We start from the raw sequence: 63,942 nt of genomic DNA on the forward strand, positions 1-63,942 counted from the left end.
TTCATTTATTTTTATTGAATAACTTAACCCATTTACAATCAAGGTAATTATTGACAGGTAAGGACTTGCTACTGCCATTTTGTTAATTATTTTCTGATTGTTTTGTAGAGACTGTTTCTTTCTTCATCTTTTGCTGTCTTTTTTGTGGTTTGATAGTTTTCTTTAGTGATGTCTTATGAATCTTTTTCATTTTGTATTGTGTTTCTTATAAATGTTTGCTTTTTGGTTACCATGAGGCTTACATAGAATATCTTATACTTAACATTGTATTTCAAGCTGATAACAACTTAACTTTGATTGTATACAATAATGCTACATTTTACTATCCCCTCCAACATTTTATGTTTTTGATGTCTGAATTTACATTATGTTATAATATGTATCCCTTGACCATTTATCTTAGGTAACATTGTTATTAATAATTTTGTCCTTATACTAGAGATAAAATTACACTAGAGATAAACACTTATACTAGAGATAAAATTACTTTACACACTACTATGATAATCCTAGAGTATTCTGACTATTTCTCTATACTACTTATACCATTAAGTTTTGTACTTTCATAAGTTTTATGTTATTAATTAGCAGATTTTTGTTTCCATTAATAAAAATTTTAGCAATACCTATAAAGAAGGCCTAGTGGTGATGAACTCTCTTAGCTTCTGTTTGTGTGGGAAAGTTTTTATTTCTCATTTCTGAAAGACAGTTTTGCTGGGGAAAGTACTCTTGGTTGGCAGTTTTTTTCTTTCAACATTTTGAATGCATCATCCCACTCTCTCCTGGCCTGTAGGGTTTCTGCTGAAAAGTATACTGATAATTATATTGGGACTCCTTTGTATGTGGTACATTTATTGTCTCTAACTTCTCTCAGAATTTTTTCCTTGTTTTTGATGCTTGATAGGTTGATTATTATGTGTCTTGGTGAACTCTTCTTTGGGATGAATTTGATGGGAGACTTCTGCACTCTCTGTACTTGGATTTTGGCTTCTTTCCTCAGATTAAGAAAATTTGCATCAATTATTCCTTTAAATGTGCTTTCTGATCCCATTTGTTTTTCTTTTCCTTCTTGAATTCCTATTATGCATAGGTTACATCTCTTGATGGTGTCCCATGATTTTCATAGGCTTCTTTTATTATTTCCTTTGCTCCTTTGATTGAATAATTACAGATACTTTGTCTTCAAGCTCATTAATTCATTCTCCATTTGATTTATCCAGTCATTGAAGCTTTGTATTGCATTTTTTATTTCAGTTGTTGTATTCTTAATGTCTGGAATTTCTACTTTTTTATCATCTCTATTTCTTTGTTTAATTTCTCATTGTGTTCACATATTGTTTTCCAAATTTTATTTAATTTTTAATTTGTATGTTGAGGTTCACCAAACTTTTTAAAGAGGATTATTCTGAATTATTTTTCTGTCATTTCCATAGATCTGCCTTTCTTTAGGGTCTGTTGTTGGAGCTTTGTTAGTTTCTTTTTGAGATGTCATGATTTTCCTAGTCTTTGTCATCCCTGTGTACTTGCATTGGTGTTTGCACGTTTGCAGAGACAGCCACCTTTTCTAACTTTTATAGGTGTTTCTTGGCAAGGTTAGAACTTCATTATTTAGTCTAGCTTATAATTCTGGATGGGCCAGATGGTAATAACCCTGGCTTACTTTCAGGTTATCTAGATGACTGGGTTGCTGCCTTTGCCCTGAATTCAGGTGGGGCACCTGGCTGGGCTCTCCTACCTGGCAAGATCACTGGTTGAGCTCTGCAATTAGGCTGAGCTTCTGGATGGGCACTGCAATCATCTCTAATCTGACAGGGCCACAGGATGAATTCCCTAGCCAGAGGTGCTGTTATTTGAATTCAGCAATTGAGGATCCCCATGTTTCAGTGGATCAGGATAAATACATCAGCTGCTCTGTTCAGTAAAAATGCATGGTTGAGATTTGCCTCCGTCCCTGGGCAAGGTATGAGGAGGGCTTTGAGGACACAGGGAACACTGACTAAGCTCCCAGGTGTGGCAGAACTAGTGCCTGACTTTTTGTCAAAATTTGCTGAGGTAGGGGGATCTTCTCCCTTCCTGGGCAAAGCCCTAGCATAGGGTCTGAAGCTGGTCATCTGGGGATTAAACCAAGTAGCACTTCCTAATTCTTCTAGGAGCTACTAAATATGCTTGGTAGATGTGCTATGCTGTTAGCTGATGCCACTGATCAAGCACCTCTGCTGGCAGGTACATTGAGCTATCACAAAAATCTGCGCTCTCATCTCTGTGGGCTCTGCCTTCTTGTTTTGTTTCTACCTGATCTCAGGTGTCACTGAGAGGTGTGCAGTTTACCCCTACATTTCCCATTCTCTGTGAGGTGGCAATAAATGTGTTTCCTGGGAAGTGTTTTGCAATGCTAGGGAAGCTGGATGTCTGCTTCCCCAGATGGGGGGGTGTCTTTTCCCACTGTAGAAATCATGGGCCCTAGGGAATCCTCTCTGTTGGTGCTGTGCCTACTTGGGGGAAGACGAGGGGCAATGCAGTCAAAGCAATAATGTTTCTGCTACCCTTTCAATATGGATTTTTATTCAGCTTTGTGGTACACATAGCTGACTCTGGCTTATTTCCATGTTTGGGTGGTTTTACCTAGATGTTTTTGTCTGTGGATAGTTGCCACTTGATCTTTCCATTGAGGGAGTAAAGCATAGGACCGCCTATTTTACCATCTTGCTGATTTCACTTCCTTTCTAGATTTTTTCAAAAGTTCTGAATATAATCAAAAGACTTGCCCATATGGCTTCCTAATGTCCTACTAGATGTTAAAGTAGGTAAAAAAGAAACAAATAAGCTTTTGGTTCAAGCCTAGAACTTAAATTTATTTAATAAGTAACCACAAAGAAACTTTTCCATAGTATTAACAATCATTAAATTTTACACAAATGCAATTATGGGTAAATCAAGAGAAAATTTAGTATGTTTTGTCTGGAAATTTAGGTAAAGTTGTTCACCATTTTGAAAAATCACATCTCTAATGGTAGTGCTGCTTTTGGTGTTTGAGTTGCCAAATAGCACACCTGTATCAATCTGTCTCTCAAGCATTCACAGTGATCCTACATGCAGGGAGAAGTATTGACTATTTTATTATGTCATCCATTTTATGCCTACTTATTTACTTTATTAAAGATGCATGCTAAAACACACATTATTTATTGAAAGTTGTTTTATTTTTGTTTCTCTTTTACTTTACAGTTGGGACATTGTGTTGGGTTTTTAAAAGTAATATATGTAGGTATAAAAGCAATAAATTTCATTTCAGGATAATAGATACAGTGGTATGATGCCATTATTACAAAAAAGAATTGTTTACCCCTACTAGAAATCTAAAATTAAAAATACTGACTATACCAAATGTTGGTGAGCATGGGGAGCAACTGGAATGCTCATACACTGCTAGCAGGAATGCAAAATGGTACCATCTCCTTAGAAAACTGTATGACAATTTCTTTGAAAGTTACACGTACACCTACTATATGAGTGAGACATTCTTTTCCTAGAGACTTATTCAAGGGAACTAAAAGCATTTGTTTGTTTGATGACATCTACATGAATATTCATAGCAGTTTTATTTGTAATAGCCCAAACTGGAAGCAACCCAAATGTCCATCAACAGGTAAATAGATAAATAAAATTGTAGTATATCCACACAAAGGAATTCTACTAAGCAATAAAAAGGAATCAACTATTGGTACACACAAAGCATAAGTAAATTTTAAATAATGTTGCTGAGTGAAAGCAGTCAAACAAAAAAAGTACATACACACAATTATTCCATTTATATAAATTCTGGAAAACACAAACTAACCTAAAGGGACTGAAAGTTAATTAGTGGTTACCTTGGAATGAAGCAGTGGGGTGGGATGGGTGGGCAGGGGCATGAGGGAAAAATTATGAAAGGACAGGAGAAAACTTTTGAGGGTGATGGCTGTGTTTATTATAATATCTTGATTGTGATGACAGTTTCACAAATATATATATATATAATGTCAAAACTTATCAGATTGTATACTTTAAATGTATGATATTTTTAATATGTCGATTATATCTGAATAAAACTATTAAAGTAAAAAAGGGGACTTTTGTAAATACCCACCCTATTAAATAGAGCTCATACAACATCCTCCACAATCTAGATCCTTACTGCCTTTGTTTAAATAACCATTCTTCTGGGTGGTGGATCTCAACAGTCTAAGTTAATTAGGGTGGTTTTATTCCTTGTTTCCCCAGGGAATGGATTGGGTGTGGCCATAAATAACCATTCTGGACAATGAGATATGAGGGAAAGTCATGAGGAGGCTTCTGAGAAATGTTTACTTCCTTAGAAGAAAGAAACAGAATGGGAAGTACCCTTTTCTTTCTCTTGACATAGGTGTGTCCAGATGTGATGTGTGAAGTTTTTGCAGCCATCTTATGACCATGAGGGATAGCAATTTGGGAACATAGCTAATACATGGAGGAAGGCAAAACAGAGATGAAAGAAACCGAGTCCTTTATATCGGGAGTCCCCAACCCTGGGCTATGGACTGGGCCACACAGCAGGAAGTGAGCAGTGGGGGAGCAAGCATTACCACCTAAGCTCTACCTCCTTTCAGGTCAGTGGCAGTATTAGATTCTCATAGGAGCACGAACCCTATTGTGAACTGTGCATGTGAGGGATCTAGTTTGCATGCTCCTTATGAGAATCTAACTAATGCCTGATGATCTGAGGTGGAACAGTTTCATCCCGAAACCATCCTGCAACCTAGCCTGTGGAAAAATTGTCTTCCACAAAACCTGTCCCTGGTGCCAAAAAGATTGGGAGCTGCTGCTTTATAACATTGTCCAACTGTTGAATTAATGAGCCTGCAATAACTCTAGACTCTATATTATGTTATGTAATAAGTACCTTTATCATGTAAGGCTATTGAGTTTAGGTTTTTACTACATGCAGCCAAAAGCATTCTAACTGATATACGCCTGATCTTTTTAAGACTCAGCTCAAGCACTGCCTCTCCCAAGAAGGCTTCCCTGATAGCTGCTGTCTTCTGTACCTAGACTGGGTTACGTACCCCTGCTCTGTGTTCTCAGGACATCCTCTTATGGCCATTTTTTTTGTGGTGTATGTAATTATCTATCTACAGTTCTCCCCCTGCATTGGACTGGCAACATCTCAGGACAGGACCATGTTTTCTTTATCTCTACTTTACCAAAACCTAAACAGTAATTAACACATAGTAGGCATGTAATCTATACAGATGAACTGAATTGAAACTCTCCTGCTCACCTTATCCTACACCAACCAATAGGTCTCGCTGCCTCCCAGTCATTCCCAGCCTACATAATTCTCATACCCAAGAATTTCCTTCTTCTCTACTTCAATCTTTTGTAGTTTCTTTTCCCTGACATATTTAGAAAATGTAGTTATATTTGAGGTCTCCCTGAACCTACAAAAGGCCATATTCCAGGTGTGCCCCTGCAGGCTAGGAGGGAAGAAGGAAAAGGGGCTTGTCTCTTTACCCACGTTTTGGGCATTGCCTCTCCAATTTCTACCCACAGTGACCTTGGCTCTTTGGGGGAGCAGCAGCTGCTCTGTCCACAGTGTGACAGCAGACTGAAAGAACTTTGAGTTTTCACCTGTTCTCCCCTGTCCCCTCCTTCAAGGCCCCTTGGCATTATGTTACTGCACATTTTGGCCCAAGTTTGCCAAGATTTCTAAGTTCTCAGTATTTGATTCTTTCCTATATCTTGCTATTTTGCAACAGCACCAACTCCAATGACACTGACAGGTAATGTTTTCCTGCCTCCCAGATCATTACCAGTGAAAAAGATGTAAGCCCAGAACAGGCCAACCCCCCAACCCCCCCTACTCCCAGGGGCTTCGGCTGGATATTTTTCTCCCCCTCCCTGGAACCTCAGGCTGGAGGCAACACCATTCATCATTTTTTTGGCTGCAAATTCTGCAATATTATGGTTTCCATTTTTGGAAAAAAAGACTTCTCTTTAAAATTTATAGTATAAAATGTCATAGTCTCTTTCCCCTTCCCTTTTTTTATACCCCTCTCTCTCTGTCTTCTGTATCTTTCCAGATTAGTGCCTAAAAACACAGACTCTGAAATGAAAAGATCTGATTTGGGATCTTTGTTTTATCACTGAATAGCTAAGTAGTCTTTGGAAATAAACCTTCTGTACCTCAGTTCCTTCAACTCAAAAGTGGTGATAATTGTTCTATACCTATCTCATAGAGTGGTTTTAAGTGTTAAAACATAACATAAAAAGGGCTTGTAAGGATGTGTAGTACAAGGTAAGTACAATATAGGTGTTAAATGTTATGTTACTACTACCACTACCACTGATACCGTAGCTAGCATTATTGAGGGCATACTATTTATTATGTGCCTGATATTTACTATGCTAAACTCTTTAAAAACACTGGTCTCTTAAATTTGTATTAAGTCTTAAGAGGTGATTGAAAAAAAGTTTCTGAATGCTCTGTGGAAGGCACTTTTATATGCTCTTTACTCTGATTTTATTATGTAATTTTCACAACAACCCTATAAGGTAGTTATCATTAAGGTGCAGCCATCACAGATGATGAAACTGAGGCACAGATTAAATGGTTTGCCAAAAACCAAGTCTTAAATTTATATCTCTCTAAACCGGTGGTTCTCAAATATTAATACACATCAGAATCACCTGGTGGGCTTGTTAAAACACTGATTGCTGGACCCCAGCCCCAGAGTCTCTGATTCAGTAAGTCTGGGTGGGGTCTGAGAATCTGCATTTCTGGTAAGTTCCTGGGTGACGTTGACACTGCTAGTCTGGGAGACGGGGTTTCCTATTCTGAGATCCACTGTATTTTTTTTTTTTTTTTTTTTTTTTTGAGACAGAGTCTCGCTCTGTCACCCAGGCTGGAGTGCAGTGGTGTGGTCTTAGCTCATTGAGCCTCCCAAGCTCAAGCGATTCTCATGCCTCAGACTCCTAAGTAGCTGAATCTACAGGTGTGTGCCTCCATGCCTGGTTAATTTTTGTATTTTTAGTAGAGACAGGATTTCACCATGTTGGCCAGTCTGGCCTCTAACTCCTGACCTCAGGTGATCCTCCCACCTCAGCCTCCCAAAGCGCTGGGATTTCAGGTGTGAGCCATTGTGCCTGGCCGACATCTGCTGTATTAATGGCAAGTGCTGCTTTACCGTTAAAACAGGCACAATCCATAGTTGATATCTTGAATTTTGCCAAGTACCTTAACTAGGAGTCATATTTCTCATCACAGGAACTGAAGAAAATAATTTATGTTCATCACTCCACTCACAGTGTCCTGGGGACATTATAAGTTTAGTTCAGTCTTCCTTACATGCTGGCTTCCAGCTAGCACTCAAGGAAACGGACTCTCACTTAGCATCCCATTCTCTGGTTATGGTGATCTCTTTGTTTTGATTTATATTATTTCATTATTTTCTGTCTTTTTCCACAAAGATGTTATTTATTTCACCAGCTGTCCTTGCAAAAGGACCATGAGTCTGAGCACTGAAGCTGCTGACATTGTAGATTTTAAAGGCCCATACGTGGAGAGGCACAGGAAACCCGAGAAAATGAAGCACCACGTTGGTTAAAGGGTTTGGGTGTTTCCCTTATTAACAGTGGATGATCATCAAATATAAGAGATCTCCAGACCATCAGAATAGAGATCCGGAAACTGGCAAACGTAATCCATACTGGCACAAATGGGTTGTGCCAGTTATCAACCCATTTCCTCTCAGCTCCAAATGCACCCATCTTTGCTCTATTAGTGGTAGCGGGACTGGACCCTGTAAACATTTCTCCTTGTTGTTAGCCTAATTGTCAATAGAGGGTACTGGGGTGTTGCTGTAAGGTCATAGCAGAGGAAGAGGCTTACCTTCAGTTATGGTGCTCTTACTCTCTTATGGTACAGCTGTCAGCAAACAGGCAGACAGGAGGCCCAAGTCGTTCACTCTCTAGTGAGTTTCTCCTGCACCCAGCAGACCACTTCCTGTAGACCAGCTGTGACCCCTCAGCTGCCTGCAGGTTGTTTCTTATAAGTCAGCTCCAGTCCCCTGGTACCCCAGCTGGCCATGTCCTGCTCTCCAGCTCAGCCCACCAGCTCGCTCCAGTGAACTTAGCCACCCAGTTTCAGTTCCTGCAGACCAGCTGCAGCTTGCCTGCACCTTCTAGAGTGTCTCAACCACCTAGCAAGCTGTTCCTACGGACCAGCTCTGGCCAAACTCTCTGACAAGTTTCTTTACCACTGAGAGGCTACATGTTTCTGTGTCAGCCACAAGATACCCACTGAGGGCTGAATTCAGCCTTGGAGGAGGGACCTTCTTTCATGTTCTTAATTCTTTATGTTATATTCTCTCCATTCTAGAGGTAGGAGCTTCTTCTCTATATTCTCTAGTTCTCTTTTAGTAGTTTATTGCATTTTACTAGCTCATAATTCTGTATATTACATTTTTTCTGTTCAAATTACTGGTGTGTAGCTATCTCCTGACTAGACCTTACAGAATTGATATCAGCAGTGGTCCTAAAAGACAGACCCTCACACATGAGATTTGGTACTAGTTTGATCATGATTTTAGGCTTCAGTGCAGAGACAATTTCTTTGCCAGTGGGAAATTGATACTAATAATCCATGGCAGCTAATAGCTTTGCAATTAATCAAACTATGGTAATTGTGATGAAGTGCAAACTAAAGCAAGTACTATGATGTTGGATGGATCCTCTGGAGTGTACTGTAGCATTTACAGAAAGCAAATGACAGGCTAAAATTCCTTTAATTTTCAGTTCAAGTCATGAGTGGTAAACTAGACATTTCTAGGGCAGCCCAAAAATAACCTTTTATTTCTTATAACCACAGGCTGATATTGATAAAAATCAAACATAAAATTTAATTGGGAGGCTTGCAGAATTACAATTTCAGTTGGATTCACAGCCTTGCCAAATTTCTGATGTAAAAGATAGGAAATCAAATGGGAAAGCATGAGACACTGAAACTTGGAGTGAGGCATCAGGTTAGAACTGATTCTAAACACACCCACGTCACTCTGAGCCTCCCTTGCTTGTTCTTCTGTGTTTGGGGAGACCACACTTTCTTTGGTTGAAAGCCCTGCAGTAACCTCAGCTGGGATAGCAATGTTCCGAGGGGATGCTCATTTTCCACAAGAGCTACAACAACTGCCCCCGTTGCCACTAGACCAACAACTAGGTTCAAATCACAGTGTGCCCCAGATCAGGAACATATGATGACCCAGGAGGAAATGACTTATATACACTGCATGATTTTGCTCATATATATGAGCAGAAACCTGAAAAATACATGTGGAGTAGATTTTGTAAAATATAATGCTAGATCATTATCACTATGTCTTTTCTTTGAGGCATAACCAGGGTCCTTTTTAAAAATGAATAAACAAACAAACAAACTTTATTTTATGGAAGCTATGTGAGGATAGCCCTAATAGAAACTAGTAATGTATTTTGATCCTGCAGTATTTGAGACAAAATTATATTAGTACATGAAGAGACAGAATGATTACTGGAACAAAATAGAGCCCAGAGAAATACTTAAGTATGAATGGGAATGTGATTTGTAAAAATGGTGACATTTCAGGTAAGGGTCAAATAATAAATAAATCAATAAATAGTGTGACAATAGACTAGTGATCTGAGGGGATAAAAGAAAGAGAGAGGAGAGAGAGAGAAAAAAAAAGGAAGCTGAATCCTTACATCATTTCTTACCTAAAATAAATTTCATCTTGGTCTATTTTTGCAACATAAAAAACATTATGAAAGCATTAGAATAAAGGCAGTATTTTATTTTCTTGGAATAATAAAGATCTCTTAAAGTGTGACATAAAACCCAGAAGCTATGAAGAATAGATTTATAAATTTGATCACATAAAAATGTAACAGAGCAAAACAAAGCCCAAAGACAAAACAATAAACTGAGAAATGTTACTGTCACCCATATTGTAGACAAAGATTGATTTATTTAATTTTACTACTATAAGCTATGAAAGGAAAATAAATCTTGGGACCCCAAACTCACTAAGCCAAAGGGAAAAATCAAGCTGGGAACTGGGTCACGCAAACCTGCCTCCCACTTTCGTTCCTAAATAAGATGGCTACACGATGAAAAGCTACACATCTCCCTCATAGTTTGCCCACAAGGAAATTCCTTGTGGGCCCCAAGATCTTTACCTTAAAGCATTTCTGTTAAAATTCACCATGGCAATATAAATTGATAGCTTATCTTCACAGGTTTGGGGACATAGGACAGAACTCAAAGTCATCCCTCTGCCCACCTGACGCAAACGCATACCTTATTGTTTCCTCTGCCTTATTGTCTATGCTATCATATGTAAAAATTCACATTCACTGAGCCAGACAAAGGCATAAGTGACTATTTTTCCCCTACTGCCCCTCTTGCATGCAAATTGTGTATATCTCAATATCCCCCTCTTTTCCCCTTTAAATTTGAAGCCCTCAAAATCATATTCGAAGAAAGGCATAGACCTGTCTCCCAGGCACACATCCTTAGCTTCGGCAAATAAGCCCCCTAAAATGATTGAGACTTGTTTCGGTCATTTTTCTTGATTGACAAAGCCAAAAAGAAAAACAGGTGAAAACCAAGGAGAAAAGCAGACCAAAGATAAAAGCAAGCAGGTCATAATAAAAGACAGCTCATTATAAAGGAAGTACAAGTGGCAATTCACAATGCAAATGGATGCCCAACTCTACTTGGAATTCAGGAACATCCATGAAAACAACATAAGGAAAACTGTATGAAGATGGCTGGCACCGAGTGTTGATGAGGGTCGGGAAAGGATAACTTTGGGTGAAAGCACAAATTGATTCAGTCTTTGAAAGTATAGTGAGTCAAATCTATTAAAATTTAAAATGTGTATGCCTTTTGACCCAACTCTAAAACATTTAGGAAAGATATGCTCACACACTTGCACAAGGGTATTTGAACAAGATGCTTACTGCTGTTTGTACTAGTGAGAAAAATGCTGGAAACAAGCTGAATGCCCATCTCTAGAGAACCAGTTAAATAAATCATGTTACACCCACATGATGAAACACAGTAGATCCATTTTAACAACGAGTATAAACACCAAAAGGTAGCTGTAGCATATTAACTAAAAAAGCAACCTTCTGAAGAGTATGTATTGTGTAATCTCATCTGTGTTTTTAAAAAAGTATATAAATATAAATCTCTAGGAAAAGCCTGGAAGACATACTAAAAATTGTTAACAGTTTTTACCTCTGGTGAATGGGATGGGGGAGGCTGTGTTTGATGAAGAGCATGAGATTCATACTTCTTATTTTTTATAGTACTGAACTGTTTAACTTTTCTTTAGTAAGTATGATTCAATTCTATATTTAAAAAATAACTTGTCCCCCCATTTTTTAAAAAAGAGTTTTCCTTTCTCTTCCTTCCTTGGCAGTTTTCTTCTCCTTGCTCTGGATAATTGCTCAGAATAAATACTCTCAAGCTCTGACCAGGTGGGATGACCCCAGGAGGTACAGGAGAAGTAACTGACTGAGCTAGAGGCAGGAGAACTGAGTTCCTTTTCTTAGTTTTGCCTCCATCTCACACTAGATCTCCAGCAACTCACTGAATCTCTGCTAACCTCGGTTTCTTCCTGTGCAAATGAGGCTGTAGGGCAAGGTTCCTCTCAAGGTCTCATCAGCTTGGTGGCCGAGCAGTGACCCTCTGTTCAGCAGCTTTCCAGCCCCACTCCCTGGCTCCTGAGCTCCATCTCCTGCCTTATATGGGAGGCTCCAGCAGCGCCACCTTTCACACAGAGGTGCTGCTGACACTGATGGACAACAGAGGGCTTTTATTCCACCCCACACCTGCTCTATTTGGGGGCTGCTATCAGCCATTTCACATCTCAGATTTGCCTTTGTTATCTAAATGGCCTCTTTGGGGCTAGAAAGCAGATGCTCTGAGCCATTAAGGAGAGCTGTCTTTGTCTAGGTTTGAAGTGGGTTTCTCTGAATAATCCTGTCACTCAAACACCTGGGTGGCTCTTACATTGAGCCTACAGATGGTTAGGACACCTGTCTGTGGAAGGACTGAAGTCACAGGCCCAATGTTCAACTATATAAAGATGACATGCAAAACTCCATAATCAGGACATTGTGTGTGTTTGTGTGAACACGTGTGTGTGTGTGTGTGTGTGTGTGCCTGCACTACCTTTTACTAAGCACTCCCTATGTGCCTGCCAGAATACTTAATGCTTTATGTGGGATACATCATCTAGTCCTCTAACAATCTTAAGAACTATGTATTATTAACCCCATTTTACAGATAGGGAAAACTGAGACTCAGAGAGAGAAAGCAACTTGCAAACTCACTTACAATAGACCAGTTTGGTTTTGAGATGTTGAGTCAAAGGGTATACACAAACTTTCCCCATCTATATCAAGCCTGTGCCCTTGTTTTGCTTTTGGCAAGGACATAACAGGTCACCCAAGACACCGCAGTGTTTACTGGACTAGGATGAAGTTCATTGCTGACTTCTCTTGATTCTTCCCCATCCTGCTCCCCACCACCTGCCCAACCACAAACAAAATTTGACTATTCCACTTTCTTTCTTCACCAGATATTTGTTTAAATAAATAAAAACCTTCTGGTCGTCAGTATTTGCCAAGTTGTGGCAGCTGGGTGGGGGAGACAAGGGCCAAGGCGGAAGAGACGAGGTATAAAGTCAATGTTTATGTGTCGTTTAAAATATGGTCTGTGCATGTGTCAGAAGTTTGCACAAATCTCTGAATCAATTTTGTTGATTTGGCCACCTTCTGGAGGATAACCAACATATCTTGAAATATGGGGCTCCAAAAAAATTTCACTGGGGTTCATTTTTCAGCGACAGGTTCCACCTTATCTCTAGTGCCTCCATTCCGAAAATCATAAGCATATGTCCTGCTGCTATTGAGAATAAATTTGTCGAGACAACAAGCTGGCATAGACAAGGGCAGTGTGCAAAACAGGAAACCATTGCAAATGCTTCCATACTCCTCCAGGAGACAAATTACTTTGCATCTTTCACTAGGAACAACTATAGAAGTTAGTATTTTATTTCCTAGACCTATAAAAGCCTAATTGGTGCCCATATGTCATACTGTAAGATTTCTTCCAGCCCTTTCAAGTGTGCTGCAAGATTAGGATGGGGGGAAAAAAGAATAATTGAGCTCTCCTGTGGGTGAGATGACTCCATATGAGAATATACAGACTCCATTTCTAAACTGTTTGGGTATCACGTTGACTTTTTCTTGATTCTTTGTTAGTCTTCTCTCATCCTCACAACCAAAACTCCACCAAGCCTTTGCACCTTCCCCCACAATATAAAAGCCCCAAATCACTTCTTTGTAAGCCTTAAGTTTATTCTAGAGCCCTTGGTTAGTTTTGTAATATCCCAGAAGAAGGTACACATAAGCTTTTAAGAGGACAAAAGAAATAAGAAGAAATTCATTATTAGTGAATACAAAGAACTTTTCTGGGAAGGTGCAATGAACGGAATGTGTGTGTGTCTTCCCCTCAAATTCTTATGTTGAAATCTGCACCTCCGCGGTGGTGGTATTAGGGGATGGGGCTTTTGTTAGATGAAGGTGGAAAACCTTCTCCATGAAGTGGAACTCTGATGAATGGAATTAGTTCCCTTATAAAAGAGGCCTTAGAGAGCTAGCCAGCCCCTTCTGCCATGTTAAGGACACAGCTAGAAGGCGCCATCTATGAACCAGGAAGTGGGTCCTCACCAGACACTGAAATTGCTGGCAACTTGATCTTGGACATCCAGTCTCCAGAGCCGTGAAAAATAAATTTCTATTGTTTAGTAGCCACCAGTCTATGGTATTTTGTTATAGCAGCTCAAATGGACTAAGATAGAGGGCAGGGATTTTTGTGAATTTTCTTCACTCTACATCTCCAACATCTAAGAAAAAGCCAGACACATTCTTGGTGTTCAATAAATATTTGTTGAATTAATAAATAAATTATAGTGGACATTTGTAGTTGTTGCCTGTCTGCATTCATTCCTATCTTTCTGCTAAGAGCACCCTAAACCTTCTTTGGGGAATCTCTCTTTTCTCACCCTTAGTGCACATGGTTTAGGTACAACTGATTCATCCCCAGCTGTAAGGCAGAGGCATGTCCCAGGTCTGAACCACGGGCCACCGTGATTGGTTCAGAGATGGTACATGATTCAGTGAAAGTCCAGTGAGGGCCAATCTCCAGTTCTGATGGGAACACTGGGGATATGGAGTTTTTTCCCACTGGAACTGCTATCTCTAAGGACACTATAAGCCAAGAGATTTAGGGTTCACCTCACAGAAAGATCCTTTCTAGGAGTCAACACAATACAGAAAAAGACAAAGCCACAGATGGAGATAAAGTGTGAGCTCTATGTATGTTGTTTAACCCTTGCATTTAACTATATCTGGGACCCAAAATCCTTTGGAGTTTTTAAGTTATATGACCCAATAAACCCCCTTAAGCCAAATGAGTTTCTGAAAAATCTAATGTTTAAAAATAATAATAAAATTAAGAAATGAATTAGGGAAATGTCAATTATTTTACCGTCCTGGTAACTATGGTTTCTCTTACAGTGTGTCAGTACTTGACACACACTAGTCAAGAATAAGGCTCCTGTTTCAAAGAGACCCCAAAATACCACAACTTAAAGAAGATGGACATCTTTCCCCCATGCAGAAATCTGGGAGGCAATACAGGGCTTTAATTGTGGCTTAACTAGGATTCGATCTTGTTACTTTGTCATCCTCAAAATGCAGCTTCTCTTTCATGGCCCAAGAGGGCAGTTCAAGTTCCTGCTATCAGGTGTCCTCCTGCCAGCTGAAAGGGAAAGGGGAGGAAGAGGAAGATGTGTACAGATAAAAGGATCATCAACTTGGAGAAAGGTGCAGGTGGGTGGACCAGAAGAGAAATCAAAAATAATCCTTCCTTCCCATCTCTCGTTTTCTTTCTCCAAGCATTTATTGAGCACTCACTATATACCAGGTACTATGTTGAGTGCTGGGAATACAACATTGAATAAGGCTGATTCAGTCCATACCTTACTGGAGCTTATACTTCTGAGTAAGTGTATTAGTCTGTTTTCACACTGCTGATAAAGACATACCTGAGACTGGGTAACTTATACAGAAAAAGAGGTTTAATGGACTCAAAATTCCACCTGGCAGGGGAGGCCTCACAATCATGGCAGAAGATGATAGGTGCGTCTTACATCACAGTTAGCAAGAGAAAGAATGAGAACCAAGCAAAAGGGGTTCCCCTTATGAAACGATCAGATCTTGTGAGACTTATGGATGACCCTGAGAACAGTATGAGGGAAACCGCACCCATGATTCAATTACCTCCCACAGGGTCCCTCCCACAACACATGAGAATTATGGGAGCTATAATTCAAGATGAGATTTGGATGGGGACACAGCCAAGCTGCATCAGTAAGTTATCTTAAAATGCCAGAGGTCCAATTTTAGATGGTGGCAGCTTCTAGGGAAAGATCTGGGATTTTCTCTTTATAAGATTCAGAAAACTCAGCCAGGCCAAACTAAGACCTAGTGGCTTTCAGTCTTCTGTCCCAGTGGCTACCAAAGTAGCAAAAGATCTGCTACCTCCATTTCCATTTTGTGTCATACACAGTCCCATGCATACACAGCTATGCACCATATAACAACATTCCAGTCAACGCTCAACCACATACATAACAATGGCTCCATAAGATTATAATACTTTATCTTTACTGTACCTTTTTATTTTTTATTTTATTTTATTATTATTATACTTTAAGTTTTAGGGTACATGTGCACAATGTGCAGGTTAGTTACATATGTATACATGTGCCATGCTGGTGTGCTGCACCCATTAACTCGACATTTAGTATTAGGTATATCTCCTAATGCTATCCCTCCCCCCTTTCCCCCACCCCACAACAGTCCCCAGAGTGTGATGTTCCCCTTCCTGTGTCCATGTGTTCTCATTGTTCAATTCCCACCTATGAGTGAGAATATGCTGTTTTTGGTTTTTTGTTCTTGCAATAGTTTACTGAGAATGATGATTTCCAATTTCATCCATGTCCCTACAAAGGACATGAACTCATCATTTTTTATGGCTGCATAGTATTCCATGTTGTATATGTGCCACATTTTCTTAATCCAGTCTATCATTGTTGGACATTTGGGTTGGTTCCAAGTCTTTGCTATTATGAATAGTGCTGCAATAAACATACGTGTGCATGTGTCTTTATAGCAGCATGATTTATAATCCTTTGGGTATATACCCAGTAATGGGATGGCTGGGTCAAATGGTATTTCTAGTTCTAGATCCCTGAGGAATCACCACACTGACTTCCACATTGGTTGAACTAGTTTACAGTCCCAGCAACAGTGTAAAAGTGTTCCTATTTCTCCACATCCTCTCCAGCACCTGTTGTTTCCTGACTTTTTAATGATTGCCATTCTAACTGGTGTGAGATGCTATCTCATTGTGGTTTTGATTTGCATTTCTCTGATAGCCAGTGATAGTGAGCATTTTTTCATGTGTTTCTTGGCTGCATAAACGTCTTCTTTTGAGAAGTGTCTGTTCATGTCCTTTGCCCACTTTTTGATGGGGTTGTTTGTTTTTTTTTGTAAATTTGTTGGAGTTCATTGTAGATTCTGGATATTAGCCCTTTGTCAGGTGAGTAGGTTGCAAAAATTTTCTCCCATTTTGTAGGTTGCCTGTTCACTCTGATGGTAGTCTCTTTTGCTGTGCAGAAGCTCTTTAGTTTAATTAGATCCCATTTGTCAATTTTGGCTTTTGTTGTCATTGCTTTTGGTGTTTTAGACATGAAGTCCTTGCCCATGCCTATGTCCTGAACGGTAATGCCTAGGTTTTCTTCTAGGGTTTTTATGGTTTTAGGTCTAACATGTAAGTCTTTAATCCATCTTGAATTAATTTTTGTATAAGGTGTAAGGAAGGGATCCAGTTTCAGCTTTCTACATATGGCTAGCCAGTTTTCCCAGCACCATTTATTAAATAGGGAATCCTTTCCCCGTTGCTTGTTTTTCTCAGGTTTGTCAAAGATCAGATTGTTGTAGATATGTGGCATTATTTCTGAGGGCTCTGTTCTGTTCCATTGATCTATATCTCTGTTTTGGTATCAGTACCATGCTGTTTTGGTTACTGTAGCCTTGTAGTGTAGTTTGAAGTCAGGTAGTGTGATGCCTCCAGCTTTGTTCTTTTGGCTTAGGATTGACTTGGTGATGGGGGTTCTTTTTTAGTTCCATATGAACTTTAAAGTAGTTTTTTCAAATTCTGTGAAGGAAGTCATTGGTAGCTTGATGGGGATGGCATTGAATCTATAAATTACCTTGGGCAGTATGGCCATTTTCACAATGTTGATTCTTCCTACCCATGAGCATGGAATGTTCTTCCATTTGTTTGTATCCTCTTTTATTTCCTTGAGCAGTGGTTTGTAGTTCTCCTTGAAGAGGTCCTTCACGTCCCTTGTAAGTTGGATTCTAGGTATTTTATTCTCTTTGAAGCAATTGTGAATGGGAGTTCACTCATGATTTGGCTCTCTGTTTGTCTGTTATTGGTGTATAAGAATGCTTGTGATTTTTGTACATTGATTTTGTATCCTGAGACTTTGCTGAAGTTGCTTATCAGCTTAAGGAGATTTTGGGCTGAGACGATGGGGTTTTCTAGATATACAATCACGTCATCTGCAAACAGGGACAATTTGACTTCCTCTTTTCCTAATTGAATACCCTTTATTTCCTTCTCCTGCCTAATTGCCCTGGCCAGAACTTCCAACACTATGTTGAATAGGAGTGGTGAGAGAGCGCATCCCTGTCTTGTGCCAGTTTTCAAAGGGAATGCTTCCAGTTTTTGCCCATTCAGTATGATATTGGCTGTGGGTTTGTCATAGATCGCTCTTATTATTTTGAGATACGTCCCATCAATACCTAATTTATTGAGAGTTTTTAGCATGAAGGTTGTTGAATTTTGTCAAAGGCCTTTTCTGCATCTATTGAGATAATCATGTGGTTTTTGTCTTTGGTTCTGTTTATATGCTGGATTACATTTATTGATTTGCGTATGTTGAACCAGCCTTGCATCCCAGGGATGAAGCCCACTTGATCATGGTGGATAAGTTTTTTGATGTGCTGCTGGATTCGGTTTGCCAGTATTTTATTGAGGATTTTTGCATAAATGTTCATCAAGGATATTGGTCTAAAATTCTCTTTTTTGGTTGTGTCTCTGCCAGGCTTTGGTATCAGGATGATGTTGGCCTCATAAAATGAGTTAGGGAGGATTCCCTCTTTTTCTATTGATTGGAATAGTTTCAGAAGGAATGGTACCAGTTCCTCCTTGTACCTCTGGTAGAATTCGGCTGTGAATCCATCTGGTCCTGGACTCTTTTTGGTTGGTAAGCTATTGATTATTGCCACAATTTCAGAGCCTGTTATTGGTCTATTCAGAGATTCAACTTCTTCCTGGTTTAGTCTTGGGAAGGTGTATGTGTCGAGGAATTTATCCATTTCTTCTAGATTTTCTAGTTTATTTGCATAGAGGTGTTTGTAGTATTCTCTGATGGTAGTTTGTATTTCTGTGGGATCGGTGGTGATATCCCCTTTGTCATTTTTTATTGCATCTATTTGATTCTTCTCTCTTTTCTTCTTTATTAGTCTTGCTAGCGGTCTATCAATTTTGCTGATCTTTTCAAAACCCAGCTCCTGAATTCATTAATTTTTTGAAGGGTTTATTGTGTCTCTATTTCCTTCAGTTCTGCTCTGATCTTAGTAATTTCTTGCCTTCTGCTCGCTTTTGAATGTGTTTGCTCTTGCTTTTGTAGTTCTTTTAATTGTGATGTTCGGGTGTCAATTTTGGATCTTTTCTGCTTTCTGTTGTGGGCATTTAGTGCTATAAATTTCCCTCTACACACTGCTTTGAATGTGTCCCAGAGATTCTGGTATGTTGTGTTTTTGTTCTCGTTGGTTTCAAAGAACATCTTTATTTCTGCCTTCATTTCGTTATGCACCCAGTAGTCATTCAGGAGCAGGTTGTTCAGTTTCCATGTAGTTGAGCGGTTTTGAGTGAGTTTCTTAATCCTGAGTTCTAGTTTCATTGCACCGTGGTCTGAGAGACAGTTTGTTATAATGTCTGATCTTTTACATTTGCCGAGGAGAGCTTTACTTCCAACTATGTGGTCAATTTTGGAATAGGTGTGGTGTGATGCTGAAAAAAATGTATATTCTGTTGATTTGGGGTGGAGAGTTCTGTAGATGTCTATTAGATCTGCTTGGTGCAGAGCTGAGTTCAATTCCTGGGTATCCTTGTTAACTTTCTGTCTTGTTGATCTGTCTAATGTTGACAGTGGGGTGTTAAAGTCTCCCATTATTATTGTGTGGGAGTCTAAGTCTCTTTGTGGTGTACCTTTTTAATGTTTAGATACACAGATACCATTTTGTTACAATGACCACAATATTCAGTAGAGTTACATGCTGTACAGCTTTGTAACCTAAGAGTATTAGGCTATACCTTTGAGGATGTGTGGGTTCACTCTGTGATGTTTACACAGCAACAAAATCATATAACAACACATTTCTCAGAACATATTCCCATCATGAAGTAATGCATGACTATATTAATTTTCTCTATCATGTGTATGTTATAAATCTTTTATCTTTAACTATGCTATTAAAAACTGTCTCTTTTCAAAGTAATTTTAGACAATTGCAGAATGCAAGAGATTTTTTTGTCTATAAAATGGAGCTAATGATGCTTCCTACTGCATAATATGTTGTGAAAATTAAATGAGATTATATGTGTAAACTTCTAAGCAGAGTAAATATGTTGACTCTTTCTAAAATCATTTTTATTATATTTTCTGATCAAAGATCATTATTTTTCTCTCTCCCTAACTCTATTTAGGGCACCTGGAAGAGAAGGTGTCTGGATTTTTTTCCAATGAGTACATATTACTTTTATGTTTAACAATTTAATATGCAAGAATAATAACTTTTTGTGTTTTAAAAAATGAAACAGCTCATTATAAAGTAAGCAATGAAGAAAAGTAAAAATAATTTTTAGTAGTAACCCCAAATGATTATTATTAGGTGAATATTTCACATCTTTCTAAGTAGATATATAGATTACAATGTTTTCAGTTTCAAAAATATATGTAAAATCCAAGTCGAATTGCTTTAACACATGGAAATGTATTGATTTGTGTAACCGACATCCAGAGACAGAGTGATCTTCAGGGTTGGCCTGAAGACAGCTTCCAGTCGCTGTCTGTGGGGCAGAAGTCTTCACTTGCAGTGGTGAAAAATGTCTGTAGCAGCTCCAGGTTTTGCGTCTTTAAACCAACAAGTCCAGAGGGAGAGAGGGAGTTTTCTATGGTGAGCTTCTCTTAAAAGCTGAGAAGCTCCTTCTTCAGAATTCTCCGCCAAGCCTTCCTTCATGTTTCACTGGCCTGAGCTGGGTCACAAGCCCATTCCAGATCTACTGCAGGAATATGCCAACACCCTGGTTGGTTTTGACCTGAGTTCCCTGGGATAAGGAATTATCCTTAGCCCAATCATTCTACCCTGGCCCTGGAGCTGGGTTCACAGTCCCCTGAAGTACTTAGGTTGCCTGGCAGACAGATGGAAATCTGAATGAAAATCCAGTTACTATTTGGAAAGGAGAGAAGAGGAAAGAGAAATGTGTGCTGCATTAGTCCATTCTCACCCTGCTATGAAGAAATACCCAAGACTGGGTAATTTATAAAGAAAAGAGGTTTAATTAACTCACAGTTCCACGTGGCTAGGGAGGCCTCAGGAAACTTACAATCATGGCAGAAGGCACCTCTTCACAGGGCGGCAGGAGAGAGAATGCGTGTCAAATGAAGGGGGAAACCCCTGATAAAACCATCAGATATTTTGAGAACTCACTCGCTATCATGAGAACAGCATGGGGGAAATTCTCCCCATGATTCAATTATCTCCACCTGGTACCTCCCTTGACATATGGAGATTTTAAAATTCAAGGTGAGTTTTGAGTGGGGACCCAGAGTCAAGCCATGTCATATGCTAAAGAGAGATTGAAAGAGAAACAGACATAGACAGGCAAAAATATTTTTACATAAAAGTGATCATATACACATTCTTCAAAAAACTAATGGATTTAATGTTACTTGAATTGAACATTAGAAAAGTAAAACTAACATAAAACTGAAAATTTGTTGCCCTTTCATTAAATATTCTTTACCACAGGAGATGCTATTTGCTCAAAATTCCCTCTTGGGGAAATAAGGTTAAGAAAAGATACTATGAAAAATGTTAAAATGTTGGAGTCATTATTTTTTTAGCAACATGTTTCAGTTTTAGACAGTATTGAATGACTCACACATCGGAAAGATGAGTAAATCTTTAGACTTGTACTTCCTCCCATCTCCCTACCCCTCACTTCCCAATTTTGGCCCTAATATTATTTTTACAATATCATTGCTTATAATATTCACATTCTGTTGTGGAAACATTAATCCCGTAATTGTTTAATACCATGAGTTCCATATTCAAATGAATTATGTGTTCCTAAGAAGTCTTTTTTATCCCAGACTATATATTTCCAAATATTTTATTTCTATTCATCTCTAAATTGACTGTTCATCACTGAATAATTCCTCTGAAGAAGGACGCATGAGTGTGTGTTCCCTGAGTTCTGTTGTGGGTCAGAATATTTATCTGTGACTTTTATACTGAAACTCATTCTGGATGGGTGAAATACTCTTGAGTCACACTTTCCCTTGGAAATCCTAGGTAGTGCTTTATTATAGCTTGGCATGCAAAATTGATTGTTAGCGTCAAAGGCAACCCTAACTGGCTTCCTTTACTTTTTACGTCCTATGCCAAAATACTTTTTAAAAAAGTCCTTGAAGTTTGATAAGTTAATGAGGATATGTCTCAGTGCTGATCATTTAGTATTTGTTTTTCTTGGGTCATGGTGTGCTCTTTCAATCTGCAGATTCGTTTCTGCATTTGTCAGAGCAATTTTTTTTGTTTTATAGCTTTGAATATTTTGTCTGTCCTATTTGCAGATTGTCTACAACCAGGCTTAAGAACTAGGCTGAAATGGCTTTGCGCTTTTCACATGCAATTTCTATCTTTATCTTAAGGATTTTTTCTGTCTGTAAGCTTATTTTGAGTTGTGCCTATTTAGTTTTTTTTTTTTTTTTTTGGATGATTTTTATCTATTTATCAGTTCTATAATAATGTCGTTTTGAATGAAAACACTTGGAAACAGGGCGGGGAACATCACACACCCGGGCCTGTCGTGGGGTTGGGCGACGGGGGAAGGGATAACATTAGGAGAAATACCTAATGTAAATGACGAGTTGATGAGTGCAGCAAAACAACGTGGCACATGTATACCTATGTATCAAACCTGCACATTGTGCACATGTACCCTAGAACTAAAGTATCATTAAAAAAATAATATTGTTTTGGTCTTTAATTTGTTTCTGTAGGACAGTAGAAAATCACTTTTCCAGATCATTCTCTTGTTTCATCATTTCCTCTTTGGGACCCACTATGTTGAATTCATATTGTTATTAACCTGTTCTATAACCTAAAGCATTCAGGGAAAACAATATGCGCTGCTAATTTGCTTCTTTTCAGATTAATAGCTTTTGATTCAATTTTTCAATATTTTGGTAACCCAAGGCTTCCAAAGTGAGCACAGAGAAACTACTTTTCTAAAATCTCTGCTTCCTTCCTTTGTCCTCCCCTTTTTGAAGTCTATGACATTAGGTTGCTCCCATTTCTTGGTGTTCTTGCTGTTGCTGTTTTTTTTGTGGGTTTTTTTTTTTTTTTGCTGATTTTTATTATTTTTATTCATATTTTAGATGGAGGAGGAGAGTCTTTATTTTGCCTTTATTCTGCCATCCTTCTTCAGAAGTGTATATTGTTTATATTTATTTTCATTTGTTTAAGCCAAGAAAAAGTGACCTCCATTGTTTAAAAAAGAATCAATGAGATCATGTATGTGAGGTTCATTAGAAACTTAAAAATACTATGCAAACACTATTTTTAAAAGATTAAAATCATAGAATTTTAAGATTGGACTAAACCTAGCATCTTGTGTTTTAACCGCATACTCAACTCAGAAATCCACACGCAGCATTCCTGATGATGGCTTCTGCTGCTCTCTGTGATGGGGAACTCGCTCCTTGGCAGAGCATATCATTTAGTAAATGCACAGCTATTGCAGTTAGTAATTATCTATTATAAGGCCAAATGTGCTTTCTGGAACTTTCTGGAACTTCAAACATAATTTCTAGTTCTGCCGGACTTAGTAGGTGATACAATGGTCACATTCAAAGTTGTCACGATGTAGAGACACTGGCATCCTGAAGAGAAAAAATGAAAACTAAAAGATTCAGTGTGTCTGTATAGGAACCATACAGATCACAATAATTTGTGTGAACTGTTTTCTATTTGTATCCAAAAACATGTGGCAGAAAAAAAATGTTTTTAACAGTGAAAACGTCTGATTAACTTTGTAGCAAGTTTTTCTCTGAATTTAACTGAGTCCCACAAAATCCTTACTCAACGCTCATAGATAGCTGCTCCTAGAAATGCTGTCAACCATTTAAAAAACTAAATGGAGTGTTGCTGATATCTGGCCGTTATCACCTTTCTCTGCCACTCAAGCTGCTGAATAAGCACTTGTTGAGGGAGAAACACATTTCCCAGTGTTCAAACCACTTCTCAGGAGGAAGCAGCCCAAGGACCACTTCCTAGTCTGCACACTCTGGCTTGGTGGGGCCACACAATCCATTTAGAAATAGTGCTTGCACAAATAACTGTTCCTGTAGCCAAATGTTTTAAAAATACTTTAAACAAATCTTTTCAAGAATTCTAATTCTAACCTGTATCAGAAATGTGTTAAAATTCTGCAGACCTTTTTGCATTTTGTATCAGCTCAAGTTTCCCTTGAAAATGTTTAGGAACTTCTATTAATCTTTTATTCTCCTTTTGAGAGTGAATTTTCTGGCATCAGAAGTTTCTAAGGCAATTGCATGGCACTTCAATAGTGACCACTTAGGAATTAGGTAAGAGGCAGATAATGGAAGCATAAGGGGAGCATGGAGATCCAAGGTGGTAAATGTTAAAGGACCCCTGACTCTCTCCTAGTCCCACCTTCACCTCCATTGAAGGCCAATGTGCTTTGCACATTCTTCTCACAGCCTCCACAATAAACAGTGACGTTTCTGTGCTTGTGGAAGCCAGTAATGCCATTCGGTGGGGTTTCATTTTTAGACCAACACACACAAACTTTGTCATCCTCATGGAATTCTATAATTCAAAAAGCCTTTCTTTCCTTCCTTCTTTCTGTCCTTCCTTCCTTCCTTTTTATATTTTATTTTATTTTATTTTATTTATTTTTTTGACAGGGCCTGGCCTGTCATCCAGGCTGGAGTGGAGTGTCGCAATCACGGCTCACTGCAGCCTCAGCCCACCAGGATCAAGTGATTCCCCCACCTCAGCCTCCCAAATAGCTGGGATTACAGATGCACGCCACAATGTCTGGCTCTTTTTTTAATTTTGTAGAGACAGAGTCTCTCTGTGTTGCCAGGGCTGGTCTTGAACTCCTGGGCTTAAGCGATCCTCCCTCCTTGGCCTCCCAAAATACTGGGATTACAGGTGTGAGCCATTGTGCCCAGCCCAAAGAACGTTTCTTAGAATCTTAATTTTTGTTTTTCCTCCTGAGGACTGGGTCAGTATTCTCTTCAGTTACCTCAGCCTTTTCCTCATCCTCCTTCCCTTTCTCACTTCTGGAAAGGGGCAGGTTTATCCTGATGGGCTTTTGTGCCCCCACCCCAACCTCGTGCATGGGTCTATTCTCCAGCCCAGGTCCTTTCCCTGAAACAAACGAAGGCTAAGATTTACCAGAGCACACCGCAGGCTCGGCCCTTTGCAGACATTACCTCATCTACCCTTTTCCGTGACTCCCTGAGATAGGTTCCATCATCACCCCCATTTCACATACTGGGAAAAGAAGAGTTAAGTGGCTAGCCCAAGGATACCCAACTAGGAAGCAGAAGAAACCAAATTTAAATCTAGATAGTCTGATTCTGGAGTACGTACTCTTAAACCCCACACAATGCTGTTGTCGCAGGAGCCATTACACCATGTGCATATGATTGTACTGGATACCTTAAGATAAAACACATTATCAGCAGGCTTTGCTGTGCTTTCCTGGAAACTCACCCAAATGGTCATCTCCAACACACATCCTGTGAGCACCTCTTAAGGTGCTTGCTACTCTAGGTGATAAAAGTGGTAGAGGAAGCTCTCTGTGGGTGGCACATGGTGCTGGCATAGTCTTACATGGAGTCTCACAGGCCTAATGGAATTTCCATTTGGGGCAATGTGGTGGATTGCATTACATGAAACCCTCCTGCTATGAAACACCTGGAAAAGCAGTATAAACTAGAACAAGCATCTCTTTAAATGTCCCAACTGAGCTCAAAAGAAAGAAAAGAAAATCCCAGGGGCCAAAATGAAATGGCAACTAAAACCAGAGAATAACCTGCGAACTGAAGTTGGGGCCATCTGGGGGTATTTGATGATCTCACAAACCAAGGAGTTTGGGATTTGATGGTTAGTCTGGGACAGAAGGAAAAATTGATATCCCACATGAAGTTGCTATCCTTAGTGAAAGGGGAAAAGCAGGGAAAGGCCTCCTTCCCCGAAAAGACCAAAGGAAATGACAGAGAAGCTTGCATTCCTTGGAGTGAGCTCTGAGGGGGGAAAATTTTTGAAACTCCAGGCCTGCATTCACCAGCTTTGGGGTTCAAAGTTGTACTCCCTCTATGGCACTGGAGACCTCTGTGTGTTAAATTAGCGTAGAAACAGTTTTTAGACATTCCTAAAATTCCTGGCAAAAGTAGCACCAGAGAGATGCCCTCAAACTTGGAGATCCGGGATTCCCATGGTTTAAATGCCATGTTAAGATGAATTCACAATCCAAGAGTTTTTAAAACCCCAAACACATGAGCCAATGCCAGCAGACCTATCAACAGAAGATATAAACCCTCCCAAAACTCAGCTTTGGCTAGGGACTATAAAATAAGAACGTTTAAAGTGATTAAGGTAAGAAAAAAAAAAGAGAGACAAAGAAGCCATAGAAAACACTAAGCATATTGTACTAAATAGAACTTTGAGAATAAACAATATAGTAATTAAGATTAAAAATTCAAGGGCAGCTGAAGAGAGAATCAGTAAAGCCATTAATCCAGTTCTGTCTGATGCCTGAGACATATAGAAATGAGAAAAATTCCAGAAGGCAGCACAGAGAAGCAATAAGAAGCTCCCAGGAAAGCAATCTTGGGTCTTCTGCTAGAAAAAAAATGGACAAGAAGAGCTCTTTGTGCACTGGAGCTGCGATGTCAGTAAACATTTTCTAGAAACGGCCAGATAATAATCATTTTCAGCTTGGTATCCATACATCTCTGTCTCTGTCACATAGTCTTCTTTGCATTTTTTATAACCCTTTAAAAATGTAAATATTTTCCTTAGCTAACAGGCGGTACACAAACAGGCTTTGGTGGGATTTGGCCTGAGCGTTACAGTTTGTGGATCCCTGTGCTAAGCCCTAAGTCTGTAGCTGCTCATGGGCATTTTCTGCTGCATGAGGATAATCTACCTGAGAAGGAAACCATTCAAAGGAGGTCCTGCCGGGAGGAGGATGAAGAGAACACAGATTCCCAATGACATGGGTTGAGTGCCTGGACCCACCAAATACAAAAATCTAACCCAGGAATTTTTAGTTATGTGAACCAATAAATGTTCTTTTTTCTTTATTTTATTTTATTTTATTTTATTGTTATTATACTTTAAGTTTTAGGGTACATGTGCACAATGTGCAGGTTAGTTACATATGTATACATGTGCCATGCTGGTGTGCTGCACCCATTAACTTGACATTTAGCATTAGGTATATCTCCTAATGCTATCCTGCCCCACTCCCCCCACCCCACAACAGTCCCCAGAGTGTGATGTTCCCCTTCCTGTGTCCATGTGTTCTCATTGTTCAATTCCCACCTATGAGTGAGGACATGCGGTGTTTGGTTTTTTGTCCTTGCAAAACTTTACTGAGAATGATGATTTCCAGTTTCATCCATGTTCCTACAAAGGACATGAACTCATCATTTTTTCTGGCTGCATAGTATTCCATGGTGTATATGTGCCACATTTTCTTAATCCAGTCTATAGTTGTTGGACATTTGGGTTGGTTCCAAGTCTTTGCTATTGTGAATAGTGCTGCAATAAACATACATGTGCATGTGTCTTTATAGCAGCATGATTTATAGTCCTTTGGGTATATACCCAGTAATGGGATGGCTGGGTCAAATGGTATTTCTAGTTCTAGATCCCTGAGGAATCACCACACTGACTTCCACATTGGTTGAACTAGTTTACAGTCCCATCAACGGTGTAAAAGTGTTCCTATTTCTCCACATCCTCTCCAGCACCTGTTGTTTCCTGACTTTTTAATGATCGCCATTCTAACTGGTGTGAGGTGGTATCTCATTGTGGTTTTGATTTGCATTTCTCTGATGGCCAGTGATGATGAGCATTTTTTCATGTGTTTTTTGGCTGCATAAATGTCTTCTTTTGAGAAGTATCTGTTCATATCCTTTGCCCACTTTTTGATGGAGTTGTTTGTTTTTTTCTTGTAAATTTGTTGGAGTTCATTGTAGATTCTGGATATTAACCCTTTGTCAGATGAGTAGGTTGTGAAAATTTTCTCCCATTTTTTAGGTTGCCTGTTCACTCTGATGGTAGTTTCTTTTGCTGTGCAGAAGCTGTTTAGTTTAATTAGATCCTATTTGTCAATTTTGACTTTTGTTGCCATTGCTTTTGGTGTTTTAGACATGAAGTCCTTGCCCATGCCTATGTCCTGAACGGTAATGCCTAGGTTTTCTTCTACGGTTTTTATGGTTTTAGGTCTAACATATAAGTCTTTAAGCCATCTTGAATGAATTTTTGTATAAGGTGTAAGGAAGGGATCCAGTTTCAGCTCTCTACATATGGCCAGCCAGTTTTCCCAGCACCATTTATTAAATAAGAAATCCTTTCCCCATTGCTTGTTTTTCTCAGGTTTGTCAAAGATCAGATTGTTGTAGATATGCGGCATTATTTCTGAGGGCTCTGTTCTGTTCCATTGATCTATATCTCTGTTTTGGTACCAGTACCATGCTGTTTTGGTTACTGTAGCCTTGTAGTATAGTTTGAAGTCAGGCAGCCTGATGCCTCCAGCTTTGTTCTTTTGGCTTAGGATTGACTTGGCGATGGGGGCTCTTTTTTGGTTCCATATGAACTTTAAAGTAGTTTTTTCCAATTCTGTGAAGAAAGTCATTGGTAGCTTTATGGGGATGGCATTGAATCTATAAATTACCTTGGGCAGTATGGCCATTTTCATGATATTGATTCCTCCAACCCATGAGCATGGAATGTTCTTCCATTTGTTTGTGTCCTCTTTTATTTCATTGAGCAGTGGTTTGTAGTTCTCCTTGAAGAGGTCCTTCACATCCCTTGTAAGATGGATTCCTAGGTATTTTATTCTCTTTGAAGCAATTGTGAATGGGAGTTCACTCATGATTTGGCTCTCTGTTTGTCTGTTATTGGTACATAAGAATGCTTGTGATTTTTGTACATTGATTTTGTATCCTGAGACTTTGCTGAAGTTGCTTATCAGCTTAAGGAGATTTTGGGCTGAGACAATGGGGTTTTCTAGATATACAATCATGTCATCTGCAAACAGGGACAATTTGACTTCCTCTTTTCCTAATTGAATACCCTTTATTTCCTTCTCCTGCCTAATTGCCCTGGCCAGAACTTCCAACACTATGTTGAATAGGAGTGGTGAGAGAGCGCATCCCTGTCTTGTGCCAGTTTTCAAAGGGAATGCTTCCAGTTTTTGCCCATTCAGTATGATATTGGCTGTGGGTTTGTCATAGATCGCTCTTATTATTTTGAGATACGTCCCATCAATACCTAATTTATTGAGAGTTTTTAGCATGAAGGTTGTTGAATTTTGTCAAAGGCCTTTTCTGCATCTATTGAGATAATCATGTGGTTTTTGTCTTTGGTTCTGTTTATATGCTGGATTACATTTATTGATTTGCATATGTTGAACCAGCCTTGCATCCCAGGGATGAAGCCCACTTGATCACGGTGGATAAGCTTTTTGATGTGCTGCTGGATTCGGTTTGCCAGTATTTTATTGAGGATTTTTGCATAAATGTTCATCAAGGATATTGGTCTAAAATTCTCCTTTTTGGTTGTGTCTCTGCCCGGCTTTGGTATCAGGATGATGTTGGCCTCATAAAATGAGTTAGGGAGGATTCCCTCTTTTTCTATTGATTGGAATAGTTTCAGAAGGAATGGTACCAGTTCCTCCTTGTACCTCTGGTAGAATTCGGCTGTGAATCCATCTGGTCCTGGACTCTTTTTGGTTGGTAAGCTATTGATTATTGCCACAATTTCAGAGCCTGTTATTGGTCTATTCAGAGATTCAACTTCTTCCTGGTTTAGTCTTGGGAAGGTGTATGTGTCGAGGAATTTATCCATTTCTTCTAGATTTTCTAGTTTATTTGCATAGAGGTGTTTGTAGTATTCTCTGATGGTAGTTTGTATTTCTGTGGGATCGGTGGTGATATCCCCTTTGTCATTTTTTATTGCGTCTATTTGATTCTTCTCTCTTCTTTATTAGTCTTGCTAGCGGTCTATCAATTTTGCTGATCTTTTCAAAACCCAGCTCCTGAATTCATTAATTTTTTGAAGGGTTTTTTGTGTCTCTATTTCCTTCAGTTCTGCTCTGATCTTAGTAATTTCTTGCCTTCTGCTCGCTTTTGAATGTGTTTGCTCTTGCTTTTCTAGTTCTTTTAATTGTGATGTTAGATTGTCAATTTTAGGTCTTTCTTGCTTTCTGTTGTGGGCACTTAGTGCTATAAATTTCCCTCTACACACTGCTTTGAATGTGTCCCAGAGATTCTGGTATGTTGTTTCTTTGTTCTCATTGGTTTCAAAGAACATCTTTATTTCTGCCTTCATTTCGTTATGTACCCAGTAGTCATTCAGGAGCAGGTTGTTCAGTTTCCATGTAGTTGAGCGGTTTTGCGTGAGTTTCTTAATCTTGAGTTCTAGTTTGATTACACTGCGGTCTGAGAGACAGTTTGTTATAATTTCTGTTCTTTTACATTTGCTGAGGAGTGCTTTACTTCCAACTATGTGGTCAACTTTGGAATGGGTGTGGTGTGGTGCTGAAAGAAAAAAAGATGTCTATTAGGTCTGCTTGGTGCAGAGCTGAGTTCAATTCCTGGGTATCTTTGTTAACTTTCTGTTTCGTTGATCTGTCTAATGTTGACAGTGGGGTGTTAAAGTCTCCCATTATTATTGTGTGGGAGTCTAAGTCTCTTTGTAGGTCACTCGGGACTTGCTTTATGAATCTGGGTGCTCCCGTATTGGGTGCATATATATTTAGGATAGTTAGCTCTTCTTGTTGAATTGATCCCTTTACCATTATGTAATGGCCTTCTTTGTCTCTTTTGATCTTTGTTGTTTTAAAGTCTGTTTTATCTGAGACTAGGATTGCAACCCCTGCCTTTTTTTGTTTTCCGTTTGCTTGGTAGATCTTCCTCCATCCTTTTATTTTGAGCCTGTGTGTGTCTCTGCACGTGAGATGGGTTTCCTGAACACAGCACACTGATGGGTCTTGACTCTGTCCAATTTGCCAGTCTGTGTCTTTTAATTGGAGCATTTAGCCCATTTACATTTAAGTTTAATATTGTTATGTGTGAATTTGATCATGTCATTTTGATGTTAGCTGGTTATTTTGCTCGTTAGTTGATGCAGTTTCTTCCTAGCCTTGATGGTCTTTACAATTTGGCATGTTTTTGCAGTGGCTGGTACCGGTTTTTCCTTTCCATGTTTAGTGCTTCCTTCAGGAGCTCTTTTAGGGCAGGCCTGGTGGTGACAATATCTCTCAGCATTTGCTTGTCTGTAAAGTATTTTATTTGTCCTTCACTTATGAAGCTTAGTTTGGCTGGATATGAAATTCTGGGTTGAAAATTCTTTTCTTTAAGAATGTTGAATATTGGCCCCCAATCTCTTCTGGCTTGCAGAGTTTCTGCTGAGAGATCCACTGTTAGTCTGATGGGCTTCCCTTTGTGGGTAACCCGACCTTTCTCTCTGGCTGCCCTTAACTAAATGTTCTTTTTTCAAAAGTCAGTGTGCCCTGTTTTTATGTTACTTATAAAGAAAAGAACAACTGGCAAATTTAGCAATGTGCTTGAATCTCTAAATCCTTTATGTGTGATAGTCTGCCTGCTTTAATATCATCTAAATTGCAATTGCTATTGTTCAGGAATTACTAAAACAGTTAAACCCAGATTAATGCAATATTTTTTACAATCTGTTGCTCTGTGAAGTTGAAAAAAAGAAGAAAGAAAAACAATATTTTTGTGTGTGTCAGGCATTGCACTGACTGTCTTAGATGTTGTCCCACTGAACAGACACAACTCCTTTGTGAAATATGCATTAACTCCGTTTTATAGGTAAGAAAAGTTGATTGTGAGAAGTAAAGTAACTAGTCTAAGGCCACACTTAGAGTTGAGTCATTGTGGCAGAGATCTTATGGCTTAGAAAGCCAAAATTATCTGCTACGTCTCCCTTTACAGAAAAAGTTTGCTGACTCTGGTCTGGATAGAAGGAGATATTATTATTATCTTAACTGCTGGCTGAGATTGTTCTCAAGAGGGAAACTGCCTGGGAAAATACTTTGCTAAGTGTTTGGGCTGGAGATCCATGATGCCAGTATCTGAAGGAGCCCTAGCAGGAAGGAAAAGTTGTACCATTTTACATGTGAAAATAAGAGGAATATCGGATATCGGCTCCTGAAAAAAAAAGAAAAAAAGGAATGGGGAGGAGGAAGGAGGGAGGGGGCAAGCAAAGAGGCTGGCAGAAAAAGAATTTGAGAGAAAGAGGCTGGAAACTTTTCAAGAAGTAGGAATGTAATATTAGGACAACAGGGTTTCAGAAAAATCTAGTACCAGATTTTAAGCTATTTGCTTTGTGGTGTATCACCCTTCCTGGGATCCCCTGGTCTTTGGTAAAATGGCTTTTTTATATGGTTGCTTTTGGGATGAAGGGAGAGTCAAAGAGAAGTTACGTGGGGGCCCAACATCAGAGCTGAGTGGAAAGAAGTAGCTCTAAGACACAGAGAACAAATTTTGACAAAGTTAGGACATGAGAATAGAATTAACCACAAGACCATAAACCATAAGAACTTCCCCCAGAATTTGGAGACCCCTTGCGAAGTGCTTTAGGTTTCCCTAATCAATGTAATTAGGATCTGATCCAATCTTCTGTCGGGCTTAAGGGCCAGGATTCCTTAGCTAATAGCAGAGTCAGACACTTACTCCACAGGGATTGAATAAGGCATTCTCCCTGCCTCTGGGAGCTCACACCCTGTGGGAAAACAGACCTCAGAACAAAAGTGTAATAATTGCTCTGATAGAAAGATGAACAATTAAAGCACAAAGGAAAAAATGGTCAACTCTGCCTAGGGTGTCAGGGAGGACTTCTAGCAGGAAGCGATGTTTGAGCCAGGCTTTGAAGGATGAGAAGGAGGTAATCACTCAGACAGGAGAAGGGAGAATCTTCCCGCCAGAGGGAAGAAGAGGTGCACAAATGTGAAGCCAGAAAGAAGGTGTCAGGAAACAGAAGGCTCCCTGCAAGATGAGAATGAGAAGGGCAGAGGAGGGAGTGCAGAAAAGTCGGTCAGACCCCTAAGGTTGCATACTTTCTTTTTTCCTCCATAAAGCGCATTTACACAAGGAAGGCAATCAATGAAATTTAGTTTCAGATTGGTTATCACATCTATTATTTAATAAGAATTGGGGCTTGATGGAGTGGCCCTTTTTCTTTCTTGTTGCTCTTTAAAGCGTTTACTATTTTGTGGTCTTACAGCTGCTCTTCTTACCATGAGCACGTCTTGACTGAACATCATGATATGCATTAAGGACTCAGGGAGGTTTAACTGATTGTACTGCCAAGGGAAGCAACAGCATGTGTTAAGAAAAGCACAGCCTTGAGTTTAAATGCTGTTTCTGCCACTTCTTAGTGAGGCACAATTTATTTAAACATTCCGAGCCTCAGTTTCTCTCTCAAAAGGAAAGATAGAGACCAGGTGCAGTGGCTCACATATGTAATCCCAGCAATTTGGGAGGCTGAGATAGAAGGATCACGTCAGTCCAGCAGTTCAAGACCAGCCTGAGCAACATAAGAAAGCCCCAGCTCTACAAAAAATTTAAAAATTAACCAGGAGTGGTTGTGCATGCCTGTGGTCCCAGCTACTTGGGAGGCTGAGGTGGGAGGATCACTTAAGCCTGGGAGGTTGAGGCTGCAGTGAGCTGTGATCATGCCACTGCACCCCATCCTGGACAACAGAGTGAGACCCTGTCTCAAAAAGAAAAAATAAAAAAAAAGTAGATAATAGTATCTATGTGGCAGAATTGCGGTGAGGAGTAAATGACATGAGAGCCCAGTGGCTGTCACCTAATAGATGTTCAGTAAATATGAGTTCCCTATTTTCCAGTTAGATGAGATTCTTTTTGTACCTGATTTTTTTATGATTGTTTCGAGTTGTGATGTTCAGTATGATTGATAGCCACTAGCAACGTGCTGCTATTGAGCACTTGAAATGTGCCTAATCTGAATTAGGATGTGCCGTATGTGTAAAATATATACCAGATTTCAAAGACGTAGGATGAGCTGAAGAATGTAAAATAGCCCATTAATAAACTTTTATATTAATTCCCCATTGACGTGGTAATATTTTGGATATATTGGGTTAAATAAAATATGTTCTTAAAGTAATCTTACTTGTTTCTTTTTCATTTTTTAACATGGCTACTAGAAAATTTAAAATTAATTTGTGGATTGCATTATATTGCTATTGGACAATTGCTGGTTATAGAAGAAAGACAGAATGAAATTTCAAGGCCTGTCTGAAGCCCAGGTGGCCAATAAAATATTTCTATTTTTTCAACTTTTGCTATAAAGATCTAGTTGCCTAAAATTCAGTGGCATTTTGAAAGTAGGATGAGGCACTTAGTCAGTGGAAATTAGGTTAAATTGACTTTGACGGGAAAAAAATGCAGTTGTCAGCATTTACTTTCGTTGCATTTTCACCACTAACTGAATACCTTGTCCTCTAATGTTACACATAAATGTGAAGGTTAAGAGCTGTCTCTCTAACTCACCTCTGCTGGCCAGAATCCTGAAGCCACATGCTACACTGCTTTGTCTCTCCTGGATTGCACAGTGAAATTGTTTTCACTTTATGTATGACAGAGCCTTCACTTCTTGAACTCCTCATCCTTCTCAGAAACCACACAGGGATGTCCCTGGACTGCAGAGGAGGAGTTTCTTTCAAATACTTTAAACCAGCAGGAGACCTCAGTTTTGACATTAAAACCATTTAAATACACATATGCACATGCGTGCATGCGCACACACACACACACACACACGCACACATGCAGAAACCCAGCACGGAGTGAGGTGGTGCAGGGAGTGGTGGCGGGGTGGTCTCTCTTAAAAAATTCCAAGGCACTCACTAGCTTTGAGATACACAAAAAAGCTGAAGCATTTCTTCACACACCATAGTTTCTTTTCTTTGACATCGTATGTGAGCCCGTTTGCTGAGGAAGGAGGGGGTAGTGACTGGGGCTCCCACTAAGCACTTGTGCAGATGGAGGCAGAGAGGCAAAAGAGAGTGTAGCCAGTGTTCATTACAACACCATATCATTGGCACAGTTTCTACTTCCTTCTCTTCCAATCCCCAACTCTCTCACCTGGGTTCTAACCCTAGCACTCCTTGCAAACGGGTGCCTCTCCCTAAGTACATCATGACCTCCAGGCTGCTAAATCCAATAAATATTTTTTAGCCACATCACAGGAATGACATTAACATCTGCCTCCCTTAATCCAGCATTGACCACAGCTATGGTGTACTACAGCCATGGGCACTGCCCCTTTCCTCTCCTCCCTATGCACAGCAGGCTTCCTCCTGCCTGGCCTAGCAGCCTTCAGAAGTGGCTCATTCAGAGGCTTTCAAGGCATACATAATGCCACATCTCAGATATTGTTCAGTTCTCATCTTTACTAACCTCTCAGCAATACACCACTCTTCCCATCTTGAAACACTCTCTTCTTTGGCTGTCCAATGCCATCTGATATGGTTTGGCTGTGTCCCCACCCAAATCTCATCTTGAATTACAACTCCCACAATTCCAACATGTCATGGGAGGAACTTGGTGGGAGGTGATTGAATCATGGGGGCGGGTCTTTCCTGGGTTGTTCTCATGATAGTGAATGAGTCTCACGAGAAAAATGGGAGTTTTTCTGCATAAACTCTCTTCTCTTTTCTGCTGCCATGTGAGACACCTTCTGCCATGATAGTGAGGTCTCCCCAACCACGTGGAACTGTAAGTCCAATAAACCTTTCTTTTGTAAATTGCCCAGTCTCGGGGAATGCCTTTATCAGCAGTGTGAGAACAGGCTAATACACCATCCTTATCTGGTTTCTCCTAGGGCTTTGCACCTTCCCTTTCTATCTCCTTTGCAGGCTCAATTTCAACCTCCTGACTATGAAATGTTAGATTTCCAAGATTTGGTCATAAGCCCCTTCTCTTCATCTATTCTAATACTTTCTCCCTCGACATTCAGGAATTATTATTACCAGGGTTATCAATATCCACAGCTTCGACATCTGATAATTCTGGTAGCTTTCAGATTTATGTCCTCAGCGCAGAATGTTATTCTGAGTTCTAAACCTATAAATCTAATCTTTTACTTGACATCTCAACTTGCATTTCTCAAAGACCTTCAAAGTAAACTCGAACAAACCTTAACTTTGAAGCCTGGTTCTCCTTAAGTGTTTTATCATTCAGGGGATGATAGTTCATCTCTAGCATAAACCAGCAATCAAAGAGTTCCTTTGAAATCTCCCTTTCTTTCACCTTTACCACCTCATCCATTATATCATCAAGTCCCAATGAACTCATGTGCCAATAATCTCTCAGATCCAGGGAGTTCTTTTCATCCTCCCTGCCAACCCCCCAGGCCAAAAGTACCATCATTTCTTGCTTGGACTGTCTCAGTAGCCCCCTGTCTTCTTTTTCTCTCACTTCCCTCCAAACATAGCCACCAGAGTAAGGTGGGATTTTACTTCCCAGACCTGTTGAGTCTTCCCTAACCTAATTCTCTTCTAAAGTGTGAAAGACGTAGGCCATCAGGGATGTGGCTTGGAACGTCCATGATTGCTAAAAGCACTAAGATTTTGTAAGAGTTCACAGAAGGAGAAAGTTACTTCTAGCAAGTGGGTCAGGGCAGGTTTGACTGAGGAGGGTTGTCTGACTCTGGGTGGTTTGTACCTGCCATGTGAATGTTAAGAGGGTCATTTCAGGCCAGGTGCGGTCCTCATGCCTATAATTCCAGTGCTGTGGGAAGACAAGACGGGAGGATTGCTTGAGGCCAGGAGCTTAACACAAGACTGGGCAACAAAGCAAGACCCCTGTCCCTATGAAAAAAATTTAAAAATAGCAGGCATGCTGGCACATGCCTGTAGTCCCAGCAACTTGGGAGGATTAGTATGGAGGGCCACTGCACTCCAGCCTGGGGTGATAGAGCAAAACCCTGTATCTTAAAAACAAAACAAAACAAAACACCCCATCATTTTAGGGAGTGAGAACAACATGAACAAAGGCAGGGAGGTAATAAAAGACAGGTATTGGTTCACAGATTCATTTAAAAATTAATTATTGAGCATTTGTTATGAATGAGACATCATTACAGGTGCTGGGAATATACTGATGAAAAAAACAGACATGGGCCTCATAGAACTTACAGTTGAGAGGTGCTGTGTGGGGAGTGTGTTGGATCCCAGAGAACATGAAGGGAATCGTGGGGCATTTTGCTGGAGAAGTAAGTGAAGACCAGATCAAGGAAGGGACTTAAACAGATAATAGGAGTTTTCGATTTTATAAAGTCAAGACTTATAAAGTCAATGCCTTGAGGGGACAGGTGGCAAATGTAAATTAGGGGAGTGGGCTTGGTGTGAGGTAAGAGGAAGAGTGGGGATTTGGGCAAACTAGAAATCTCAAGCCCTATCCAAGGAGTGACTGATTATTCAGCCGCAGCTAATTATTGCCATTCAGAAATGTGGATCCAGAACCTCTGCTATTGAAAGAAAGAAATGCAAGCATGCAAGCTTTTAGAGCAACTTTTGGTTTGTTAAATTTTGATAAGTAATTTGATTCTTTTTTTTTTTAAAAAATGCCATGAAAGTATCAAACTATGACTTTGGGTTGCTTCAGCTTGCAGGACAGCAGTTTATGCACTCTGCTTGATACAAATGGGAGCCGTTGAAGGCTCTTTGTCTTAGTCCATTTGGCTGCTATAACAAAATACCTTATACTGAGTGGCTTATAAATAACATAAACTTATTGCCCCAAGTTCTGGAGGCTGAGAAGTCCAAGATCAAGGTGCTAGCAGATTTAGTGTCTGGTCAGGGCCTGTTCCTTATAGATAATGCCTTCTATGTGTCCTCACGCAGCAGAAGGGGCAAATAAGCTCCCTCAGTTTTGTTTTTATAAGGCAATAATCCCTTTCATGAGGGCTCTAACCTCATGACTTAATCATTTCCCCAAAAGCCTCACTTCATAACAGTATCTCATTGGAGATTAGGTTTCAATGTATAAATTTTTCAGGGGCACACATATTCAAACCACAGCACATTATGTGTAAAATGTGTTGAAGATGAAAATTCTTTAGGCAGAAAGCTCATTGGAAGTGGCTGAGGAGACAAAGAATGAGAGTCTGGTTTAGAATTTAGGCAACAAGAAAGTAGATGGGCCTCTTCCAACAAACATTTTCCTCTTCTTTCTTTCTTTTTTTTTTTTTTTTTTTTTTTTTGAGACGGTATCTCGCTCTGTCATCCAGGCTGGAGTACAGTGGCAGGATCTCAGCTCACTGCAACCTCTGCCTTCTAGGTTCAAGCCATTCTCCTGCCTCAGCCTCCCAAGTAGCTGAGATTACAGGTGCTCGCCACCATGCCTGGCTAATTTTTATATTTTTAATAGAGGCAGGGTTTCACCATGTTGGCCAGCCTGGTCCCGAACTCCTGACCTCAGGTAATCCACAGTGGCCTCTCACAGTGCTGGGATTACAGGTGTGAGCCATTGCACCCAGCCTCCTCTTTTTTCTTAGTAACTGAACTGCAATGTGTTAGGCTGGAAAAGAAAACTACATTTGCCAGCCTTTCTTATAGCTAAGTTTGGTCATGTAAATAAATAATTCTGTTCAATGTGATGGCGAAAGATTGTAGGATGGGGCTTCAGGAAAAGTTTTTAAAACAGGTATGCCTTTTTGTTCTTCCATCCTTCTGTTTTTATCATTCTGAGATGTGGACACAATGGCTGAAACTTCAGCAATTATCTTAAGCCAAAAGTTGAAGATGATTTTTTAAAAAGTAAGATGGAGGGACTAGGGGTCTCTAAGGTGCACAGGGCACCATTTCAGCCCTGAGTGGCCTGCTTGCCTCAGGATTTCTACTTGAAAGAAAAAATTGGTTTTATATGTTTACACATAAAACCTGATACATTCTGACTTTTCTGTTACATGCAGTCAAACCCAACCCTCACTGAGAAAGCAACTAATTAAATGCAGAGAGCAGGAAGATAATAGGAGCCCAGGTTTGGGTGTACAATATTGGAAAGACAGGCATAGCAAGAATCTAGACGCACATCAGCAGGGTCAAGAATGTAGGCGCCAAGGATCTATTGAGTGTTCACCACATCCCAGGTGCTGTTCTAAGGGCTTTGTATGTGTTAACTCATTGAAATCTAACAACCAGTCTATGAAGATACTAGTCTATAACCATTTTACAGATGGGAAAACTAAGGCACAGGGAGACTAAGTGACTTACTCAGATCTCCAGCTAGCAAGTGGTAGAACCATGAGTCATCCAACTGCTCTGTCCCAGAGCTGGTACTTGTAACTTCCACCCTGTGCTGCCTTTATGCGCTGTCTGTCCCTACCATCTCTACCACACTTCCACTCTCTCTCTCACTTGCAGCCTCTAGCCACAGTTCTTCCTTCTGCCCTGAAAATGCAAAGGCTTTTCCTTCCTCAAGGCCTTTGTCCTAATGAATTCTCTATCAAGAAGGCTCTTCCTCCAGATCGTTATGTGGCTTGCTCCTTTTCCTAATGCTGACTTTAACTCAACTATCGCCTCCTCAAACAGACCTCTGACTCAGCAGTTGGGGCACTCTTGCAATGCATGTTTCTTGTGCAGAATTATAACCTGTGTTCACATTCTCAGACGTCTATGGTTATGTTTCCACATTTAAGCTAAACAGAAGGCTCTATTTAAAGAAACAAAAATAAAAACCTGGAACTGTCACTGCCAGACAGTCATCCATGTCCTCAAGAAATTCTCTGACAAGTGGGGAGGCACAGGAGAAGAACCACATGCATAGTGCAGGATCAGCGCTCTTCAGGAGGTCCTGGAGTGAGATGCACAGCAAGGGCAGAAAGAGCCACTTCACTACAGGCCACTGCAAACAGCTGAGAGTGGAAGTATCAGAGACTATTAGTTGTCCTCAGTTTATTTTATCCACTGTTTCCTTGAGAATAGGATCCCCAATTTGTTTTTGGACAAATGGTTGACAAAAACAATAAGTACATTTCCCAATCTCTTTTGCAACAGATGTGTCCATGTGACCAAGTTACATGGAAACGAAATGGGAGTTCCTAAGTGGAACTTCTTGGACACCATCAAAAAGGGAAGGGCATGACTTTCTTTGGTCCTCCCTTTGTTCCATGGGTTAACATGGGGATCTGAGAGCTCCATCTCCAGCAGCCACCCCAGCCAATGACATAGAAGCTACATGGCGAAGGAAGTGGAAAAATAATCTAGAAAGAACTTGGATTCTGGATGACTGAATGATACCACCCATATGTAAAGAAAAAGAATCAGCTTTCTAGTAGTTTATGCCACTGTTATTTTCATTTTTCTGTCACTTGTAACCAAATCTACTCCTGATCCAGAGAGTGTTATACAATAAATGAGGCTGGAAGGATAAAACCAAATCAGTGAAGTCATTATAAGGAATATTAGGAAACTTGAACTTCATCCTGAAGTAATGAAAAGAGAGTGAACATTTTTTAGCAGTGAATGAACAGGATTGCTTACACTTTTTTTTTTTTTGAAAAATCACTGTTGGGAATGAAAGCATTCTTGGGAAGTGAACTGGAGGGGGCAAGACTGGAGGCAGAGATGCCAATTAGGAGGCTGCTATAAGTAGCACTGCAAAATGGCACACTCTGAACTGCAATCATGGATGCAGAGCTAGAGAAGGTGGATTGCAGGGAAATAGAAGGAGTGGAATCTCTAGAACTTGATTTATCCATGTGCTGGCTGAGAAAACGGGAGCATTGGAATAACTTTCAAGTTTCTGATTTGGGCAGCTGCATCACTCATGAGTGAAAGGCATTAGGAGGAGCAGTTTACTAGGCTTCCAAAAAAAGACCTCCTCTAAGAATAGGGAAACTAAGCAGTGGAAGATTTTAGAAGTAGGATATTAACCCAGTTTCCAATTGCAAGACCATCTGTCAGGTTTTTGATGTAGTCAAAAGCAAGAACCAAAGAGATCTGATTCAAAGTTTAGACAAACAAAGCCCTTACTTGACCTTGGGCCCAGTTATTTAACCTTCTAGACCATCAGTTTCTTCATCTCTATAATGGATACAATCACACTAATATCATTGCGCTTTATGGAAAATAATGAAATTCCCAGCTGAGTGCAAGAACATAGTAAATGGACAATACGTGTAGCTGTTGTTATTTACTGCTTGTTAAGTATTCAGGTCATCTATATGGGAGCATTTTCTCTTCTCCTGCTTAGTCTCTCAAAGATTCTTAGTACAGAGCACAGCATGTACTACCTTCACTCTCAACTAAGTCCCATTGGAGAGTACATTCTCCATAAAAACAAAGGTAATTAAAGAGTCCAGTGTGTGCACGCTAGCCCAAGGAAAACTTACTCAAATTGACTTTCACTTTGATTCTCTGCCTGCCCTGAGATCTCCCTCAGCTTCTCCTTCTGGGTATCTACTCCACCTAGCAGCTCCAGCAAAGAATTTTAAAAATAAAATGTTCTTGATCAATATCTTGATAAATTTCTTAAAGTCTTAATGTGGTGGACAAACAATTCCTTTTTTAATAAGCCTTTTTTTCTTTGAAAGAATCTCAATTGACATGATTGAACCAAAAGAAAATCGGCATGACATATATAATATTAAGCAGCTATAAATCTGGAAGAGATTCAAAACCCAGACAGAAGGCTTTGATTTTTTTAAAGCACATTTAATCATGTTTTAAAGCAAAATGAAAAACCACAAATCTGTTTAGACATTCCAAACATGAAGAAATAATATTTTTATCAAAATCTTGTAACCTTACTCACACCAAAAGAAATTGTTCCTAAGCAGCGCTGACAACTCTGTCTGAGATGTGAATCTGAAAACACGTTTTTAAAATTATACTTTGGAAGCTTTGAATACGCTCAATGAAATTCCAGAATTAATCCACTCCAGTTTTGCAGTAGGCACTGACTCATCTACATCTCCTTCCCTCTTCCCTTTTAGCAAAGCTACCCTACTCATGCCCCCAACACATACACACACACACACATGCACACACATACACACACACACGTGCACACACACACACACACACCTTCAGTTAGAACCAATGGCTATGATACATCAAAAGAGTCACAGTTAATCCAATAGACTCTTTTTTTCTGTTCCCTGCCTCGGTTTTTTCACTTTAAATGGAGGAAAACATCTCACTTATCACCTGGAACATCTCCCAGATGAACCAAGATGCAGAGAAGCTCTGATTTAGGAATGGTAGGCTGGCTCTTCATGCTCATAAATCCAGGCTGTTTAGCAGTCCCTCGTAGAATGCCAAGAGAACTGCATGTTACTGATCCCCACAAATGCCAAAATTGCAATGGGTTGACATTTACTGTGCAGTCATCATATAACAAATGATTTACCTAGAAAGAGACACAGTCTTCCAGTGAGATGACAGTTAATCCTTCTTCCAGGCTTGGAGAGGTAGAGAGATTCCAGGAAACAAATTAGCTTTAAAAAGTCTCTGGTTTTAGCTGCATCATACATAGTTCTTTTTTAAATATAACTTTTTAAAAGATATAATTCACATATATAAAACACATTCTTTAAAAGTGTACAATTCAGTGGTTTTTAGTGTATTCACAAATTTGTACAACCATCACTGTTATCTATTTCCAGAACATTGTAATCACTCCTAAAAGAAACACCATAACCACTAGCAGTCACTCCCCATTCCCCTCCAACTCTCCAGCCTTAGGCAATTGCTAATCTACTTTCTGTCCCTAGAGATTTGCCTACTCTTGACATTCATATATAAGGGATTATACAACATGTGGCCTTTTGTGTCTGGCTTCTTTCACTTAACAATGTTTTTAAGATTGTAGATGGGAGTTTTTGCTGATATGTTGAATTTCTCTTCTGATAGCACTAACAGTTATCATATTTGGAGTGCTTCTCAGTGCTGAAGTGCTTTCCATGCATAATCTCACTTCATCCTCACAACAGTAGAATGAGACATATACAATTATATCCATTTTACAGACGGGGAATTGACGTTTATAGAGAAGTCAAGTAACTCATCCAAGGCCAAACAGCTAGTAAGTGATTGAGGAAGGATTTCAATCCAGGCCTGCTTGACTCCAAAGCTTGTGATGTTAACCTCCAGGATCCACTGCCAGAATTCTTAGAGATGAGTTCTGTTTTTGTTGCCCTTTCCAGGGTCTTCTTTTAAACAGGAAAAAGTGTATTCCTAAGATGCTTGAGAGTTAAGGCAATTCCCCAGGGGCTGGACTCGTATGCAATGGGTCAGTGAAATGCAGCATGGCCATGTCTGCAAGCTGAGGAGAAGTGAGTGGCAGCTAGAAATGTAAGGCCTCAAGAATCCCAAGATCTCTAAGGAGAATGACCCCAGAGCTGTAGCACCCAGCATACCGGATGGGCAAATAGAAAGCGTGGGGTGTCTGGCTGACACTTGGAATGCCACCGACATCCCTGTCTAGGTCACTCATTGATGGGCTAATACATCAGATTATTAATATAATAATTAATAAATCATTTTTTCACAAAAACTGGTCTTGACAAACATTGGAGAAATATAAGAGCCATGTTGCTCATCACTATACCCCCACAGCAAGGTTCAATCCTAATAATCTGGGCATGGGATTCAATGTGTTTCTAAAGACTCTTTGAGGAGTGACAAAACATCCAAGCAGAGATTCATTAAAAGCTGTTGATTTTTATGTTTCTCCCAGATGAAATGACATAAATTGCAGCTAAGATGCACAGTTCAGTCTTTAATCTCGACCAACCACTTCTTTTAACGCCTACCCTGAAATTTCAAGAAGCCACATGGTCAAGGAGAAATCAGCTTCACTTCTCCTGATTTTCATCCTCCCAATCCCTTGAGGCCATTATCTCCACAAACTTCGACGTGATTAGAAGTGGAATGCATGGATTGTGAAGAAGCAAAACAGAGCATCTGAGTAATTCTTCCTTAAAACACTGGACCCTGGATGCATTTTGGATGCAGGTGCAGAGGAAATGGTCTTTAAATGATGACAAATTTTTAGGCACATGGTTAAAATGAAGCCAACCAACCTCAAATGCTCAGATCTTCATCCCACTGTGATTTTGAACTTGAGTTGAATCCTTCAAAGGGGAAAAAAGAGCATCATGCTCTTCTCACTCCAAAGGGAGGCCTGTTCATCAGCCTGGCTCTCACCATCTTTCCTGCTGTTTCTGGCAGTGGGAGCCTTTGTCTCAGGCTGAGCCCGGCTCTTCTGTGACCTTCACTATCACAGAAGTAAGCACAGTGCTTACTCAGTGCCGGAGTCAGACGAAAGCACACCTGAAACCACATTCTGCTGAATTCAAGGTGTGAGGCAAATTACTTAACCTCTCTAAGCCTGTGTTTCCTCACTTGTTAAATGGGAATGTGAGTACCAACCTCTTAGGGATCCTACTAGGATTCAGTAAAATTTCCATGTAAAATTTTCTTAAATTTGATTTAACAACAACTTTTTATAGGGTTCTCTTAAATGCTATAGAAACAAAAAATATTTATAGCTGAAAAAAAAATAAAGCACTTGGCAGAGTGTTTGGCATGTAGTAAGTCCCAGTAAACATTAGCTATTGTTTTTACAAATTTCTCTCAGATCTTTGGAGGCACATTCCGGCGAGAGGTTGCACAGTCTTTATTTTAGTGTACAGAAGACACACATGATTCAGAGAGGTTGGGAGGGAGTGAAAATGTGAGCTCTCTCTAGTGGGTGCTTTCTGGTACGAGCACTCTATCTGAAGGGAAAACCTTTCCAAAGGCTTAGAAATTGAAATGTTTTTGTGCTTAGCTCAGATCACCTCCTCTTGGGGGCAGAAAAGATGAGAAGGCCCAAATGAAGAGTCCAAACAATGGAAGGTGCAGCGGCAAGAGGCAACAACGACAAAGGCCAACGCTGCTCAGGAGAGCAGGGGTCCAGAGGGTAGGAGCGGGAAGTGGGGATCCACGCTACAGGGGGATGGGAGAGCAGAGACAGCCATGGCCACAGCTAGCCACACAGCTGCTGGGAGCCAGTTAGGACCAGCAGGCTTTCTCTCAGGCAGCACATCCCTCACCAGGACCCATGAATTAATGAGTGGAGCACAGGCTGGATTTCAGTTCATCTCCTCAAATGGGTCCTTGCGCAGGATTCAGACTTCACAGCCTTCAGCAGTGACCCTGGGCTGGGGGTGGGTGTCTGAATTTGGATATAACCCAAGAGTCCAGAACCAAGAAGTTGAGAGCAAGGAAGCTGTTATCTGTGGAGGGCAGGAGAGGAATGAGGGAGGATCTTAGCCAAGTGTTTCTCTATATTTTGCCACATCTGTGAACCACTATAATGGGTTAGCTTCTTCAGAAATGGAAGCTGAAATGAAGGTTGGGATATAGGATGTTGATTAGGGACTAGCACTGCAGAGGAAACAGGAAGGAAGTAGGATTGAGCAGAAGGAGAAATCAAACTGCTGTGCAGGCCTGACAAAGCCTCAGCCAATATAATGAGATGGAATGGGGGTCTGGAGCAAGAGGAAGGATTGGGACCCCGTTAGAGGTTCCACCATCAGAGAAGGACATGGCCTCGGGCAGGGTGGCTCTCTGCAGTTGAGGTGGACCCTGAAGGAGCTTCCAGCCGGAGGCATTCTGCTGACCACATTCCCCACGGCTGCAGCAAGGCCCTCCTTGAAAGGAGATCTGGGTGGCACATCTCCATGTGCCACCAAAAGCACCTCGACATCTATTCATGGTCAGTTCTCATTATTCACACTAGTTATATTCTATAACATCTCTGCAAATACTGAATTAGCAAATACTGGACCATTGCTCCCAGGTGAAATACAGGGTTAGATACCTGTGAGCCTCTCGTCATAATATTTTCATCAGTCAGTCAATACATGACCTTGTTTATATGTGTTTCCATTTAAAGACACCTTATTTAATACATATTGTTGACTCAGTGGCATTGAACTCATGACAAATATTACACTGTAACTATGCCTGAAGGAAGAGTGTCTAATACACGTAGGTTCTCCCTAAGGCACATCACAGCTTTCCTGCACTTAGGAAAGCTAGATAGCACTGTGGCTCTACACTTGGGGGTCACTTTAACAGTGAAATTACCAAAAAAAAGTGCAGAAATGCAAAAAACATGGCACTAAATCAACCACTTGATTATAGACACTTGTTTACAGTATAAGAGCTGAACAAAATAGAGCATTACCTTGCTGGGCCTCAGCTGAAAACTTGTATAGCTGGCAACTCAAATGTTTTCCTGCTCCACACATGTCTGCAAACAATAGCAAAACCACTGCACATACTGACTTTGGAGTTACAGATACATTTTAGCAAGTAGGCAAATTCACAAATACTGAATCTATGAATAGTGAAGATCAACTGTACTTAACTTTTTTTTTTTTTGAGACAGAATCTTACTCTGACATCCAGACTGGAGTGTAGTGGTGCGATCTTGGCTCACTGCAACCTCTATCTCCTGGGGTCAAGTGATTCTCAAGCCTCAGCCTCCCGAGTAGCTGCGATTACATGCATCACCAGGCTCAGCTAAGTTTTTGTATTTTTAGTAGAAACGGGGTTTCACTATGTTGGCCAGGCAGGTCTTGAACTCCTGGCCTCAAGTGATCCACCCACCTCGGCATCCCAAAGTGCTGGGATTACAGGTGTGAGCCACCGCACCCATCCCAATCATACTTAATATTTTTATTTACCTCCTTTTTTGTAACATATATATTTATTCTCATTTTAGATACTATTATTGATGAAATCATGGTTTCACTGTGTTGGGTATATTTTTATTAACATACATTAATTTAAGAACATTCCTGTTAATGATAAGCTGTTCTTCTTTATGCCATCTAAAATTGTCTCATGCACCCCTAGTGGTACATAGATTTAAGGAGCTAGTGAACCTGGTAGGCTGGATTTTGTGGGTGACAAGGGATTCGATACATGAATGGTTTGTTTCCACCCAATCTCAGGAAAATCTTCTCTCCTTAGGTTTCTGTCAGAATCATTCATTTGTTCAAGGATCAGTGGGCTAGAGGAAACCAATTTCTCTTCCATATCCACTCAGTGTAAGCTATGTTTATCTTTCACTTGCTAATAAAACAATAGCTTGTGTTTAATGTGGATTGATTCAAATAAGAGAATTCAGCAACTTTCCAAGTCCACCAACTTCTTCCTTTGTGGTTAAGCATTCCCATAGTTGATGAAAATGGAGAAAGGAAATTACAAAGGATTTGAATATTATCCTGAAAGTTATTTGTTTGCTTTTAAAATCTTAATAAAAGATTTCTCCAATTTATTTTTCATAACTTCATGGAAAGCAAGAATAATTTCTGTGAAAGAGGTGATTAGCAAGGCAAAAACACCATTTTATCTCAAAATACACTGCTAATCAATTTTAAGTATTATCTGGCATTTGTAATTTAGGATGTCCAGGGTTAATAACATTGCAAAGATTCTCTGATGGTGCAATAATCACGGGATGTAAATTGATTTCTTTCAGTGGGGTGTTTGTTAAAAGCATATGAGCTTTCTAATTGGCCTTCAGCCACTCTGCCACATTTTGATCTAACTATATTGCCCTATAATTTGTAAGCACTCACTGAGTTATTTATACATAACATGAAATATTTGTTAGTTCACAGTGGATATGATTTAAACCAAACCAAAGACAGTATATAAATGTTAAAATCTTGAACCTACGTTAAAATGTTCAAGAGCCTATGTTCTGTTTTCTTTCCTCTGTTGTGTCCTCTGATGAATATTACTACCCATGTCTGGGTTTCCTTTGTAATTCTCTTCCAATTAATTACTCCAGAGAGAGAAGAAAGAGTTGCTACAAATATGATTAAAACTCACTAGTTTTAAGAGCGTGGACTGCAGATGAAGGGAAAATCTGTGGTCCCTATGCTTTATTATCTTGCAGAATCCTTCAGGACAATTCTGCTGCCCTTGGCTTTTAGAGCACCTGGTTTCCCTTTTTGTTTTATCCCATGATGGTGGCAGTAGGTTTGGTCTTCGCAGAATGCACATCTAATCCACATGTAACTTGCTTTGTTCTCTAGACCTCAACATTCCCACCTGTAAGCTGCAGCACACCAGTATGTTGCAAACAGGTTACCAGCCATTAACCCTGGACATCTTAAATGGCAAATGCCATAAGATCCTCAGCCTTCACAGTGGCCAGGTGGCCACCTGGAGTGCATGGGGCCTTCTAACTCATGTATCACCTCTGGCCTTGAATAACTTCATCCAGAGAGTCTAATATACAGTACAAGAATGATCCTTTCCTATGTGTGCCATGACATGAAAGAGGTTGGGGAACACCACCCAAGACCAAGGTCCATCATGACTTTGGGAACCTCGAAGGGTTCTTTAATGAATGTTTACTTGACTTTCTAGTACCTGCTGACTAGTTCCCCAGAACACCCCGCCCATCTTTAGAACTCAGCTGGCCAAGCTTACTTCATCCCTGCAAAGATTGACTAGATGTTTACCTAACCCACTTTCCCTTCCTGGGCTTAGATGCAAATTACATTGCCCAGACCCCTTTCCTCTAGATGTATGCATAAGACTAGCTCCTGCTGATGCAGTGTAAGTGGAAGTAATGTGTCACTTCTGGGTGAAGGCCATTGAGAGTCTTTTGCCTTGTCCATACTTTCCTTCTGACTTCTCCCTTCAAAATATCCATGGACACAACATGTGTTGAAGATGGCAGGTAGGTCTGGGAATGACTGCATTTTCTACAGCCATAGACTGGCCGATTGAAATGGACTTTCATGTGAGTGAAAAATAGATTTTGTTTGTATTATGCTCTAAGACTTCAGAATTTATCAGTTATAACAACTAACATAATTTACCTTAATCAGTACAATTCTTTGTCCCCATAGACATACACAGTGTTATGGGCTGAATCTGTTTCCCCCAAAATTCATGTGTTGAAGTTCCAACCCACCCCACCCCTCCCCAGCCGGCATATTCCAGAATGTAACCATACTTGGAGAAAAGGTCTAAGAAAGTGATACGCTGAGGTCATTAGGGTGGGGCATTAATCCAATATGACTGTGTCCTTATAAGAAGAGAAAGATGCCAGGGCTGGTGTGCACAGAGGGATGACCTCAAAGAGGCAGCAAGAGGTCAGCCATCTACAAGCCAACTGAGAGGCCTCAGAAGAAACCAACAGGCACTTTGGTCTTGGACTTCCAGCCTTCAGAGCTGTGAGAAAGTAAATATCTGTTGTTTCAGCCTCCCAATCTGTGGTATTTTGTGATGACAGGCCCCAGCAAACAAATGCACATAGTAAAGTCACCTCACGTACCATCTCATTTCTCTCTTATTTCCCAACAGGTCTGCATGAATTTTTAACCTGTAGGCATCTGCTGAGTCCTTAAGGATGCTAGTTTGCTAGTTCTCTTATCCCTGCCATAGATATCTTTCATGATCCAAGATCAATTGTGGAAAGTCCTGTTCTCAGGCAAACTCAAACACACACCAAAGCATGCACACACACACACACACACATGCACACAGTACCTGTTGCTTTTCTTGGTATTTTCCACATTTCATAATTCTCTTGATCACAGAGGTTTATTCAATGAAATTGTACCAAGGGCTGCCCTAGATTTGAACTTAGCCCAGTCCGAGACCCCACAGGCAGCTAGATGAGTTAGGTGAACAGAAGCTCCAAATATTTGTGAAAGATTCTCCTTTCACTGCATCTCCTTCCTAGCCAGAGCCCTCAAAGCTTGTCACTAATAACTCCCCTAAGTTATAGGTTTCTGTGACACAGAATCTATCTCCAGAGACCATGAGCATGAGCGCTGCCTGGTATGTGCAAGGTCAGAGGAATTGCCCACTTCCCTCCCGCTCCCAGAGCCAGGGCTACCTGTGGAATCTACAAACCTGTCTAACCATGGAATTGCCATGTGGAGCCAAGATCATGCTCTGCTGATGGAAGCAAGATGTGTGATCCTGAGCAACCCACAAAATGCAAGACACCACCTTGCAAAAGCTGTGTTCTGGCTCACAGCTTTCAAACAGGCAACCACCCATTAACATACAAGTTTCCGAATTATACACAGGGCTACCTGCTTGGCTGATTGTATTTTACCCTTTAGCTTGGAAATCTTGTTTAACACAGCTCCATCTGCTGGGCTATTGCTTACTCTGAAGCTTTTGGTGTCCAATTTGGGAGAAAAGAACCAGCCCAGTTAGCTGTTGAGGAACCAGCTGATAGAATGAAGGCGAAAATGGCATTGTCTGATGCGAGAATACTAAGGGATGTATACGTGGGGCCCTCTGGGTTTTTGCCAATCCTGTTTGGGTGTTTCCCTACCTTAGGTCCTTTTTGGCATCTTAGTAATCTGTCTTCTGAGAAAAAAGGGGCAGTAATCCTGACCTGCCTTCTAAGGGTTACAGGATAATATGGTTACAGCATATTCTTCTAGGGAAAAATACGATCCCAAGTTCAGTCCACGGGAAGACAAGCATCAGAAACAACAGGGCAAAGTTGTTTCTGAAAGCCAAGCCAGAACACATTGACAGAAGGGCCCCTTCCAAAATAAAGACAGCCCTAGAGGACAGCAGGCAGCCAGGCAGAGTCTTATCTGGGACATCAGTGGGCGTTCCAGGCTCAGACCAAAGACTGTTCATGACCTTTGTAGAACTGCCACAGACTCTGAAAAAGGGACCATCCAGATTTTCTCTTTTCATCCTGGAAGTTCTTTTTCCTTTCTTGCTGCAGAGTGGGGTCAGAAGGAAGCTTTCAAGCAAGGAATGAGGCAGGGAAGTCCCTGAAAATGTACCTCCTCTCTCTGCAGAGCTTAGCACAAGGGATGTAGATGACTCCCAGTCGGGCAGAGAGATGAGTCCATCCCTATCACACACATAAGTGTCATGTATGATGGAGTTTGAGGGAGTCTAATAAACAGTACATTTTGTCCCTGTTGCAGGAATCAGGCAAATGAAGATCAAAATCGACAATATTGATAAAAGTCAGGCTGGAGAATGTGGCTTTCAATATCTTAGCTAGGTGGACGTTTCAATATCTTCTCTTGAACTAAACTCATTCACTGGGCTACAAGCAGCACCTTCCTGGCCACAGCCAACCTCTGTAAAATTTATGACACAGAGCAGTAGAAGGAAATGATCTCCACCAGGGAAAAACCAGAGCCACTCTGTCCTAGCTCCCTCTCTGGAACTAACTCTCCAATCAGATAAGCCATTCCTCATCTCCTGGGGAGATGAGTAAAAGAGGTAAACAGTGGCCAGTTTCCTCTAGTGGAGATCTTTTCACAGAGAAGGAAGCTCAAGAGAAGGAAATAAGCATCCACCAGCAATCTCTTCTGGAAGTCTCTGTGGACATTCACCCTCCTTCCCTCTGCACAGAAACAGGTGGGCACTCACACTTCCTCAGCACCTGGCAGGCCAACCAGCTCAGGGGCTTTCCAAGCCTGCAGTTACATTCATAGCTGGCCTTATCATCCTGCAGCATAACTACTTCTCTCTCCCCTATGTTACAGTACGAACTCCTGGAAGGCCGGGACCATATTCCATTACATTTAAAATTCATTTCTGTAACCCTGCTACCTAGTATTAGCACATAGTGGATGCTCACGAAATGTTTCTGGAATGAATGGACACGGGTGGATGAATAAAACAAGTGAATAGACAATAAAACCAGGGGAACCCCACAGGAGTAGGACTTTTTTCTAGAGATAAAGGAAGGCTTTGACTTGGTCCAAAGGGAAAGCCGACTCAGCCCCGGGGGCTTCATTTGAGAGCCAGTCTCACAGGAGCCCCCAGAGTGAAGAGAATGTGGATCTGAACTAAACTCCTCAGCATGCCAGGGTTTCCCAGGCTCCATTAGCCCCTTGCTGGGTCACCACAGCCTGGCTCCAGCCCCTTGCCTGAGTGTGGGCCTTTCTGACGTATCCTCTTGTTCCACGGATCCTCAAAGCTCTCCATATTGCTTCCGTTCCTTCCCATCTTCCCTCCTGTAAGTTGGTAGGACTTCTAGTTCCATTTGACCCGGCAATCCCATTACTGGGCTTGGTCAAAGGAAAATATGCCCAAAGAAAACAAAATTGTCCTACCAAAAAGACACATGCACTTGTATGTTCACCGCTGTGCTATTCACAATAACAAAGACTTGGAACCAACCCATGTGCCCAACAGTGGTAAGATTGGATAAAGAAAATGTGGTACATACACACATTTGGAATACTATGCAGCCATAAAAAAGAATGAAATCATGTCCTTTGCAGCAACATGGATGCAGCTGGATGCCATAATCTTAAGCAAATTAATGTAGAAACAGAAAACCAAATTTATAAGTGGGAGCTAAACGCCGAGCACACATGGACATAAATATGGGAACAATGGATACTGTGGACTATTAGACAGTGGGGGATGGGGGGCAGCAATTAACTATTTATCGGGTACTATGCTCACTACATAAGTGACAGGATCCATACTCCAAACCTCAGCCTAATGCAATATTCCCACGTAACGAACCTGCACATATACCTCTGGTATCTCAAATAAAAGTTGAAATTTAAAAAAAATTAAATTAAAGAAGAACTTCTAGTTCCAGGCTGGCCATCTGGTTTGAGGATCTTCAGCCCAGAGAAACACAAAGCACTCTCACAACCAAAGTACAACTGTTGATACAGTAGGAGCTAGATATTCACATAGTATACATCATACGTTTTTGTTTTTTTGGTCTGGTATAGACTCAAATAGCAACTTGCCCAGAAAACATAGTCCTTAAATACTGATTGGATAATTAATTGATCAGTGATATGTTTAATGACATTGACCACGGATGCAATAGCATGGCCTTTGAATAGAAGAAAGACCATGGAAAGGAGGAGTTGTGAGTCCTGCCCTCTTTTTCCCCGGACATGCGATGCAGTGGTTGAGACACTAAATACAAGTCTGACTGTTCCACCTCTGTCACATCTTGTACAAGTTCTATAATTTTTCCAAACTGCAGTTTGTCCTTCTGTCAGCTGGAGATAATTATTATACCAATCTCATAAGACTGTTCAATATGAAATAAAATAAAACACATAAAATGCTTAGCCTTGTATCAGGCACATAGTAAGTATTTGACATAAATATGTTTTTATTGCTGGTGTTGTTTTTGTTTTTTTTATGAGTTAAGATCCTGGAGAAGTGCGGGATGATAATAGCTTCCAGGGGCCCATGTTGAGTGGCAAGGCCCAGAGTGACCCCGTGCTGTGGCACAGATCTGTGACTCTCCAGATGTTCACGAAGGAATGGTTTTCTGCAGAATGAAGGAGCTGAAGTGCAAATGGGGTCAGGGAATTTTATAGGAGCCTGGAGGAAGAGTCAAGAGTAGAGTGTTCAGTCGTTACATCAAGTGAAAATAGAGACCCTGACGAAGAACTCGTGCCCTTACCTGGAGAGCTTGCCCTTAGGAAAGAGAGAGAAAGAGACAGAGAGAGAGAGAGACGCAGACACACACAGAAAGAGACACAGACACAGAGAGAAAGCACAGTCCCTCTTGTGCTGGCTGCTGACCAAACCCCACTGTGCCTCAGCCCAGCTTCCTGCCTCTCTGGGGAGGGGAAACGTGTCCCTTGGCCAGTAGCCATCAAAGGTCTTAGAGGGATGCTTTGTGTCTGACCTGCCAGGGAAGGCAAACGAGCCCCACTTTTTGTTCCCCAGGGAACTGGCCTCTTAGGGACACTGGCGAGAGTTGTCTGCACATGTGGTCAATGGAGGGAAGCAGCTAGCACACAAGGGGACCAAAAGGGATGGCGGAGAAACTGCACAGTGGTAGGGGGAAGCCCGCGGGCTATTTTAGGCCAGGCTCAGAACTGGAGTCAATGGAGGTTTTGTTTATGTAACATCTGCAGAGGGCCCTTCAGAGCAAATAACCCTGGGTCTCCAGGCCAGGGCTGCAGCGAGCAGGGGTGGGGCCGCGAGCTTCCTGTTGTTCTTGGCACGGCTGCCCAGCTGTCTGCGTGGCTCCTCTCAGAGCCATTTGCCGCCTCACTGCTTGCTCCCTACGATCATCTTCCCAGCTCTTTTCCTAGGGGCGGGTAAACAAAGTACAAGAAGCAGTGCAGGCAGAGCCGTTCCTCGGAGAGGTGACTCGAGCACTGTGCCCCAGAAAGTTGCCCTCCTGACCCCAGGGCTCCCCAGCCGCCCCGCAGCCTCAGCAGACCCCAGGGCGTCCTTTCTGCACATCCCCTTAGCTGAGCGGCTTTGCTGTCAGTTTCAGTATGGTAGGGAAAGGGGCCTGGCTCTCAGGTCTGCCCCATACAGGTCTGAACCCAGAGCTGCATTTGGCAGTTGCTTACTCTTGTGCTAAGTGCTCAATCCCCATTATTTATTACAGGCAGAAACATACATATATACGAGATAAATAATGTATGTTAATTTCCTTTCTACCAGGCCTGTTTGAAGGCATGAACTCTATATTGTTATCTTTTTGAAACACAGATTCCATTGGGAAAGATGGGGATAAGAAGGCCTTTTTCAAGTTTAGGAAAATTTATATGCACAAGAATGTAGAAATCTGAAACTGACAGTTTGATAAACTTGTTCACCTATGTATCCACCCACGTAACTACTACCCTGATCAAGATACAGAATATATCCATAGCCCTTATGTGAAAAGCTCCTTTGTGTCTCTTTCTGGTTAATAACCTGCTTACCCCTACTTATATTAGTCTGCCAGGGTGCCAGAACAAAATACCAAAGACTAAGCGATTTCAATAACAGAAATCAGTTTCTCACAGTTTTGGAAGCTGGATGTCCAAGATCAGGGGACTAGAATGGCTGGTAAGGGCCCTCTTCCTGGCTTGCAGATGGCTGCTTTCTCAGTGTATGCTCACATGGCCACTACTTTGTGCACCTGGAGCAAGCGCTCTGGTGTCTATTCTTAAAAGGACATAAATTCTATCAGATCAGGGCCCTAACCTTATGACCTCATTTAACCTTAATTACTTCCATAAAGGACTCATCTCCAAATATATTCACATTGGGGCTCAAGGCCTCAGCATACGAATATGAAGGGGACATGATTCGGTCCATAGCACTACCACGGTGCCTTCCTCCCCCAGTGATATGGTCTGGCTGTGTCCCCATCCAAATCTCAACTTGAATTGTATCTCCCAGAATTCCCATGTGTCACGGGAGGGACCCAGGGGGAGGTAATTGAATCATGGGGGCTGGTCTTTCCCATGCTAGTCTCGTAATAGTGAGTAAGTCACATGAGATCTGATGGGTTTATCAGGGGTTTCCACCTTTGCTTCTTACTCATTTTTCTCTTGCCACTGCCATGTGAGAAGTGCCTTTTGCCTCCCGCCATGTTTCTGAGGCCTCCCCAGCCATGTGGAACTGTAAGTCCAATTAAACCTCTTTTCCGTCCCAGTGTCAGGTATGTCTTTATCAGCAGCGTGAAAACAGACTAATATAGTCAGTTGGTATCAGTACAGTGGGGCGTTGCTGAAAAGATAGCTGAAAATGTGGAAGCGACTTTGGAACTGGGTAACAGGCAGAATTTGGAACAGTTTGGAGGCCTCAGAAGAAGACAGGAAAACGTGGGAAAGTTTGGAACTTCCTAGAGACCTGTTGAATGGCTTTGACAAAAATGCTAATAGTGATATGAACAATAAGGTCCAGGCTGAGGTGGTCTCAGATGGAGATGGGGAACTTGTTGGGAACTGGAGCAAAGGTGACTTTTGCTATGTTTTAGCAAAAAGACTGGCGGCATTTTGCCCCTGCCCTAGAGATGTGTGGAACTTTGAGCTTGAGAGAGATGATTTAGGGTGTCTGGTAGAAGAAACTTCTAAGCAGCAAAGCATTCAAAAGGTAACTTGGGTGCTGTTAAAAGCATTCCATTTTAAAAGGAAAACAGAGCATAAAAGTTCAGAACATTTGCAGCCTGATGATGCAGTAGAATAGAAAAACCCATTTTTTGAGGAGAAATTCAAGCCAGCTGCAGAAATTTGCATAAGTAGCAAGGAGTCTAATATTAATCCCCAAGACTGTGGGGAAAATGTCTCCAGGCCAAGTCAGAGACCTTCACAGCAGCCCCTCTCATCACAGGCCTGGAGTCCCAGGAGGAAAAAGTGGTCTCATGGGCCAGTCCCAGGGTCCCTGTGCTGTGTGCAGCCTAGAAACTTGGTGCCCTGTGTCCCAGCTGCTCCAGATGTGGCTGAAAGGGGCCAACATAGAGCTTGGGCTGTGGCTTCAGAGTGTGCAAACCCCAAGCCTTGGCAGCTTCCACATGGTGTTGAGCCTGCAGTCCACAGAAGTCAAGAATTGAGGTTCGGGAATCTCCACTTAGATTTCAGAAGATGTATAGAAATGCCTGGATACCCAGACAAAAGTTTGCTGCAGGAGCGGGGCCTCATGAAGAACCTCTCCTAGGGAAGTGCAGAAGGGAAATGTGGGGTTGGAGCCCCCACACAGAGTCCCTACTGGGGCACCGCCTAGTGGAGCTGTGAGAAGACGGCCACCGTCCTCCAGACCCCAGAATGGTAGATCCACAGGCAGCTTGCACTGTGCACCTGGAAAAGCCACGGACACACAATGCCAGCCCGTGAAAGCAGTGGGAGAGAGGCTGTACCCTGCAAAGCCACAGGGGTGGAGCTGCCCAAGACCATGGGAACCCACCTTGTGAATTAGCATGACCTGGATGTGAGACCTGGAGTCAAAGGAGATCATTTTGGAGCTTTAAAATTTGACGGCCCCACTGGATTTCGGACTTGCATGGGCCCTGTAACCCGTTTGTTTTGGCCAATTTCTCCCATTTGGAATGAATGTATTTACCCAATACCTGTTTTTCCATTGTATCTAGGAAGTAACTAGCTTGCTTTTGATTTTGCCAGCTCATATGTGGAGGAACTTGCCTTGTCTCAGAGGAGACTTTGGACTATGGACTTTTGGGTTAATGCTGAAATGAGTTAAGACTTTGGGGGACTGTTGGGAAGGCATAATTGGTTTTGAAATGTGAGAACATGAGATTTGGAGGGGCCAGGGGTGGAATGATATAGTTTGGCTGTGTCCCCATCCAAATCCCAACTTGAATTTATCTCCCAGAATTCCCATGTGTTGTGGGAGAGACCCAGGGGGAGGAAATTGAATCATGGGGGCCAGTCTTTCCCGTGCTGTTCTCATGATAGTGAATAAGTCTCACAAGATCTGACAGATTTATCAGGGGTTTCTGCTTTTGCTTCTTCCTCATTTTTCTCCTACTGACACCATGTAAGAAGTGCCTTTTGCCTCCCATCATGATTCTGAGGCCTCCTCAGCCGTGTGGAACTGTAAGTCCAATTAAACCTCTTTTTCTTCCCTGTCTTGGGTATGTCTTTACCAGCAGCATGAAAACAGACTAATAGACCCAGCCCCTAGCTGGTAACTACTGCTTCACTTAATGTCTCAAAACTAGAAGAAACCCAAATGTCCACCAACAGAGAAATGTACAAGTAAACTTTGATCTACTCATACAATGGAACATTTTGCCTCAATGAGAAATAATGAAGCCAGGTGCGGTGGCTCACATCTGTAATCCTAGCACTTTGGGAGGCCAAGACGAGCAAATCACCTGAGGTCAGGAGTTCAAGACCAGCCTGGCCAACGTGGTGAAACCCCGTCTCTACTAAAAATACAAAAATTAGCCGGGTGTTGCAGCACACATACCTGTAGTCCCAGCTCTTCAGGAAGCTGAGGTACAAGAATTGCTTGAGCCTGGGAGGCGGAGCTTGCAGTGAGCCAAGATCACACCGCTGCACTGCAGCCTGGGTGACAGAGAGAAACTCTGTCTCAAAAAAAAAAAAAAAAAAAAAAGGAATGAGCTCATGGTATATAGGATCCATTTTCGGCTTTCCTCTGAGCAGGTTATGAATAAAACACAACAAAGGCCTTTGGATTTTGAGAATTCTGATCTCTGCCTAGACTGCCCTGAAAGTTTGTTTATTCCAACCAAGTTTAATTATTCCCTCATGTTTGTAGCAAAAATTTCAAGTTTTTAGGGACCTTGCCTAACCACTGATAATCTTCCCACTCTACCAGGATAGACAATGGAGACCCCAGCTCACATCACAAGTGTCACCAGTAGAGCCTTTTAATATGAAACATATCTTTCTTCGGGGAGAACTTGACTTCAAATTTGGATTTTCTGTTATTTTTATTAAAGAACAATAGGGTAGCCAGTTGGCTGAGGAAAAAGCAGTTGTTTCAAATTAGGTGTAATTTTGAATTCAGCCAATATTGGCTTAACAGATTTTACCCAAGATGTTTTTCTATATATAGGATGTTTGACTTAGTCTTAGAAAGACTGTGGTGGGTTTCCATGTCCATTGTTATTTGGCCTTATGCTTTGCAAAGTATCAAAGTAAGTTTATTTTTAACAGTTATGCTGCCAGTTTGAGTTAAACTGTTTAACAAGGGAGAGTTTTTACTAAAAAAAATCGTCTCTTTGGAGGCAGGGAGTCTTAATTCACTCAAATAATAGATTTTAAAGTGAAAGTAGCTAGAACTTGAGATCTGAGATAACAAACCAACTGCTTGCACCTCCACAAAACGTGACATTTCCCAGGCAGTGAATTGGGCTTTCTATTCCCAAAGGTTTCATTCTGGTTTCTATGAGTCTGATTTTTATCCAAAGCCCCTGCTTGCCTGGTGTTCCAATTTATTTTTATTTTTATTTTTGTACCAGAGGGATATTAAAATGGCCAGAAGCAGAGGAGCCAGTGAGATGCAGAGTGAGAGTTTACATGTTAACATCAGAGAGACCTGGGTTCAAGTACTATATTCTCCTCACCTGGGTTTGTGACCAGGAACAAGTTACTTTTCTGAGCCTCAGTTTCACCGTTCATAAAATAGGCATGACCATGCCTACCTCCAAACATTTGATAAGAATTCACTGTGAAGTACCTGGCATATATGAATAGTAGCTCATTCATTCAACAAATGTTTATTGAGTACCTACCATGTGCCAGATGCTTTAGCAGTGGGGACACAGTGGTAAACAAATGATATCTGCCCTCTTGGATCTCACAGTTGTTCAATAAATAGCTGCCATTCCAATAGGTATATGAAAAGGTACTCAACATCACTAGTCATCAGGAAAATACAATCAAAACTACAATGAGATATCATCTCACAGCTGTTAGGATGTCTATTATCCAAAAAAAACCAAAAAAAAAAAAAAACAAAGATAAGTGTTGGCTAAGCTGTTGAGAAACTGAAATCCTGGCACACTGTTGGTAGGAATGTAAAATGGTGCGATTGCTATAGAAAACAGTATGGAGGTTCATGAAAAAATCAAAATAGAAATACTATATGATCTAACAATCCCATTTGGGGGATTTATCCAAAAGATTTGAAATCAGGACCTCAAAGAGATATCTGCACTCCCATGTTAATTGCAGCATTATTCACAGTAGCCAAGTGGTGGAAACCACCCAAATGTTCATTGCTGGATGAATGGATAAAGAGAATGTGGCGTACTGCACATGCAGTAGAATATTATTCAGCTTTAAAAAAATTCTACCATATGCTACAACATGGAAGAGCCTGGAGGACATTATGCTAAGTGAAATAAGCCAGTCACAAAAGGACAAACACTGCATAATTCCACTTACATAAGTATCTAACTGTATCTAAAGTCAAACACATAGAAACAGAGTAGAATGGTGGTTGCTAGGGGATGGGGCAGTGTAAATGGAAAGGTATTATTCAAGGGGTATAAAGTTTTAGTTATTCAAGATGATTAAGTTCTGGAGATCTGCTGTACAAAATTGTGACTCTGGTTAACAACACTGTATTGTACACTTAAAAATTTGTTAAGAGATAGATCTCCTGTTACGTGTTCTTTTTTTTTTAAAAAAAGAAAGAAATATTATAAATCTAGATCATGGTAATCTAGATCATGTTTGTGTAACTCTGTAACCTTACAAAAATGGATTATACACTTAAAAGGGTGAGTTTTATTATATATAAATTACATCTCAATAAAGCAATTTTGCAAAAATAGTTGCCATTAATTTAACAGTCCCATTTCTTTCAAGCCTTTGTTCAATATCACCACTCCCCTCCCAGCTTCACTTTTTTCATAGCCACATTTTAATATATTATAGTTTATTTATCTTATGTAATCAATTCTAAGTTTCACATCTTAACATACATAAAATCAAGATGCATTCTATAATGGCAGCAATTTATTAGCAGCATTCTTTCTTTCTTTAGTGGCACATAGACTAGCAGTGCATCTTGTATCACTGCCATCTTAGAGACAATAAACTGTGCTGTTGTGTTATTGTTTCTTGCCTCTTTTCCCCTCTAGAATGTTTGCTTCACGCTGGTAGGGATCTTTATTTTGTTCAGTGCTGTATTCTAAATGTCTAGAATAGTGCCTAGAATGTCTAGAATAGTGCCTAGAATGTCACATATCATTGATAAACATTTGTTTAATGAATAAATGAATGAATGAATGAGTGTCATGCCTAGCATCAAGAAACATACTAAAACAAACGAACTGAAATTAAAAGATGAGTTAATAATAGAGCAACCTACTTTCATCATTTCCTCTTCTGTTTTATCAGCAGGACACTGGGGAAATAGCCTAGTTTTGAAGAATGTCAGCAGGGAGCCACCAGGGATCACCCTCCCTGGTAAGAAGAGACCTCCAGAGACCTTCAGGAAGCTGGAAAGAAGCTTCCAATGGTGAGCTCAGCCCCAGAAGCTTCTGTCCATGCCATCTCACTTTTGAAGTGCTAATTCACCACTTTCACTAGAGATGCTGAAGGTAGCCCTGTCTTGCCTGGAAAGTGACTGGAGTGGTCCCACCAGTGGCCAATTAATCTCTTTTAAACACTCCCTAATGGTCCAGGAATCAATCCCCTGCCCCCAAAAGCAGGCTGAGTCAGTTCGTTTTGTCCTCGTGAGTGGTGAATGACCTGCTCTCCTGATCTGCCTGGAGGCCCCTGAGGTTAGGTTTTGGGTGCAAGTGGCTCCCTTGACAGTCTGGAGAGGCTGTGCAGGCATTCATTACCCATGGCCCCAGGCAGAACCTACACCAGGCCACGTGGATGAGAATATGCAAATTCCTTGTTAGACAAGTCCTGTGCTCTGTTTCACATTAGCTAATGTTCACCAACCCAGTCACCAGCCGTTTATGGTTTTCCTTCAGTTTCAAAGAACAAATCTTATTATTGTCCTCTGGAAGGGATTGAAGAGTCAAAGAGCCAGGAAAACCCATTTGAGGGACGAGTAAAACTTCCCACAGAAGCAATATCCCTTCCTTGAGCAACTTTGAGTTGCTGGACTTTGTTCTTCACATTTTTGTTTCTCTTTCCGTTATTTCTCATTAGACACAGTGCCCAGGGTCCATGGTACTCTTAGGGACCCACAAAAATGTGTGAGTTTATTTTAAAATCAAGAAGGAAAACAACAAACCTTTAGGGTTAAAAAATTTTGCATTATTGCTCACATCTTAAAAAATGAAATTTTCAAGGTCTAAGAAAATTTAGACTTTGTCTGAAATAAAAATTAAATACAATGTTGAAGAATTTAAAGTTATATCAAAAATCATGTAAAAATTGATATCACATTATGAAGGAAAGGGCCCGTAAAACTCATCTTGTAGCCTTGAGGTTACCAGATGAGAAAAGTGATCTTGTCAGACTGAGAAGCCTGGTGGACCCAGGATATTCAGATCCCTGGCAAACAGCTGAGAGAATTGTTAGGGGAAGAGGCAATTGTTAAGGGAAAATGCTGGGACTAACATTTCTTGAGTGTCACTCTATGGTAGGCTTGGTGCAAGGTATTTTAGTGATATTATCTCAACAAAGCCCTGCAGCAACTCTGAGAAATCATATAACCATCCAGCTTTACAGAGAGTTTAAGGAACCGCTACCTGACTGCTCTCCCGCCATCTCTCTGTACATTTCTCTTTCTTAAAAATAAATAAATAAATACATAAATTCACATGCTAATAAATCCTTCTCAAATTACCTTATCCAAATGTTGATTTGGATTTTTTTAATGAAGATTTATTTATTTTTTTGAGACGGAGTCTTGAGATCTCAGCTCACTGCAGCCCCACCTCTTGGGTTCAAGCGATTCTCCTGCCTCAGCCTCCCAAGCAGCTGAAACTACAGTCGTGCGCCACCATGCCTGGCTAGATTTTCTGTATTTTTAGTAGAGACAGGGTTTCGTCATGTTAGCTAGGCTGGTCTCGAACTCTTAGCCTCAAGTGATCTGCCCACCTCAGCCTCCCAAAGTGCTGGGATTACAGGTATTTTTTATCTTTAAATTAGAACCAGAAAGACAGACATTGACCATCAAAGACTTGATTTGGGTTTCAGACAGGTTTGGACAGCGTTCTAGGATGCACCTGGGGTCTTGAGGCACTCAATGACCTAAGGCAGCCCGCCTTGGAGAATGGGTGGTTTTTACTTATTTTTTGAAACACATTTTTCAAATGTCCAAAGGTAATTTAAAGAAAAACAATTTCACAATCATCAAGTTTTGATTGTTGGCCCTCATGCAAACACCCACGCTGTTCTCAGAATGTGGCCTAAGGGCCATTCAATTAGGAAACACAGAAGATGAAGCTTGCCTACTGGAAACAAAATGTCACAAAATCTCTCCTGCAATGGTTTGGATATGGTTCGTTTGTTGCCACCAAAGCTCATGTTGAGATTTGATCCCCACTGTGGCAGCGTCGGGGGTTGGGAGCTAGTGGAAGGTATTTGTGCCATGGGGGTGGATCCCTTATGAATGGCTTGGTGCTGTTCTCATGTTTGTGAGTGAGTTCTCACTCTCTCAAGACTGGATTAGTTCTCCCAGAAATAGATTAGTTCCTCAAGAGGGTGTTGTTACAAAGCCAGGACATCCCTCAGGTTTCCCCCTCTTCCGCATGTCTGCTTCTCCTTACTGTTGTTCGCCAGGTTGTAAAGTAGCATGACACCCCTTGTGGAAAGCCAGGGCCATGGCCTAGCACTTCTCAGCCTGCAGAACCAAGGGCTAGGTAAAATTCTTCTCTTTATAAATTATCCAGTCTCAGACATTCTTTTATAGCAACACAAAACAGACTAAGACATGGCTCTAGAAAAACAAACAGTGCTGACTTCAGAAGCTGTAGCTGCTTGCTGAGACAACGTGCCTTATTTGTTTACTCAGTGCCTTTGAGCACCTATTGTGTTGTGTGTGGGGCACTGTGCTGGATGCTGGAGGTTAAAACATAAATGGGATCTAGTCCCAGATTTCAAGTCACTCGAGTCTAATAAGGACAACCATCCTGGCCCGAGCCGCTATAGCGCTTTGCCTGGCCTATGGCAGGAGCCTCCTCCCTGGTCTCCCTGCATTCACCCTTCTCTTCAGGACACAGGATGCTGTTTAAACATGCGTGAGCCCACACCCCTTTCTGCTCAGTATCCTCCAACACGCCCCACCTCACTCATGCCACAAACTCAAGGTTTCCATTGCTACTCTCTGACCCCATCTTATGCTTCTATTTCCCTTGTTCTCTCTGCTCCAAGCACAGTGGCCTTTGTGCTTTTTCTAAATCAGGCCAAGCCCACTCCCACATCAGTGGTTCTTCATTTGCTATATTTTTGGCCGAGAATACTCATCCCCAGATGCTCCTCACCTGCTCGGGATTTAACTCAAATGTCATTCCAGTGAAGCCTTCCCCAATGCCCTAGTCAGTATGACAGCTTCCACCCATGTGGGAGCCTCCATGTGCTCCGTCTCTGAATTATTGTATTTCATTGCACTCAGCATCATCTAATCATTGTGTATTTTACTTATTTTTCACTGTCTGACTCCCCTTTGCTTCTTTTGCTTCTTTTTTTTTTTTTTCTTTTTTGAGATAGAGTCTCGCTCTGTCTCCCAGGCTGCAGTACAGTGGCGCAATCTCTGCTCACTATAACCTCCACATCCCAGCTTCAAGCGATTCTCTGCCTCAGCCTCCCAAGTAGCTGGGATTACAAGTGCATGCCACCATGCCCGGCTAATTTTTGTATCTTTAGTAGAGACAGAATTTCACCATGTTGGCCAGGCTGGTCTCGAACTCCTAACCTCAGATGATCTGCCCACCTCAG

At 40.9% G+C, this 63,942-nt stretch overlaps 1 long non-coding RNA gene across 1 annotated transcript; it reads right to left on the reverse strand.

Moving 5' to 3' along the window:
* Nucleotides 1-22,262: 22,262 nt before the first annotated feature.
* On the reverse strand, nucleotides 22,263-60,677 carry LOC134809891 (uncharacterized). The gene is made up of 3 exons (XR_010156616.1): nucleotides 60,410-60,677; nucleotides 39,551-39,726; nucleotides 22,263-23,432 (listed from the first exon to the last, which is right to left on the reverse strand). It is a non-coding gene; the product is annotated as an uncharacterized LOC134809891 (long non-coding RNA).
* Between the last annotated feature and the right edge of the window lie 3,265 nt (nucleotides 60,678-63,942).

The sequence above is a fragment of the Pan troglodytes genome, chromosome 3 (assembly GCF_028858775.2).
Source record: "Pan troglodytes isolate AG18354 chromosome 3, NHGRI_mPanTro3-v2.0_pri, whole genome shotgun sequence".
NCBI lineage: Eukaryota > Metazoa > Chordata > Mammalia > Primates > Hominidae > Pan > Pan troglodytes.